We start from the raw sequence: 64,142 nt of genomic DNA on the forward strand, positions 1-64,142 counted from the left end.
TCATTATAATTAATAAAAAGTTGGTTCGATGAGCGCTTTAACTTTCAATTAAAGAATGAATTGATTAAAATCAACAAATGTGATATATAGAGTACAAACATATATATATAGTTCTATTCGAACAATAAAAAGTAAAATAGTAATTAAACAAAGCTATTAAATTATGCAATTATATATATTAAAAGAGTAAATTTCCGTTTGATAATATATTAATTGGAATAATAAAAAATATGAATTATATGATGATATTTTTAATCATGATTAATAATGATGATGATGATGATGATGATCTCAAATAAAAACAAAACAATAAATTCATATTAAAAATAAGAAAGCCGATATGAGTACCTGCGCCTAAACTGCCATAACTGCACTTCAGATTTGTAACTTTTTTTTTAATATTAATAATAAAATCTTGAAGTATGTAGTCCAAAGAACACAAGTATTTATATCTATATAGTAAACAATGTAAATGATAAATTAATTATTTTTAAATAATCGTACCCGCACTTTTTGTTGAAATTTCTGATGTCGTACCCGCACCTAAACTGCCATTATTACTTGTGGGGACTGCAACTGTTCCAGATTTGTAACTTTATTTTAAAATATTAATAGTCAAATCTTGAAGTATATAGTTCAAATAACACAAGTATTTATACCTATATAGTAAACAATGTAAATGATAAATTAATTATTTTTAAATAATCGTACCCGCACCTAAACTGCCATAATTGCTTGTGGGGACCGCAATCGTTGCAGATCTATAACTTTTTTTTTAAAATATTAATAGTTAAATCTTGAAGTATATAGTTCAAATAACACAAGTATTTATATCTATATAGTAAACAATGTTGTAATTTTTACATAACTGCTTGTGGGGACCTAAACTGCCATAATGTTGTAATTGGATCCCTCCTCTTTTTACATATGACACTGAAAGTATTAATATCTAAGTATTGAAAGTATTTATATCTATGCACTGAAGTATTTATTTTTATGAGGTCAACTATTTTCGTTAGAGAAATATTGACGCGGAATTAGTGTCGAGGCTTTGAAAGGGTACTGCTGGAATTTTAGAATAATAATTAATTGACACAATATAATTAGTGGGGACCGTAATACATTATTCCTCTAAATGTAGTTACTGTAGCAAGAGTACTGTAGCACTGGTACAGAAATAATTATTCTAAAAATAAATAAATTTTATAAGATTGACCTTCACAGTTTAAAAGCCTAACTCTGCTCTTGCTAACAACCATTTTCAGTCAAAATAAACACCATTAATTTTACTATTCCAACTGTTATCATGCAAGCCCATATAATTTGGTATTTTATACCAAAATTGCATGGCCGCATACATGGACTGAAGCACAAGGTATGTATAATATTTTAAGCATGTCATCATCGTTAAAAATGTCATATATAGTTGATCATTTTTATTTTAAGATGGTCCACCATCTGCCATACCTATATCTATCGCTGTATCAGTAGACAGTAGTCAGGTCATGAACAGCTCCAAAGATTTATAAAATCTTTATTAATTTATCAACCCCACAAGAATTTTTAAATTATAAGGTTGGGATTGAAACACAAGATTTGACATTCCTTTTCTTCAACTTAAGCTGAAATACTGCTGTGACTGCTGTTCTGGTAAAGGCCAGAGAAAGGGAACAAATTATTATGGGCTTCAAAACATCACCAATTTACTATTCATTTTTTCTTTAAAAGTTCAATCAATTTAATTATTGCATATAGTTTTTTTTTTTTTTTTTTTTTTTTGATAAAAGGCACTATTGCATATAGTAATAATGACAAATATATCATGAGTTGACTGACTGGATCAGTATATTATATATATATATATATTGGGATGAGGTGAAATCATGTGGTATACCATTAATTTCGGTTTGAAAGGATGCATTCCATCCAAAAGATCAAAACACAATTATTATGTGCATGTTTTGTGGGGGCCATGAAGAGGCCTTGGCCATGCTGTTTGCTGCACTTTCACTGAGATGGATCTGTGTCAAATTCTGATAACTTAGCTTGGCCATACCAGATTCTTTGACAAAAAGACATCAGGTGACGTACCTTTTTAGCTGCCTCCACTTCACAAGTTGTTTGTCTCCTTGCACAAACCACCTCCTTTTAGTGTGAAAATCTCAAATTATAAGTAAGGATTAGGTGTTATGAATAGCACAAGGACTTCCTTTGTCAGCCTCTGACAAGTTTTCAAAAAAGAAGAATAACACAAGGACTTATGTGCTACGGTATCAAAAATTTATCGTATTAATTTTAAACTTCGATTTAAATAGTTCAGTAAATTGGTTATATAATGAACTTGTGGAATACCAATTTTTACTATTTTTTAAAATTTATGAAAGATAGCAAAAAATAGCTTAAAAATAAATAAAAATTGCTAATATTTTAGGTCATTTTTGTCATCTTTCATAAATTATAAAAAATAGTAAAAAAAATTCCAAAAATAATAAAAATTGATATTCAACAAGTTCATTATAACAAATTTACTAAGCTAATTAGATCAAATTTTAAAATTTATACGATAGGTTTTTGAGGCAGTAGCACGAAAGGCCTTATGCTATCCATAACATCTAAGTCTTAATCTTATATAAACACATAAATATAGTCAAGTTAATATGCTTTTAGTAGAATTTCAGTTCATATATTTCCAATTCAAAATTTATCTCATGACTAGTTTACATATATATTTTTTTTAATTTTTTAATTCATTTAGTATCAAATCAGGCGGTCAAAAAATAAAGATTTGTATGCATATTGATACACTGTTGGTATGTCAAAAAAGACCATCTTTCGACAAATTATAAAAAAATAGTAGGAAAATTATAAAAATAGTAAAAATTGGTATTCTACAAGTTTAATATATAATCAATTTACTGGACTGCGTATTTCGACATTTCACATGTAAAATTTTGAAATCCGTAAATATTTCGACCGAAGTGCTTACAAAAGCATATTAGCCGGATGTTTGATGCAAGTTCATGCAGGTTTCTATTTTATGCTCAAATAATATATAGTTGTTTATGAAATAGTAAGTATGCATTTTCATATTTCTGTCTCTGCAGTGTGTATGAATATCAGTACTACCTGTCACTTCATATATAAGAATAATTATAAAGGATCTGTATCCTCCGAGGTATGGCATAGGAGGACAGTATTATTTGTGCTTTAAGATTCGTGTCAAGTTAAAAAGAACAATTTTGAACCGTCTGATTCAATTGTACTCAGTCCCATAACCCGAGGGGATGTGAATTCAATTACAAATGGGTATAATTTTTTTTCTTTATTTCGATTGAATTAAGTAAAACCCGGTAAACTATTTCATGTATGATCTCAAAATCTATGCGGATAGGAGACCTTAGAAGAACTTCCAAGAAATCAAGAACTTCAATTATAATTTGTATACACACATCAGTGGGATCTGAGAAAATGTAAGAGGAATTCATTTAATTTACTGGACTGGCGAACTTAAAATTGTACATTAAATTAATTATGATTTCCAGATGAGCGGAAAACTTAAATTTGGAAACTATATATGTTCTCAAGTAAAGAAAATTAGCCAGGCAAACATGAAAGGAAAAAAAAAAATATGGAATGCATATACTATCACCTTAGTTCAATCAAAAGTATGTAATTAACTAAATATGTTATGTGATTCCGTGATGATGACTTTTTCTTCTTCAAAGTCTTTATTCTCAAACAAGTTGCAGTAGGTTAGATATAAAACCCAACCGAAATCAGCAACACAGGGGCTACTCAAGAGGTCACCCATTCTAGTACTACTGCTCAATTCGTAAGAGTTTCATTATCATAAAAGAGACTGTTTTTATACCTTTGGCTCGCCAAGCCTATCATAAACTTTTCTCATTTTTTCTGGCTTAGAATAAGCTGTGTAGAAACTACACATGTAGAGTTAATTTGTTGACCTCCTGGGAAGTCCCTGCTACTTGATCGAGAATGAACCGAGTGTAAATCGTTTTTTTAGTAAAAATATATTGGAGGTCAATAATTATCTAATTTTTTTTTTCTGTCATGACAACAATAATAATAATTTTTTTGCACCAGTTAATTTGTCGGTGCAACTTGATCGAGAATAAACCAAGTCCAAATCATTTTTTTAGTAAAAATAAATTGGAATTCAATAATTATCTAATTGTTTAATATTTATAAGAAATTCATCATTTGAGTTTCAAATTTACGACGTTTTATATGCAATTGTTCACATGAAGGACATTGCATTTGTCTCTAATCAAACTAATTAATCAAGTCTAAATCATTAATATGCCTTCATATATATTAAATTGGAAAATTAAAGTAATATGTTTGTTCGGGTGATCACTGGAACTTTTTTCTTTGTTTTATATTGGTTTAGGTTTCGCACCATGCATGTTCATGATATATAACCAACATAATTTGTGACCCCAATTATTTCTGTTATATATATATATATATCCGAAGGTCGTTATCGGACAACAAGCTTTGAATCGGCGGTGGTGCGTTGTCAGTTTTTTAATTTATACACACACACTGTCTACAGATATATATAATATATCATGTTAATATGCATATATATGTACTATATATACAGTCGATCGCTGCAAAACCATAGGCAGTGCGTGAATATTATGCAGTCGATCAATATGGAAATGATGTAAATATTACAAGGATGTGTATTGTAAAAAAACATAGAACTTATTGAATAATAAATATATATTTTTTATAAAAGGTTAATAAAAAAATATAAACAAAACAATAAATTACTAGCTAGTGTAATCATACAAACACACAAATATATATTATATCATCAATTTTATATGCCTAATTAATAAGATGATTTAAAAAAATATTACTAAATATACAATAAATATTCTTATACATACAATCATGCATATATAATTAATTTATACGGCTGAATTTATAATACACTGATAAATGATTTATCCCTCTATTATCCTTGTTAATTATTTATTGATATTTCATCCAACTTCTCTCTGTAGTTATTTTGTTCTAGCAGGAGAGGTCGTCACGAGCCTAATCTCGTTACAATCGCTAATCAAATCGTGCTTATTCCTCGACTTTGATCTTTTGTTATACTTAGTCATGGACCCAAATAGCAATTTTGGTCATAAAATAACATTTTTTTATGAATAAAATTAAAAATAAGAATATTTATCAAATAACTTCTTTTGATGAATAAAAAGTAAACCTAATGCATGGTTATGGTTCTATCAAGATTCAATACTTCTGATTTACTTGGAAAAAGTACTGAAAAATGCACAGTGCTTTTGCCACCTTCAGTTTTTTGAAAGTTGGTCGGTAAGTACAATTGGTTAATTGCTTATTTAAATTATGATAAAAGTAAACTATGGACAGTTTTCTTAGCTTTCAACTTCTGAAAAATGAATACTAAATAGCAAAAAATAGAAAAAAGAAGAGAAAAGAAGAACAGCATGCAAAAGCTACAGCGAATAACAGATTGAAAGAGAATATATGTTCCAAGTCAACTAATAAAACATATTTTGATGATCAAACTTTGCATACCGGCCTTTAGACATGCGTACCTACTAAACACTCGTTGCCTCCCTTTAATGGACATGCATGAAACCACTAAACAAAAGGAGAGACTAAAAGACAATAAAGAAAGAAAGAAAGAAAAAAAAAGAGAGATAAAGGGTAAACCCTAGGACCATACATTGGTCACTGTCCTTATACAGTAAAGCCCCTTAATTAGACATTAGAGCACAACTAATTAAATAGAGCAGAGAGAGAGAGAGAGAGAGGCGAAGCCCTAGCTAAGCTAGAAGAGGTGAGCTCAGTTTAAAATGGCGAGACTCCCATATTAGCAGCCACCGGTGCATAGAAACCTTCCTTTAGAATATTAGTTGCATCTTCTTTTCTCACCTAGAATAAAAGGCAACAATTAATTAGTGCATTCATCTATATTTATTTAGGTATTTTAAAATTTGTTTTTGTTGATCATTTGTTAAACTTAGAACATAATTGAACTTGTGATTTAATTTTCATGTAGAAAGTAGATTGCTTTATCCATATTAAAGAACTAGAGAGCATGGGCAATATATATATATATATCCATTTCTCACACAAAAAAATGTATAGTTGCCCCATAAATTACTTGGACCAATAATCCTAATTGGAAATTTATGTGCAGAAAGAACTATGATTTTCGAAAAAATAACGTAGGTTAATTATATCAGAAAAAAAACTATTTTGGAATAATTAAGTGGCTCAAATAAAAACAACATAAAGCAATTCAATACACATGGTTTCTTCTGAGAAATTTGACCATCTTTGATTACATGGTTTGTCTTCCCTCACCATATAATATCATGAATTGAAAATATATATGGATCTTTTAAAATTTCATTTCGATAAACAAAATATATAATTACAACAGTGTAAAAAAGAGGAATTGGATTCTTATTCTTTTTATTGCTTTCAGATTTTCAGCTGAAATTGAAATTGGTTTATCTTATGAATTATTTGGTAAAAAACAAATGACTAAGAAGTGCATATATATAGATAATCCCGCCCAAAATCTAAGTGAAATAAATAAATTGTTATAATTTTATGCCAAATAAATTGTCACTGTTTGGAATAATTAATATATATATAAGAGTAGAACGAACACATATATTGTTAACTATATATTGAAAACATTATATATATATAAGAGGAGGTAGAAGCTGGAGATATATAACATAAGAAGAAATGTACAGTTTTTGCTGCCAAGAATTAAGGTGTATATATTTAGCTGGTAACACTATATATCCTAGTAATCTATGTCTGAACATAATTATTATATAGAATTATAGATATACTCAGGCGTGCTATACGGTTGACCAGTGTTTGTAATAGTCACATCAAAACAGATACAAGTCAAACCATGTGATAACCCAGTAATAGAATCAGAAGCTAAGTTTAGCATAGCCTAATAAACAATCCTCAAAAGACGTGCATGCACGGATAATGCTCATAGGCTTTTATATATAGGTTTTATTATGGGTTAAACATTCTGTATACAGTTCATTAATTAAAGAAGTACTCTTGTTGTACCTGAGGGGGAGCGCTGGATTTCTTTAGGTTCTGATCAGGCATGAGTCCGAAATGGATATGGGGAAAGTGGGCCCACTGAGACAGAGACAGAGAAATTTTAAACTATAAAAATGAGTAGAAAGAGAATGAAAACCCTAGAATGAAGGGAAGAGACTAAGAGAGAGAGAGACTGACGTTCTTTGCAGCAGCGCTGAAAGCCTCTCTATGAGTTATGTCGGGATTTCCAGCTTTTATCCGTTGGATTTCTTCCCTGCCAATTTCATTCAAATAAATAAAACAACAAAAATGATAGAATGCATGCATTATTTATAATTTCTGAAAGAAAAAAAAATTCGATTCTAGGGAAATGATATATAGCATGTACTTACTTGATGAACCTATTGTACGCTGATGGCACCCGTTGCCTCTTCTCGGGAGCTAAAACAACAGCAAAATTAAAAAATTAAAAAAATTAAAGAAGAAGAATTTACATAAAATTTTAGTACATATATCTAAGAGTCAGAAATACAAAGGATATGAATTGCATGGCATGTATAATTAATGAGGTATGGACGACATGGGAGGGTTCTGAAGAGGTTTTACAGTTACAAGACAAGATCAAAGTAAAATTAAGAGAGAGTGAGAGATTTCAAAACAGTTCTCTTTTCAAAAATCTGTACGTGTTTGTAATTTTCTTCAAATTTGATGCATTTCAGAAGGTCCTTTACTGGATTGATTCGTTCTGTCTGTATATATATATACTATTGTAAAATAGAAAAGAATTTCACTGATAAGAAGTAAGAAAACAGTTTTGAAACATTCCCATACAAGAGAAGAATAAAAACCTGAAAAGCAAAATAAAAAAAGAAGAAAAAAGAGAGTATATTACGTCTATTGACAGGTTGGGTTTGAGGGAGTTCTTCAGGTATTATCCTTTTCAATGGTGCATTGTTACAGTTGTTGTTGTTGCTGCTGCTACATGTGGTTATGCTACTCAGACATGGCTGATCAAGCACTGAGCTTGGATTTTGGCAAGATATCTCATGATCCTACAAATCAACAAATTAACTTACAAGTTACAATTACTTTCCTCAAAAGTATCCAAAAAGAATTAGGAGCAAAGTTTTAGCCTTTTAGGATGAAACCATACATGTAAAGTAGAGAAAAAGAGAATGAAAAAGATGCATGATATATAGATATATAATATACATACCAAGAGAGAAGTAGTGTGGTTTGAATTAGGGGAGAGGAGAGAATACTGGCCAAGGTGAAGCTGTCCAGCAGTTGTATTAAACAACAAAGCTCTCATATTAACAGAGAGAAGGTTCGTACAGTGACCACACCTCACCGTAACCGTCTGTAACAAACTAGTGTACGGTACACTCACCTAATAACAAAAAAACAAAACCGTAAAGACTAAGAACAGGCAAAGATTAATAACAACGCAAACAGATCAATCAAGAAGAAGAAGAAAGTGATTTGTATTTACTGCGAGGACTGTATCGCATAAGTTGCAGTGCACATAGCAGAGCTGCTCGGAGGCAAGGAGGTGGTGGTGCTCTAATGGCGAAAAGGTGCCTGAAGAGGTTGACATTCTTCTCTGATTTGATTGATTGATAATTTGGCGATTTGTTTTCTTTCTTTCTTTAATATATGACCTAGAGAGGAGAAGGAAATCAGGAATAGAGAAAGAGAGAGAGAAAGAGTTTTTTTCTAATGGAGCTGTTGATTGATTTGATGCTTTGATTGATGGCAATGGAACCTCGGATCTGTTGTTCCTTTCCTGATTTGAAATATTGAGTGGGGATTGAGGAGAAAGAGAGGAAGAGAGAGAATGAGTAAGAGCCAAGAGGAGATGGATCGGTTGGGAAAAGATATAATATGGGGATTGGATTCTCTCCCCTTCTCTCTCTCTTTATCTCTCTCTTAATCCGAGCTAGTTCTGTGGGAAACAGACAGCTGACACAGCAATGACAGAGATATTATAAATTTATTTGAGAACAGTAGCTTGATGGAAGGCGCTGCTCTTTGTGGGGTTTGCATATAATCTTGTCCCCAAAACAAAATTTTGATGGTTAGTTTCGTATAATACATGACACAGATCATGATTTATGTTAACTTTCACTGTTACAACAGGTGCTGATTTGACTATCAGTTTTGGATGCTTAATTTCATATTATGTTAGCTTTCACTATTGCAGCAGATGCTGATTTGACTCTGTTTTGTATTGTAAATTTCATATCATTCGCTTTGTCTGCAATTTACTTGAGCATACATACATACATACATATATATATATATATATAGAAGAGGGTTCAAATGCACCCAAATGCACCCTATCTTTCAAATCATTTTTCTCCGTTTTTAAAGTCCGAATAGTCAATCCGAACCATTAGATGCGATCTATATATTAAGATGTGCTTGGAGACCAAATTTTACATTTTTTGGAATTTTTTTACTATTTATTAAGCCACTTTGAAAATCACTGATTTTACATTTTCTGGACCATTGGATCAGTGATTTTCAAAGTGGCTTAATAAATAGTAAAAAAATTCCAAAAAAATGTAAAATTTGGTCTCCAAGCACATCTTAATATATAGATCACATCTAACGGTTTGGATTGACTATTCGGACTTTGAAAACGGAGAAAAAGGATAGGGTACATTTGGGTGCATTCTCATATATATATATATATATATATATATATATAGATAGATAGATAGATAGAGTACGGCTAACGCGCTTCCTATAGTATATTAACAATATGCTTCCGGTCTCTAAAATCTATCAAATCGGCTTCAAATGACAAATCTAAACCGTTCAAACCAATGTCCTTAACAAGAGCTTCATTTCCATATAAAAAAAATTTAAGTTTCAAATTTATTTACTATCAAGTCAAGCGGTCAAAAAAATGACCAAAATAGTGCATTAAAATGAGCATAAAATCATTCATCTTTTGACCGCTTGACTTGATAGTAAATAAATTCGAAACTTAATTTTTTTTTATATGGAAACAAAGCTCTCGTTAAGGACATTGGTTTGAACGGTTTAGATTTGTCATTTGAAGCTGATTCGATAGAATTTAGAGACCGGAAGCATATTGTTGATATACTAGAGGAAGCGCGTTAGCCATACTATATATATATAAGAGATCAAGTTATAACAATTTTTGAGTTATAACAAGTTATAACAAGCATTTTCTACATTTTCAAAGTCCAAATCGTCGATCCAAACCGTTAGATGTGATTTCTACTATAAAATGTGCCTGGAGACCAAATTTTACATTTTTTTGGAATTTTTTTACTATTTATTAAGATGGGTACAAAAACTAGTTAAATTCAGACCATTGAATTATGTACCCATCTTAATAAATAGTAAAAAAATTCCAAAAAATGTAACATTTGGTCTCCAAGCACATTTTATTGTAGAGATCACATCTAACGGTTTGGATTGATGATTTGGACTTTGAAAATGTAGAAAATGCTTGTTGTAACTCAAAAATTGTTGTAACTTGATCCCTCCTCATATATATATATATATATATATATAGAGAGAGAGAGAGAGAGAGAGAGTGACTAATATGCTTTCAGTAGAATATGGGCCAAAGTGCTACCGGTCCAAATTTGAAGTTTGAAAATTCAAAAAGTTGATCTAAACCGTTAGATGTGATCTCTATATTGAAATGTGCTTGGAGACCAAATTTTACATTTTTCTGAATTTTTTACTATTTGTTAAGCCACTTTGAAAATCGCTGATCCAACGGTGGCTTCTAATTTTACTGTTTTGTTAAGCATATGAGGTATATGTTTATAAGAGAGAGAGAGAGGTTGTCTACTCTACTTCCATAAGCATATGAGGTATATGTTTATAAGTTATTTTTTCTTTTTCAAAATCCAAAATGTTGATCTGAACTATTAGATGTGATCTCTATATTGAAATGTGCTTGGAGACCAAATTTTACATTTTTTCTAAATTTTTTTACTATTTATTAAGCCACTTTGAAAATCGTTGATCCAATGGTGGCTTTTGATTTTACTGTTTTGTTAAGACACCGTTGGACATAAGACCCTTTGTGCTACGATCTCCAAAATAATAAAAAAAATAATAGAATATGAAAAATCTCATAAAAAATATTAAGAAAAATAATAAAAAATATGAAAACCCTGTTTTGAAAAATTATAAAAAAATAGTAAAAAAATTTCAAAAAATATAAAATTTGGTCTCCAAACACATATTAATATGGAGAACATGCTGAGCACTTCAGATCAACCATTTGGACATTAAAAATACAAAAACGAGTTATAAGCATATGCTCTCATATGCTTATGGAAGTAGGATAGCCAACCCCTCTCTCTCTCTCTCTCTCTCTATATATATATATATATATATCAAGGTTCTAAATAGCGATTATAGCGGCATAGCGAGGAGACCAAAAAAAAAAACTATTGCGAATAGCGTAGCTATAGCGGAAGCTATCACACATAGCGATTTTCCCTTTTCAAACTTTATATTCTATATTTCTACTAATTATCAACATAATCAATATTAGAGAATTGATGTAACAACTAAATGACAACTAATCTAAGTCTATACTTTTTATCAATTACACAAATAAGAAGGAAAAAAAATCTAAAAAGTAACATTATTTAATAGTTTATATTTCATGGTATTACATATTATAATAGAAAAAGAGCAATTAATTTTATAAGGTAAATGAAGTCAATATACATATTTAAACATTTTATAATTATAATTATAATAATAATCAAAATCAGCTTTCAATTGAAACAAACGATAATAATTTTATAAATGAATACTATAAAAAAAGTAATCAAAATGAAGAATTAGTATTTGAATATTTCTCGATATAGAATGATAGAATAAATCACAAATAAAAATAGAAGCATATAGTTTGGTTTAGTATACTTATCGTAGAAGACCATGTAGTATTAGAAATAAGAATAGAAGTACAAAAGTCCATATAAATTGCAAAAAAAAAACATGTAGCATAGCGGTAGCTATAGCGGGTCTTATATAGCGGTAATAGCGGTAAGCTATTATAGCTATAGCGGTCGTAGCTGAGTTAGCGCAATTTTATCTCATAGCTTCGCGTTTATGGTCCGGAAAAGCTATAGCGCCGCTATAGCTAGCTATTTAGAACCCTGATATATATATATATATATATATATAGGATACCATGTTTTGCAAATTAAAGATGGTGTTTTAATTTGTGCTCATATCTATAGTTTCAAAGTTTAAATAGTTAATTCGAATTTCTCAATATGTTCTTCATATTGAAATGTACTTGGAGACCAAATTTTACATTTTTTGAAAAAAATTTACTATTTTTTTAGAATTATTCAAAATTAGTGTTTTTCATTAAATAAAAAAAATTCAAAAGACTGATTTTGAAAATTTCTAAAAATATAGTAAAATTTTTCCAAAAAAAATCTAAAATTTGGTCTCCAAGCACATTTCAATATGAAGAACATGTTGAGAAGTTCAGATTGACTATTTGAACTTTAAAACAAGAGATATGAGCGCAAATTAAAACACCCACTTTAATTTGCAAAGCAATCATAGTCTTTCTCTCTCTCTCTCTCTCTCTCTATATATATATATATATATATAGAGAGAGAGAGAGAGAGAGAGATGGGCTATGGTACATTGCAATGTATAGGTCCTCTTGTACATTGGATGTAAAATGTCAGAATCAAAGTTCAAATAGTCGATTTAACGGGCTCAATATGCTCTCCATGTTGAAATGTCCTTGGAGACCAAATTTTATTTTTTTTGAATTTTTTTTTCTATTTGTTTAGAATTTTTGAAAATTGTTGTTTTTAGAAAATTTTGGACCATAGAAAAAACAACAATTTTAAAAAATTCTAGAAAAAATAGCAAATAAATTTCAAAAAATATAAAATTTGGTCTCCAATTAAGCACATTTTAGCATGGATATCGAATTGAACAGTTTGAATCAGTTGTTTTGAAAATCAAAACTAATGATTTGTTGTCCAATATACAAGATAACATATGCATTGTAATGCACCATAGATTATCTATTGTTTTTAAGTAGTGGATTTCATCGACCCAATTTCTATTGAAATCAGTTGAAATCAACTCCCGGTACACAAAACAGGTACCAAAACCTGGCCAGCAGTACATCTGTTTAGTTACAAAACATCATAATAATAATTCAGCTAAAATCCACAAAACAAAACCCTGCACAAAACCTATGTAAAAGTAATTGCACAATCAACAAGTCAAAAAACTAACTACACAAAACAAAGTAAGCCTAATCATCCAGTAAGTACCAATCTGAATGGAATCCGAGTAGGTTATTGTGTAACAATTCGATTTAGTTCATCATTTCTTCACTATTCGCAAATCAGAATTCATATATAAATTTAATTCCAAGATAAATGGAGTTTACAACTAGACGCGTAGCGGAAACTTCAAGCACTAGCAGCAATAACCTTCTTCACTTCGTATACCCGGCTTCGTGTCAGATCTATGCAACAACAACTGCAGCCATGTCTCTATCGGTATCCACATGAACAGACAAACAACTGTGAGTCGGAGGGCTAGACCCAACTAATAGTACTCCCCTTTCACTCTTTGTTCCTGAAGTGGTGCAAATAGACATATCATACTTTTAGTTTTTTTTCCCAAAACCGAAAATACTGTTTCTCTATTTTTTTAATTTTTATTTATTTTCTCTCTATCCAAAAATTGAATAGTTCTAAGAGAGACAAAACTACACATCTGCATGTGACATATAATACAACACACTATTTGATCGCACCTATTTAGTATCACTTATTCAAAAGTAATCAGATCAGAGAGGTATAGCAGAAATTTCGGCCCATATTGTGTTCAATCCAAAATGACCTAATTCATATTATAATTACACAAGTAACTATTAATTATGACTCATAATATTCTGACCTTTCAGTACATTTCTAACACAATCCACATAGCCGGATGTGGTATATTGTCTATTTTTAGAAATGAATATTTCATCCTATTTGTGTATTAACCATTTTTTAAAATGTAAAATTGTATAAACCGGTCTATTGTTAAGCTGATCAAAATGGCATCACGATATATATACAAGAATATGTATTATCTGTGAAGATAAAAAATGCCAATTACCAAACATAAAATTATATAAATTAATTTCTATTACGAATATAGTTATTACCTACGAAAGTATCCGTAAAAATACAAATGTTGTTAAGTAATTTTACCTTCACGGATAAAATAGTCTTGTCGGCAATGTCGATATTGATATAAAAGCTTCCTTTTTCGTGTTTATATATATATATATATATCTGATTTCATTCTCCCTTTATTTTCCACTGATGTTCTCTTCAGTTTTTATCACCATATCTCATTCAAAACTAGATAAAGACAACTTCCTCATATGGAAATTCCAAATTGAAGAAGATTAATTTCATTGATATATATTTTTTCTTCTTTGAAATAATTGACATATGTGCTGACCTAATCCCTACCTAACTGATAGAGAAAACTGTAGTAATTAATTTCTCTTCTCTCTCTCTTTTTTTTTTTTTACCTTAAGGTTAAAGTGCTACAAGAAAGAGAAATAATAGTCATGAACAAAAACAAAAGAACAATAGTTCCATAGCTTCGTACTCTGACCAATAGGGAAACAAGCCTTGACCTTGAACGCAATATATATACTGCACACACTACACTACACTACACTACGCATATATATAGTGCATCACCACAAGAACAGCTAGGTGCATGCTAATTAAGAAACAATATATATATATATATATGGCTAAGAAATAACATGTCATATTGACTATTCCAATGTTTTCCAATAGAAATTTTTATACATCTTTCATCCAATATGGCCAAGAAACAATATGTCATATTGATTCCAATGTTTAATTTCCAATAGAAATATTTATACATCTTGTGTTGGAAACCTGAATGTGAAGAGGCAGACGAAGATAGAATTGGAAATAAATCTACTGCAATTTCAAAGAATTGCAGGAAGCCTCCTTTTTCAAATCCAATCGTAATTTTTTTTGGATTGCACGAATCTCAAGAGCAATTGTTTTTTATGCATGAATCTCAAAACAAGTGAACAGTTAGATTTGGAAAAACAGGCTCCGTACGATTCTTTGGAATCGCACCAGATTTATTTTCAGATAGAAGGGAAGAGGGACACTGCTGCTTTATCGCAACTGGTAGGACTAGGGCTACAAACGAATCGAACTGAATCGAACTTAACTCAGTTGGAGTTCAAGTTCGAACCAATTTCGAACCGAACTAGTTCGAAATTGAAGCAAGATTTTCGAATTGAAAAGAAAAATTCGAGTTTGATTCGGTGTGATTCGAACTAGTTTTAAACCGAACTGGTTCGAAATTGAAGTAGGCTTTAAAACTAAAAAATAAGAGTTTTGAGCCAAATCAGACTCAATTCGAGTTTGATTCAAACCGAACTGAGTTTGATTCGTTTCAAAACCGAACTGATTTAATTCGTTTCAAACTGATTTTTTTTTCAAATTGAACTCAATTGAATTACAAACTACGAGCATTTTGTGCACCCCGCATTGATGTATGTTCCTACGGGAGGAATGAAGCTCGAATTATTATACATGTGCAGGAATGAGGTGAATTTGTGTTTGTCAGTGGATAGAGTGCTACAGGGATCGTAAAAAAAAAAAAGTTAAAGGGAACTAAGCCTTTCTATAGATTAAAAGGATTCATTTTTATCATTTACAAAAAATTATTACTATTAGTTCTTCTTATTAAATAAAATTACATGACATTTATTCATTCAGCATTATTAATCTCAATTTTCTGATTCCACCTACAAATGTTATTTTTTATGGATACCTTTCATCTTTATCTTAAATATAAGTTAGACGATTATACGTAAATTATTATTTTAGAGATGAAAACTCGATCTCCAACTTTCCAATTATTTTTTAAACACTCCAATTAATTAAACCGCGCGCTAAGTTTGTTTAGCTCCGATTGATGAATTAAATTGTGCAAATAAGATCATTAGCTTAGCTAATTACTCCAAAATATATCAATTGGTATATGTTTGACATGCTGATATAGGAATCTACAATACAATCAATTTTAGTATGGTCCAATAACTTGGCTACATATGACTACTATGCCGGTTGTTTGCTTTATATATATATATATATAATCTGCAAATTGCAAGGTACACCCAACAGTGACCAATTTGGCATTTTGGCTCATGGAAACTTTGTCACTTTCTTTATTTCTGTTGGATACAAAATTGAATTCAAATATGCAGAGTTCACAGTTTCAATTATTAATTTGTTTATTTATCATCAGATTCCAGTTATATATCCCCTTCTCTAGTTCTTTAATATATATATATAGAGTATGGCTAAATTGCTACCGGTAGCACTTTGACCTAAATTTTTATTAAAATTCTGCACCATTAAAAAACAACGATTTCAAACCATCTTAATAAATAGTAAAAAAATTCCAAAAAATATAAAAAATTTGGTCTCCAAGCACATTTTAATATAGATTGAACATCTAACGATTTGAATTTGTTGTTTGAACATCAAATACAAAGATATGACCCCGTAAGCACTTAGATCGAAGTGCTACCGGTAGCAATTTAGCCATACTCTCTCTTTCTCTATATATATATATGGGATAGGTCATTAGTTTAAGGCGGTCACATATATTAAAAATCTAATACCGTCAATATATAAAAATGAGTTAAAATAATTTAACCTCTCTCATATTATAAAAAAAAATGTGAAATTCTCTCTCTCTCTTCCATGCTCTTATCCAAACAGGTCAACTATTCGTTCTTTTTTTCAACCTTCCTTTGTGTAGGTCAGCACTTATCTTTTATGAATACATGCAGTTCCTCAATTCCTTACCAGTTACCACAGTACGTAGACTTAAAAAAGTACGGAAAATAATATTTTTTATGTCAAAGATAATATTATTTTTGTATATTCAAGTTGAGGTGGGCAAAAAGAACGAAGTACTAATTACCAACAACATTTATTTATGGAATTTGCAGTGTCCTGATCAAGTAGACTACTGTTTTCAGCCATATATATATTCTTAATTAATTATATATATTCCCTATTTTTTTGGCATTAAAGAAAGCATACAAAAGATTCCACTGCAAAGTGCAAACTAGTTTGTCCAAAGTAGAAGTTTATATATATATATTTCATTATACTAATAAAAGAATTTACAACATATAGTAATAAAAAAATTGAATGTTTGTACATTAATACATGATCCCAATTACAGTCCTATATTATATATATATATATATATATATATATATATATGAGATGGGCTACAGTGAGTTGCGAAGTAAAGCGACTATTTTACGTCACGCTCATATTTTGTGATTTTTAAGTTCAAAACGTCGATCCGAACCGTTCATCTTGTTCTCCATATTGAAATGTGCTTGGAGACCAAATTTTACATTTTTTTGGAATTTTTTTACTATTTATTATGTAATTTTGAAAATCGCTGATCTGATGGTCCAGAAAATTTTACTGTTTTTTACTGTTCACAGGAAAACAGCAATTTTAAAAAATGTTTAATAAACAGTAAATAAATTCCAAAAAATGTAAAATTTGGTCTCCAAGCACATTTCAATATGGATTAAACATCTAACGGTTCGGATCGGTCGTTTGGACTTTCAAAATAAAAATACAACGTGAAGTAGAAACGCGTTTTACTTCGCAACTCACCGTAGCCCACCTCTATATATATATATATATATATATATATATAATATCATGATAAGTCCTAGCTAGCATGCAGCTAGAATAAGGGTATAGAATTAATTTGTCTCTTTGCACTGGCAGATTATGCTGTACCGTTTGTGATGTCTACAGAACCGAAACGGTGCTCCGAAATCCGATATCCGAAACGATGGATGGATCATGGATTCAGGGATGCAATGCAACTATATATATTTAATGAGTCTGAGATAGTGCAGCAGCGTATTTATTAATTAACATACGTACATAAATAAATAAAGGGGTGGCACCCGGGTTCATCTCCTCCTCGGTTTGATCACATGGAAATTATAGATGTTGCCATTATCACATAGGTGCCAGTGACCACTATCGAGAGAGGCTTGTACGGGATCGGACGGTGATAACGACCCCTCCTTTCCATGTGCATAGAGAGAGAGAGAGAGAGAGAGAAAGGGACTGTGCATGGGGCTTTCTTAACCACACTTCCTCCTTGTCTTCTTGTTACCAGTGAAAACGCGAGGAAAAGATGAGCTCCTAACACTGTAATAAACCTTTCTTTGGATTTTCTGGAATCCTACCTACCTATATATCCTATGTCTCTTTTTTTTTGTTTTTCTGGAAATATTTTTAGTACAAGGAAATGCATGGTTTATATAACAAAATAATGTACACAAGCTATATGGGTGCACCTTTTACAATATTATCATTTTCTCTTTAGTGATACTTCTATGTAGATATCTTGGAAGGCCACAAAATTTTGCACAAGCAAAAGAATGTCACGACAGTAAAGATTTAATTTCTTCTTTACCTGCCATAAAATATTGACGTGTCAACAAATAAGTTGTATTCCATCACAAAAATATATAGATATGTTTGCACATAATTAGTATGTTTTTTAGTAGATTCATAATAATTGAGCTATATATATAATAAACTACATAACTGTGACGCCAAGAGAACTTACTGTTTTTTATAAAATAAAATAAAAGAATTTAATTGATATTAGCAATATCTTTAGTATTTCGTTTTATATATATACCACGGTAACTTTGACAAATAGTTCTCATAATATCATGTTTGAGTTCATTAATTATTGTTATTTAATTCTCTACCGGTACCACAACCATTTGTTTACGTACTTATATATTATTGTTGTTTGTCATTATTATATTTACTTATCAACCGCATTGAATTTGTTGTTATTATTATTGCTATATATGATCAGTCAGTTAGTTAATTTTTACATACGTACAATTTAGAGTAGAGCTACCTAGGGTGTTTTTAATTAAGCTCACCAATAAACAATAAACATTGGTGAGATTAATTTCAATAATATATAAAATTGTTAAAAATTAATTGATTTCACAAGTGATGTTATATACATAAAATTAAAAAATATTCAAATTAATTTAATACAAAGTCAAGCGATCAAATTAATTTTCCGATTTATTTGATGACGTTGTGCTAGCTGATATGGTTAATTGAAATAGAATCTCTGAATGCGGTTAATAATGCAAGGTCAAGAATATCCTACTTGGCTTATTTGATAAGCATGCAATTGGAAGAGTAATGATGCATGTTAACATCCTTAATTCTCTGAGTAAGACTGATTAATGTCAATTGTCAAAACTATCACTCTCCCTCACTATCACAGATGGTACCAACCCTCATTATTCTTGAAACATATATTTAATAATTAAATTATTATTTCATTAAATTTGTTGGATTTTACTAAATTTATTACTTGACGCAATCCATTTATTTATCTTGTATTTCACTAAATCAATAGTGATAGGCATCAAATATATATACATTTGACTAGGGTTCCGTGTGTATAACTATACAAATTTTCTTGTATTTAGAGTAATTTACCTTTATCTTAGTTTAGATTCCTTTAAAGTTCAAGTTATTTGTTTAGATTTGTATCAAGTGCAGAAAAACAAAGAAAAAGAGCTAATTTAATTTTTCCGTGAGCCGTCACCTGGCTGAAGACAGATCATGAACTCCCTAAATGTTCTAGACCGAGACTTTGGTGGAACGCCAACAGTTAGAACCCTAGAAAACATTTTCCGTAAAGCACCTCATTTCAACAGGTGGCGGGCCGCCGACACGCTGAAGTATGCCAATCTTGCAAGATCTTGAGAGATTCACTTCCGCATCGATCTAATTTCCTTCCAAATCCACATAAACGCCCATATAATATGGGGGGAGCAGCAGCCACCAGCTTATGCTTGTTTTAACTTGGATCTAAACAACCCTCTCTCTACCATTATTCTTTCTCCATCTCTCTCACCCCCTCAAGTGATTCAAGGGACGAACGAAGGTGAACTAAGGAGCGACGGAAGGAGTGACTAGAGACGAAGTAGAGATTGGTTTTATCAATTCTCATCTTTATTTGTTGTTATTAAACATGTTTTTAATTTTTCCTATTTTCATGGATGATAATGTACTTATGAGAGTCTAATTATCCTCTCTAGTGGCTTAGGCTTGTAAATTTAATGGATTAGTCAAAATCTACCTTACTCGGTTTGCAATCTTATATTATAATTGTGCCAACCTTATATTATAATTGTTGATATGTGTTTGATCTTGTTGATTTATTTATTCTTGTGAAATGATCTGTTTGTGTTGCATAAAATTAATATCCCAACTTGAGTAGCTTAGGATTGGTAATAGGGGTGTCAATGGGTACGGTACGGGTCGGGTGGAGGCATTTTCATACCCATACCCATTAAAATTGACTTTATCCATACCCTACTCATACCCATTAAAAATTGACTTTACCCTACCATACCTTACCCGTTAATATTATAGGGTAACGAAACGGTAGCGGGTAATAATGGATATTACTAATATAATAATTAGTTTTATTATATTTTACAAATTAAACATCAAAAACTCATTAATTTCGCATATATGTAATTGTATTTTTAATAAAAAAATAAAAATAAATATGCAATCAATTCCAACTAAATTGTTTTTTCTTAAAATTGAATTAAATATATATTTAGGGGTTTAAAAATTGAATTGAATATATATATTTAGATTTTATAATTACCCTATAGGATAATGGGTACGAAATAGTTATTACCCATACCCTTACCCATTTGGTTAACGAAAAAAATTTCTTACCCATACCCATATCCGATAAGCTAACGAAAAAAAAATCCTTACCCATACCCACCTTATCGAATACGAAACAGGTCAGATAAACGGCTAAAAAGGTGCCATTGACACCCCTAATTGGTAATGAGTTGTACTAAATATAGTAACATGAATGACCCTAAAAACTTGGATTAGAATCGACCAAATTCAAGTCTACTATTTAACAAACCGTGTACAAATAATTGTGACTTTCAGATTCGGTTCGAAACTAAAGGATAGTGTGAGTATGTATGGGTTTTTTTTTTCGTGCAAACGCCTCCTTTCATTATACACTGTTAATGTGCAACATTGAACTTGATTCGTTATTCTTTTGCTCCGTCAAAAATTCTGAATATGTCCCTGTTGGAAAGTACGTCAAAGTGTGCTTATTTGGTTATTATAAATAAGTATTAAAAAAATTAATAAACGTACCCAGCCAACCGACCGGAGTACATGCCTAGATACCTAAAATAACAGAGGAAGGACTAGATAATAAAAATAAGTTTAATCTGTGTATTAACTATTAAGTAATAAATTTGTAGCCCAAGAAATTAGCCTAGCAAGAGGCTAAAATTTAGTAGTGTGTGTGGTAGATGTTTACACAGAGACAGAGCTGCTAGCTGCTACTGTCCAAAACTATACCAAACACCCGTTTCAGAGTCAGAAAAGTGAGTTATGGTAGAGAGAGAAACACAGATAGAGAGAGAAATAAAAAGACGAGAGAAAAATAAAAGCTTCATACTTTTGATGATTTGACATGTCTAGTCAGAAGCAGAAGGGCAGGAGCAGGTGCGGCAGAAGGCAGTGATGATCCTCTTTATTCATCTCTCTTCCTAGTTTTTCTTTCTTTGTCTATTCTTTGCTTGCCACAAAATATCACAACACTATATACCAATGTGAAAAATAAATTGGAAAACTATGTGTGTGATTTTAACCAACAACCTCTAAACATGGCTAGAAACAGTACTACACTGAAAGGTAGGGGGTCAATTCAGAATTTTTGTCAGAAAACAAAAAAATTATTGAATCAAGTTTAAATAGCTAATTGAATTTAAACTCATTAACTAATTAGATATTCGATAAAAAAAATATGTTTTAACTTATACTTTTCAATTCTATAACTTGTAATTTCTTATTCTCTAACATATAATTCTAATTACCAATAGTAATTCAAGAAATTTATTTTAATTTTAACCTTAAATTTAGTCCGAATTACAAATCAAACATCCAGATGGGGCAAAAAAAAATTCAAAGGAGGCAAAGTCAATCGAAATATCCCGATCTCCCACTAAAACTCAAAATCCAGAAGGACAACTGTCCCCTTGGTACTATGTGGATCCGCCTCTGATGAAAGGAACGCGAATTTAAATATATTGATAGTGTTTTTATTTTTATTATATATAACCAATAACCAATAACATGTAAATCAATGTCCAAAATAAATTGGAAAACTATGTGTGATTTCAACCAATTATTTCTAATATGGTTAGAAGTACTATAGTGAAATTAAGGGACGCAGATTTAAATATATAGGGATTGATATAATTTTTTAATTATTTTAACTAATAACCAATAACATGGTTGTCACAAATTTAATATCTCACTAGTAATCAATGTCCAAATTAAATTGGAAAACTATGTGTGATTTAATTTCAACCAATTAATGTTGTAAGTAACATGGTTAGAAGCTTTATAGTGAAAGGGATGCGGATTTAAATATATTAATAGAGATTGATAGTACTTTTTATTATTTTAACCAATAAAACTAATAACATGGTTACCACAAAATTTCTCAAAAGTAAATCAATGTTTAAAATAAATTGGAAAACTATGTGTGATTTCAACCAACAACCTCTAACCATGGTTAGAAGTACTATAGTGAAAGGGATGTGGATTTAAATATATTGATAGGGATTGATAGTATTTTTTTTTTTAATTATTTAGAACAAGTTGATGGTCGAGAAATAGATTTATGTTTATATTATTATGATATGTGATTGTTTCTCAACAAAAGAGCACTTGATAATTGGTAGAACATGTTATCAAATTTCATCATTTATATTGCATGATGTGTTAAATCATGCGTATATTGTTGGTTTTCAAATTTAATTTTTATTTTTAATCATCATCAAAATTGTTAGGATAAATAATTATTAAGTGGTTCTTTTTCAGATATTTAAAATGAGATCATATCGATACTTTCTAAATAAATGTCTTACTTTTAATTAATTCCTTTCCTGTCAAAATAAAATTTTATTACATATGTTAAATCAGTACAATCAACAATAACAAGAAGAAAAATATCATTTTAATGACATCAATTTTGGAATTTTGTATGAGTTATGATAAAAAAAAAATCAAGTCCATTTTTATACATTTTTTTATAAATTTTAAAAATTAATTAATTATAACATCTTTTTAAGTATCCACAATCAGATTCTATGCAGCACTAAAATCCTAAGACTAGTCACAAAAATTCTTCTTAGTCAAGCATACTCTTGAGTATTCTTTTAAACCCTGGTATAAAATATAATTTCACCCCATACTTGCAATATAAGACATTTACTATCTTCTCAATTTGTATTTGAAACGGAGGCCTCATGTTTTGAAGTTTTACCTTTTATTTCCTCTTTGTTTTTAAGGTTACATTTCAATATTAATTAATGTTTTAGTAGAATTTAAACTACTTGATTATGATTAAAGAATTGCAAATAAATTATTTTCTCAATCCCAAACAGCTAGGCTTTCAAATTAATAACTTTAAACCTGCTATATATATGAATTTAATTTCTCATATGCAAAAAATACCAATGTCAAATCTATGACTTTCTTGCTTTAATAGATACAATATATAGATGTGTGAAATCTATGACTTTCTCTCCTTAATATAAGGATACAAGTACATATATACTATTAAAGTGTGGGTAAGGCTACGGTGCTACGGCTCAATATTCGAGTTTTCAAAATCCAAACCGTCGATCCGAACCGTTCATCTTGTTCTCCATATTAATATGTGTTTGGAGACCAAATTTTACATTTTTTGGAAATTTTTTACTATTTTTTTAGATAAGTAGAAAATCAAATATCTGAATGGTGCAGAATTTTTTAGATCAACTGATTTTCTACCTATCTAAAAAAATAGTAAAAAATTTCCAAAAAATGTAAAATTTTGTCTCCAAACACATATTAATATGGAGAACAAGATGAACGGTTCGGATCGACCGTTTGGGTTTTAAAAATTCAAATATTGAGCTGTAGCACTGTAGCCCTCTATGCAACCCATATAGCACTTTAGCCTTAATGAATAAAATATTTCAATTTTCCATCATATATAATTGTTTAACTATAATAATGAAGGTAAACAGATCAAATGTTTTTCTATTAAACATCAACTGAAAAAAAATAATAATAATATTAACGACTAAATTATGAATTTACTTCCAATTGCAACAATACAATCAGTTGCATATATATATAGGAATATACTTAAAATGGAGTCTCTGTTGCAACTCGGAATGGAGAAAAATAAACTAGAGAAGCATCTTGACTATCTCTAAGCTTTAAAATCTACTTTCTTCAGTTTTGAATGCTTTATTTAATGCAGAAATTGGAGGACCACGAAATAGATCAATTTAACAGAGTTGTCGTGACCTGACACCAATCACTAGTCCATGAATGGCAATCCATACAACTTGTCAAGCTCACCTAGCTCTCCTTTGGTCGACTGGTATAACATTATAACTATAACATTTTCTGTATATATTCTAATTAATCATCTCACTGACAATATATGTATAGCGTCGCATGAACTAAAACCATACAAAATCAGGTCCCCACACATTCAATTAATCTATCCAAAACATGAGCCCTCATAGAATGATATATAATTCGCATGTGTTAAGTATATATATTTGATGTGGTGTGTGTACACACACATGATGTTCCAACTAACTTGTAATCAGGGGCGGATCTTAAGATAGTGTACGTAGCGGTTGGGGATCGATGTTTAACCAGGATGCCTATGTTGTGAGATACCGCACTTAATAGAATGAGCTTCTAGCTAGCCAAGCTAAAATAAATTCGATACTTATTTGAATAATTGGATAATTCAGCTTTATGATTTGTGCCATGTTAAAAATGACGATGCATATATATCATTTTATCTAGTAGCGTACCGCATTTGATCATGAACTCGCTTAGCAACCCATAATTAAAAAAAAATCATTATGTATAATTAAGTATTTAATTTTTTTGGTGTGTTTATATATATAGTTTAGTTCCTCATGAAATATTCATGTGTGTTTGTAGTATAGTGGTTAGAATTTTATTTTGAGCTAGATTGTGAAAATTTAAGTTTAAATGTCAGTGACAACATCTCATGAATTTACACATATTATGTATTTTACGTTTGAACCTCTCAATATAAATTTTATATTTCCGTTCTCATGTATTGTTGAATTTTGACTAAATTAACATACATATATACTGCGAGTAATGTATCAAAACACATATGCATGCAATATATCAAACATAATCTTACATGATATACAAAATATAATTGACGTGGTACGTAACACATAACGTGTCATTTCTAAGCGTATTGGTATTACCAATAAAAGTATCTGTAACGATACCGTCAGTAAAATGCATTTTTATTCTCACGGATATTGTTCTATTCTTGTAGTGATATGTGCTGATACAACACAATACATGTACATTAAATTGAAGAAAGATGACTATAAATAGTATATATATTTACATGTCAAATTCATTTTCTTGAAGCAGACAACATTGCATGGAGATGGTCTTCAAAGAAAGCACTTTTTATTCAATCATTATATGAATTTTTAAGCTTTGTGGGTATTAAATTTACTGAATTTGATATCCTTATGGATATCTACAATTCCTTTCAAAATTAAACTTTTTATGTGCATGGTTAGTTAGAAAAAAATAGGATATTAACTAAATATAACCTCATTAAGTGGGGTTGGATTAATTGGCTCTCATACATTTTCTTTTTGTTTAGAAAATGTGCATTCATATTTATAATTACTTGTTCTTATGTATTACAAATTTGAACTTGGATTGCTAAGTTCAACAGTTTTGGATTTAGTTGTAAATATGTAAAAGAATTGTTTAATTAGATACATATATACCCTTAAAAGATAAACCATTGATTAATTGAATTAATAAAAGAGGCAGTACTATGGGCTATATGTATGGTTGGAAATAAACAAATTATGTTTTAAAAATACAACAATAATCCCTATACAATCCTTAGCTGCAAAAATAATTTCATAGCTTCTTTTTGGTGTAAAAGTAGAGGGGGAAATGTGTTCTTTAAACTCACACTTATTTGAAGCTTTTGATACAAAGGAATTGGTATATATATCCCTTTAGGTTTTACTTGGTCATTTATGTGGAAATGGTTTACTTGGTAGTTTAATGCTTTAGGTTTTATGAATGTAAAGGAGATAGGTACCAAATACTTGGTACCATATCTTTGTAATTCTGATTTCTATGAATGAAATCAATGAGATTATGACCTCACTTCAATAAAAAAAAATATATATATATTTACATGTCAAATAGAATCATATTCAAATTCTGAAATAAATAGTAAAAAACTAATATTCTACAAAATTTTAATATATAGACCACATTGAACTGATTGAATTTGGACCATTAGCATATAAACAATGATAAGTTCATCATTAGTACATTATTAACAAAATATGCTAACAATCTAATAAATTTAAAGATTTTGTACAAAATATGCATATATTGGTTTATTTTATTATTTATCAAACTTTGATCTAAGCAGACCAATAATTTTTTACTATTTTTTATGATTTATGAAAGATGACTTAAAAATAAAAGAAAATTACCAATATATTAAGTCATTTTTGTCATCTTTTATAAATCATAAAAAATAGTAAAAATAAGTTCCCAAAATAGTAAAAGTTGGTATTCTACAAGTTCATTATGTTACCAATTGACTGAACTATTTAGATCGAAGTTTGAAGTTTATATGCTAAATTTTTAAGACAATAGCACGAAAAGCCTTATGTTATCCATATCACCTAAGCCTTACTGATCATTCTATATAATTTTGATAAAAAAAAAAACTATATTGAACAAGTTAGATCGACCGCTTAGACATGAAAAAGCAAGGTCTGAACCTTTAGTATATCACATGAAATGCTAATGTTAAGTACATTAGCATAACTCATATAATTTCATTTGCATAAAATGATGGCAATTTAATGAACAAGTAAAGTTAATTATTTTCAAAATAACAAAATTTAATGTTCTTTTAAATTCAAAATATCAATTTTATATATTTTTATAAATACCTTGTAAATTATAATTTTTTCACCACTACAAAAAAAACCTACAATTGAAAGGCCGAAGTAGGAAATAAAGCACGACATGTGCAATCACATACACAAAATGGACAGGCACGTTGACATATTATATATATGTCGTGCTCTCTATCAGCTAGCCAAGATTCGCTTGTTTTGACATGACACATGTCGTTCAATATGAAACGACATGGCACCTAATTACGCTTGGAAAATGCATCATATGAATTTATTTTCTACTAAGTATTGCACCCAAAAAAAAAAATACAAATAAATTCTATTCGAAACAATCCATACTCATCATGACATGAAATGAAAATCAATTGATCCCAATATTATCAAATCGTTGCAGAAGTATTTATTGTTCGACTTACATTTTTTTGTATAAATTTGAAGACTAGCTCCATATATACCTTTTAATTAAAAAGTTGTTTTTTTTGTAATTATATTAACTGACTGTTATATAGGTACACATTTCAATAGAGTTTTTTTTAATTTATGCAGGGCAACTATCATATACAGTAATACAAAACTATTTTGAGTTCTATTGCAGTGTTCTTTATGAATAAAAAAATAACATGTCAAAATGTTTACCTGAAAAAACAATGGCTTAATCTCAAATAAATAAAATTGTATATATTATTTGACGGCCCAACTATTTGTTTAATATATTATGAAAGAAAGCTTAGAATTTTAGCTTGAACAAAACTATATGTAGAATATATTCTCTTGTTTTTTACATGTTTTTCAAATTATTTTCTTGAGCATTATATATATACGCTGTTATTTCAATAATAAAAAGGACAAGCATAGTAAAGTAAATTTTAATGGCAAAAATAAGCAAGTTGTACTTTCATGCAACCCCATTTTTGTACTAAAAAGTTGTACTTTTGGTTACATGTGCAAAGTCCATAGAAGATCAAAACATGCAGCACCAATGAAGCATGCCAAAATTTTCTCCACTAATTCCTTTTTCTTTTGGTTTTTAAGAGCAACTTTCTCCATTTACACTAAAGCCTGCGGAGTCTGGAAAATGCTGCACCAAAAAAACAGAAACAAGAATTTTTGTTTCTCTCTATGAAAATTAAATGAAGCAAAAGGAAAACCTCTCTCTCTCTCTCTTCCTTTAGCACTTAGCTTGTCTTTCTCTAGGTTTTAGCTGTCCATCCTATTCCTATATGCTGTTGTGTTTTGCTGGGCTTCATTTATGAACCTATATTTATAGCTAGCTTATGAAATGTTTTATTTTATTTTATTTTTCTAAAGTACACCGCCGTAGGTTATTAACCTTATTCATTGGAGGTTGTGTACAACATATATATGCATAATCATTGAATTGTTCATATGATCATTAAAACAATTAATTATTTATATATATACCTCACTTTTGTTTGCTTTTAGAGAAGAATTTGTATGTTCCATTAAAAGCTCATATTAAAATTCCGAAAGGGAAAGGTTATATATATTGACTATCAAAACCATCTTATTTAAAATATGTTAATGTCTTATATATTGTCTAGAGGTGTTATCGGGTCGGGTACAGTCTAGATACTATTATATTTGCATCCGTATTCTAAAAGTGTTTAGATCTGAATTTCAATGCATACACTTATTATTCTCAAATCGGATCAGATCTGTGTTCAGATATCATGCACATCTAATAGTAAATATTTTGGATCTATAACTTATTTGTAAATTATCAGATCCAATTCAGATCCAGAACAAATACATATTACAAGTTTACACCTCAAAAACATTTGAGAAACCCTTGACAATCCAGCTATGTGCTCAGTTCATCTTTTACAGAACCAACTACTGCTTAGGCTCCGCTAAACGCTAAGTATCATTTGTCGCAAGTATGGTACGTGCATCAATGGATATCTGTGTTTTGTTCTCTAGAGCACTTACCATGCATGACCTGTATTATATGTTTATGTCTCTCCTCTTAATAAATTAATTAGCATGTAAATGTTCTGATTCGCTAACATATGTGATTTAATATGTGATTTTTAAACGGATAAGATTAGAAAATTCTGCAATTGTGATTTTACGTGACAATGTATGACATTTATTGTGTTAAAGTTTGTATATAGCTCTCTAAACACTCGTTACACTAATTTTCTTCGTACAATAATTTCTTTATATTAATGTTGTCATATATAAATGTAATTAATTGATAACATTTAAAATGAAAAAAATAAAAGCGAGTGGTTCAAAAATCAAAATATTAAAAATGAACGAATCTTGGGCCAGCTTGATATATATAGTATTATAATTAATGATTTATAAATAATGGCCGAATTATTAAATCACCACAAGAGCTATATAGCCTATATCCAGTGGATTCAAATAAAATAATTGATTTTTGGGCTTTCTCGTTTTCTGTTTTCTGTTTTCTATTGGCCTAATATTATCCAAAAAAAAAAAAAAGTTGTAATAACTTTACTTGGCAATGAGAATGCCGAAGGGAGTCATGAGACATATTGACAGAATGCGGAGGAATTTCTTATGGAAAGGGATGGAGATATGTAAGAGCATTAATTGCTTAGTGAATTAGGAGAAAACTTATGATCTAAAGGCGAATGGGGGTTTTGGAATACTTGACCTCTCACACCAAAATGAGGCGTTGCTTATTAAATGGCTATGATCTATTAGTCACAAACCGGATGTACAGTGAGCTCAAACACTGAGACACTTGTATAACATCACAAGACCAAAGAATATATCTAACTCCGGAGACTGTTCTTTCTTCCTCAAAGACCTACCCAAGCTACTACCTTTTTTTAGATGCTCCACTCAACAGGGAGGGACAATCTGGAGATGGGAGAGCTCACGCATCTTCACATGTTCATCGGCATACAGGGTAATGCACAATACGAGGATCATTTCTGAGTACAATAGGGTACTATGGAAACTGAAGGTACCAATGAAAGTGAGGATTTTTGTATGGTTGCTGTTGGATAACAAGATGTTCACTTAGGAGGTTCTTATTTCTGGGGCATGTAATGTCAACCATGGATGTACCTTATGCTCCAATGGTATCATTGAAACTAGGGACTACATATTGTGGGACTGTACCTATGCGACACGAATCTGGAGGGGGTTTTTGGCGAATTTGAACCTAACCTACACAATGGGGGGAACGGTGGTGGATATCTGGTGGTTATCCAGTAGAGGACGCACCAAGTCGGATAATAGGAAATGGGATATAGCATGGTCGACAGGTAGGGGCAGAGCCAGACTTTCAAACTATGGGGTCACAATTTGAATGGGACATCAAGTATATAAAAAATTTGTATTATGAATGGGGGGTCAATTTGACAGTTTCATAATATTTTCTATTAAATTATATGGAAATTTATCAATAAATACAAAATTTCTAAAAAAGAATGAGGGTCAATTGACCCCCATTTATACTTAGTACCTCCGCCTCTGTTGGCAGGAGTATGAGCCTTGTGGAAAAAAAGAAACAAAAGAACTTTCACAGGAAAGACAACCACCGACTGTGTTGATAAATGAAACGAAAATGGATTTTCACAATTGGAAAAACTTTGTATAGTATTAGCAGTAAAATAGGGATGAGGACCACACTAGGAAAGCTACTAGTGGGTTTTTTTTTAGTAAATAGTGTGATGTAAATTCTATACGATATAAACTGTTTTTTTATCAATACATCTGTTGACCGACATTTTGTCGACCTTCAAAAAAAAATAACGTTGCATGGCACGTTTAGCAGGATTATTATTTTTTATTTTTTATTTTTTATTTTTTATTTTTTTATTTCACGTTTAGCAGGATTCAATAAACCGTTTGGTGACAAGTCAGTGCTAAATTAATGTCATAAAATTCAATTGACCTAAGTGTTGTAATGTAGGGGCCCCAAATAAGCACGTGGCATTCGCCCAATTCCATTGCAAAGGGAAACAACTGGCTGGTCCCCTAGACCCAGTACCAATATATCAATAGCTCAGAAATAGACAGAGCCCTTTTAAATGAATCCAAGGGGTACTATGGCTAAAATCTCAAGTTCGTATGCCCTCAATTAAATTGGAAGTTTTTAATTGCAAAATACTAGTTAGTCCTTCCAAAATTTCAGTTGACACTTTTAATTTCACTTTTATAAATAGAGTGTAATTGTAACCTTTCATCTCCACTTTTCACACTCTCACAGCCAATCAAATGTGTTGCCATGACATTGATAACAATTGCTAATCAATTGCATGGATGTAAGAGTTTCAAAATTAAATTTAAAATTACTTTTTCTTTACTTTTTAAAATTACTAATTAATTTCTTTACTTTTTAAAATTACTAATTAATTTCATTCAATGCTCTTAATACTTAAAAAAAAAAAAAAAAAAAAAAAAACCAGCACCCTTGATACGGACTGTCCGATCAAAATTCAAACCAATCTGGCCCAACATACAGAGGCCCTTTAATATTCATTCTAGAGCAGATCGATCGGTCAAAATACAAACTCAAAATTCGAGTTACTTTCCTGTATGCAAGCCTTCAATTATGCACGTTATTCAGATTTTTCAAATCATTGCATTTACAAAAGTTGGATTTCTTTGGGATAATTTAAATTAACATCTCAATACAACATTACCGAAAAGACTTGGAATGCAAATAAGAAATACATTATTGTAGGGCCAAATCCAGATAATCAAACCAATAAAGAACAACCAAAATATCCAAAAGTATAAGACATTAATTGAGTACCACAACTTCAGATTAAAATTAACCTCAAACCAATAGCATGTTCTACAATTTCCAGCATAGCCAAGTCAATAAGACAGCACAATAACATACAAATTACAGAAAACATCTGTTGATGATCCAATCGAGAGAGAAGTTCCAATAATTATTACCTAAATTTGACATCAATGGAAGCAAAATTAAATTCTTAACTTTAAGCAGTTGGCTTCCAGTCAAAAAGCTGCCGATCACTCACCCTGCAGCAGGAACTTCTGACCTCGTTTGAAAAGTGCTGTTTTCATTAGTACCCCCTAAAGGATAATATCAAAACAAAAACAAAAAACCATATACATCTTGTGTCTAAAGTTCACAAGTTTTGCGTCCCCACTGAGGATAACAAATGGAGTTAAGGGGATAACTCTTATTCCTTGGGACAGTAAGGACAAAAAGTTATCCCCTTACATATTACCCTCCCAACAGAGCCTCAGGAATTCCGTCTTAATTCCTAGGAGGAAAAAACTTCACCAGAAAGCAACCCAAGGAGAGTTAAAAAAAGAATCAAGTACAATTTGTGTTACCTAATCCTTGCGGTAATACCCGTAATCACGCTCATCATATGCCTCGCCTTCCTCTGGGGTTTCATGTGCTCCATGATTAGCCTCACCATTATACCCTGCATCCTCCTTACCATCATATTCATGTCCTTGGCCATGACCATAGTTGTATTTGGCATCATCACCTTGCTCGTCATACTGATCAGACATCATCACATCCCTTTTATAGTTGTGCTCGGCATCATCATGATCAGCACCATGACGGTCTCTTTCACGGTCACGGCTTCGGCTGTCACGGTGGTCCCGGTCACGATCCCTGATATCACAAGGCACATTAACAAAAACTAACAATACTGGAAAAAGATTAGAAAGATCTAACCAGCTAATCCAACGAGGTAAAGACCAGATATGTAGATAAAAACAGAGGATGTATGATTCAGGCAACTAATATATGTTTGGAGAATTAAGTTTATTTGTACAAGTAATTGCAAATATGTTGGAGCACTGTTGAAAAGATATATAATTAGCAACAGTGGAGATTTTTCAGAATCAACAAAATCTGAAGAATCAAAAGAATCAGAAGATTCATATATAAATAAAATATATAGAATAAGATTTTGAAAGATCAAATTATAGAATTTTATCCAAAAAAATTCTACCTTTTATTCCTTGGAAAATATATATATGAAATATTTGAAAAAAAAATACTTATTGCATTATTATTATGTTTTCTATTGCTTGACAACATTTGAAACAAAAATAGTAAATAGTTTAGCTAACATATATCTAACAAATATTCTAGTATATGGCACGTCCTATGAACAAGTGATATGTAACATATATTCTACCCAAAATGAGTCTTTACCTTTCTCGATCGCGTGATTCACGGCCCCGCTCTCTGTCACGTTCCCTATCCTTGTCACGGCCCCGATCACGATCTCTCTCACGGTCCCTATCCCTATCACGTCCACGGTCACTGCGGTCCCTGTCTCCTCTTTCACGGTCCCTCTCACGATCTCTATCTCTTTCACGGTCCTTATCGCGTGGCCTATCACGCTCCCGTTCACGGTCGTCCCGGTGATGTCTATCTTCCTTGTCACGAGTCCTGTCATGGGACTGCTCACGGCCACGATCACGATCTCTCTCCCGGTCTCTTTCACGGGACTTCTCCCGATCCCTTTCACGGGACTTCTCCTGATCCCTGAAATAAATAAATACTACCATCAGACAATGTTTTTTTTCTCTTTTACTGAAAAGATTTTACAGTATATGACAAGCATTACCGGTCTTTGTCATCTCTGGCCCTAGGCTCCTCCGATCGAGTGCGTGTTGATGCTGCCACTTGCGGCTCCCTGGCAGAATACAATTATCTTTATTAGTTTTATGGCCACATAACAAAGTTCCAAGTAAAAAGTCAGCTCCCAAATATATCACTTAACCAATCATTACCCTATTCAAATTTCTAATTTCTAACTGTTTTCCGATCTAATGCCACTTAATCAGATCCTAATTTGGGAAATATGAATTATGGAACAAAACTGACTTGCCCGTGCAGGGGACTCATAACTGCAATCAAATTTTTTGCTCTATCCCTGATCACTACTCAAAAATGACCTACAAAGACTTGGTTCACCTCCTCCAGGTACCAAATTTACTATAGAAATACAAATAGGACAATTAGAGGACACAGTAAGTACTTGGGAGCTTCTTCACCGGCCATTCTACTTGATCCAAGCCCCCCACCTAATCTTCTTGGACGCCAGTTAGGGACAGTTCTGCCACGCTCAACATCCACCAGCACCCTCCGGCTATCGATCTTCCTCCCATCAGCTTGCTTATAAGCATCTATAATTTGACCAAAAGAGAACATAAAAGTCAATTCACCTAAGAAAATTTAGAGTCGTAAAGTCCAGTGTTTTTTTTTTGGAACAATGTAGAATTCTTACCACTAGGCTACAAGCACATTTGATCAATTATGAGGGGGGCTGAACTATATAAAAACTTAAAAGAAAAAAAAATTCAATATATAAAATTAAAAACATTAAAATCATTGGGCTGAACTATATAACCCTTTAGGATGCACTTGGGTCTAGAATGGAGTAACAACATACCATACAAAATGGGCTAAGGCTAATGTGGTACAAGCAACCAGATATAGAGAGCCTGTATCTGTTAACATGACCCATAAGGAAAAGATTAAATTAGACAACTCACTCTTCATATCACGAGTATGCATGAACTCAATGAAGGCATATCCTCTGGGCTTGTTTGTGTTCTTGTCAGTGATGACGCGCACCTGAAAAATTAAATAACAATTAGCCAAAATAAAAGACGGGACACGATATCACTACGGACTAAATTTTACATATTAATTCCTATCTTATTCTGGAACTACTGTATCCTAGATGGCACGACAGACAGGCAGAAAACGCCTAACTAGCCGTGCTAACCTTTTAAAAGTGAAGAGCCGGCGCCACTTCAATGAATCCCAGCATTTCATCAGACTTGCGGAAATGAGGTGTCGCGTGATTCTTTTTTATATAACCCCCCTTACCAGGGTAATTTTTGGAACCCCTTACCAGGGATATTGTTGTGAAAAGGAAACAAGGTATGCTAATAATATATGAGGATTTTACCAATACGTCCATCGAAGAATGTTGGGAAGACCTCGTTGAAAAATTCTCCTTACAAACCATGTGACTTTGAAAATATTTAAAAAATAAGATACAACTACCTGAACTACCTGCTCTATCATCAGCAGCAAAGGCAATCACGAACCAGTAGAGCTAATTATAAAATTAAACATTTAGCCCAGAATGCAACACCAATAGCTTTTCTCAACCCCACCAGAAAGAAAGAAAAGAATAATATATAATATAAAATATATAGTATATAATAATTTGAATGGGAGTCAGCTACCAAACTTTCAAGCAACATAGATCTATACCAGGAAACTCCTTTAAGCTGGTATCACTTTGACCTTATTCATGAAAGGCAATCAGACAAGATACCCCACAATTGATATGGAAAATCAAAAGTCACACCACTCCAGGAGGCATACCTTGCAGTAAGTTTTTTGGAATTTACTTTAATTTGAGTCAATAACCCGTTTTTCCGCAACTTTATGATGTTAAATTTAATATAGCCACTACTTCTCTGTTTCGAAAATAAACAAGAAAAGCATACAAAATAGAGATGTAGAAGTCCAGGATTTGTAAGGAATAGTATTATCCAATAAAGTATTGATTGTAACTTCAAATAACATTTGGAAAAACGATGCATACCAGTCTCTTGTTCCATGTTGAATATACTCTCAAAAGCAAAAGACAACGGAGGAAAGTTGTGTCGAATAAAACTTTCAAGGTACAGCAGCTAGTATAATTCAATCTCAAATTGATTTTTTCTTGACACTTCCATAAAAACTAACGCAGAAGAGTAAAGCTAGCATAATCAATGTCCTTAATCCAGTGAAATCTTTTTCTTCCTTAATAAATAATTGCTCAGTTTTAGTTTTGTAAAAATTAGGATAATTTTCTACCAGCGGTAACGACGCCATGGTTAAGACCACCTTACCAAAGAGAAATAACTTCACCTTCCAACGAGATTTCTCTCGTATACTTACCCTTTTAATAGGCCCATATGCTTCAAACTCCCTTTTGACCCTATGCTCTGAAGTCTCGTAGTTCTGTAAAAAACCCGGCAAGCAAATAAGAACAGAATAAGATAATTCAGTTCTGTATTACTTCTGTCTTTTGGTAGTTATTTTGTTATTAAAATGACCCATTCAAATGCACCAAAGTATTGACAATTTAGTGTGATATATCATTTTACATCAATTGTGGATTCTGTTCCATTATGAAACACTAGTCTGATAACTATGTTAAAAAATTGGTAATAGGAAGCACAGAAGCTTACCAGTCTCGCCACAAAAAGTGTCTTATATGGGTCTCCTGTCGTGTTAGGATCGGTAAGCGGGTCATCTACATCCACAGTATAAAATATCAGACAATATAATTGCATATCTAATATTACTATGCTGGATTCAGAAGAGTTTTAGAGTATAAAACTGATCGGTACCAGATTCATTTGAATTCAGAACACAAAAACTGCCTGGGGAATCAGTCTTAATTATCCTATAAGATTCAATGCTGAACCAGTATGTTAATCCTTCAAACAAGAGAAAATAAACCAAAAACTTACACTTCTCAAGCTCTTCGGCAGCCTTAGCAGCACCTTTCTCGAGCTTATTTTGGCGAATCCTAGCTTTCTTTTCCTCCTGCATATTGCAAACAAACAAAATAGACGTATCTTCTTAACCACCATTTCAGTTTTCTCCACAATTTCTGTATAATTAAAATCAAAAGGACTGATAGGACAATACCTTGTTTTCTACCTTCGGCACAGGTGGAGCATACTCCGGATCTTCTGGCTCAGCAAACTTCGCCACAAAACTAGCAATACCTTCAAGAACAAGAAAGAGCAATAGTAGATCATGTTAGAATTGTTTATATTTTATCTACTGAAAACTAGGATGAGACCATAGGTGCTAATTACACTTTAAGCTAACTAGTGTAAGAGATTTTACCAGAGTAAGGAGGCGCCTTCCTCTTTTCCACAGGAGGCTTGTGCTCTAATGGCGGCCGAGGTTCAAACAGCTTCAAGAGATTTGGAGTGAGACCAGTCGGATGGCTCTGCCCAATCTGAAAAGGAAATCAAGCAAATCAAAACTAATTCAATCAGATCGCTGTCTAGGGTTAGGGTTTAACAGCAAAGATAAATGAGAGGCTTACGAGCTTGAGTTGAAGAACGTTGGCGCGATTCTGTGCCTTGGTTCGAGCCTGTACGGCCGCGTCATTGTTTCGCATCATGGCCTGGTTGAAATCCGCCATCGCTACTCAGCGAGAGAGAGGCGGCGACTGCCGATTGAGGGAAGACTGAAGAGTGAAAAAACTTCACTACACGTTGGGATCGAAAGGTAATAGAGAGAGTATGGGCTAAGATGTGCTGGTGGGTACAGCTATTGGGCTGGATAACAAATCTACAATTATGCTGCGAATATCTTTTTATTTTTCGGCCCGTATTGTATAGATAGCCCTGCAGATATTTTGGGATCCGTATCCTCCCAGGTACCTGACTCAAGAAAATTACAAATGGACGGTCGAGATTAATTATATCTGGACCAAACTCAATCCGGTACTTATGAAAACCATAGGAGCTTGCTTTGAAATTCGTTCCAAGTTAAATGAACGATTCAGATTTATCACTTGTACCTCAGGTACCTGGGGTGATTATTGATTCGAGATTTTGGACTTTGACAAGGGCTCCATTGTTAAGTGACGAACCTAATCCTCTGTGGTAATAGAATATTTAAGATTGGATTGAGCCGTCCGATCAGAATCCGTGCCAATCCGACTGAGGTGGAATGCACGGGTTTCCTTTAATATTCGTGCCGAAACAGATCGGACGGTCTGAATCTAAACACAAAATTTCTGTTACCTCAGGGGATATAAATTCCAAGTGCATTCCCTTTGTTTGTATATTAGAGAAGCTTATTTTCTTCTCCCCTTTCGATTCCTTTGTATAAAATTCCACTCTCCCATCTCTCCTTTCTCCACCTAAACCCTAGCCCACCTCAGTTTCGTTTTATTTGCATGAGGTTATTATTCTTGTAACGATTTTGCTTATTCGTTGTTAGATCGAATACATTAGTCTGATTAGTTCAATATCCATATTTTTTTTTTTGTCATTAGCTGAGAAATTTTGTTTATTTTCTCTTTGGCAGAGGCGATGGCAAGCTCAGAATCTGGTCTCTCTTGTGCTCGTTGTGGGAAACCTGCTGTTCTCCAGTAATTTCACTTTCCTTTTCTCTCTTTTTGGTGTTTCTTCTCTCTCAGAATTTGCCTGAGAACTTTCAAATTGATTGCATGATGATTTTAGTCATGAAGGTGTTAGTCCTAGTAATTGGAATTGCAATTTAAGGAAGGATATGTTATATTAGTATAACATGTTACCTGAAGATGCCATTAGTATAGCAAATCAGCTTTGGTTAGCTTATATGAGAAGTTTCAGGGGTAAATTATATTTGGATGCATGAGAATAGTATTAATTTGGGAATAGTGAGGATAAAATCCAAAAGCATTTCATTCTCACCGGAATAGCGTAACCCAACATTTATGTGGGAATAGAGAATTACCAGTAATTAGATTAGCACTATTCTGAAGTATACAATTCAAACAACATTTGCACTTATTTAAATAACACAAGATTAGACTCATCTTTCTCTGTACTCGCACACTAACCCAAGTAGAACCATACCTTTGATGATCCAATTGCACTGATAATGATACTAAATTGTCATTTAGAATCATTTTCACGGACTTGTCTAGTAAGCAACGTTCAAATTTCAGTTTGTTCAATGAGATCAATCCTCTTCCCCATCCAATAAGCAGATGCAAGGGACATTTCTCTATTTCCCTTCATTTTTCTCTTGTTCTCACTTCTCCATTACCTCATACCTCCCGGATCCTTCTCAATTCTCTATGTACACCTCTCAATTGTTAGATGAAAGATGAAGCCATGATCAATTAAATATGAGTAACCATTTAGTGTAATGGTGTATATTTCAGTGATTTCCTACTATGTTTACTGAAAAAATGCTTGATTGATTCAAAAATAAATTATCAATTATGCCCTTCTTTCCTTTTTCCACAATCCCAATTTTCCTATGTATAAATGGTGTACCTAAGCTTATTTACATGCAGCACTTTGTTAGATTCTTGGTTCTTACACTTATCTGTTTCGTCCTTTTTTATTTATAGATGCCCCAAGTGTATGGAATTGAAGCTTCCTCGTGAAGATGCTGCTTTTTGGTTAGTTTATAAACTCTATACCCTGTTTCTAAATTTTGCGAACACAAAAAAAATTAGAACTGCAAAACCATGCAGATGTTCATTCTGTTGAGAAATCATTTCTATACCTGCTGTACAAATTACTATATTGTGTAAATTTATGTGCAATCATCGTCCTTGTGTGATGACTTATTATTTACCACAATTCCTTTTCTTGTTTACATTTTTTCCTGTTGACAGCACGCAAGAGTGTTTTAAGGCTTCTTGGAGTGCACACAAGACTGTTCACACCAAATCGGCATCTGGTACAAATTTGTCAAGTATCTCATCAGCGAAATCTCAATCAGGTTGGTTGTACTGCATGAAGAAAGGCCAGATGCGTAGTTCTAGGCTTCCCCATTTCGATTGGACTGGGTATTCTGCTCTCATTTCCTCCATTTCGAATGAACTGTTATTACATTATTCTTTTTTCTAGAGTAGTTGATAATTTTGTAGGCCATTGAGACCATATCCAATATCAACGATGCGGATGGTGCCAGATAATATCGAAAAACCTGATTGGGCCTTAGATGTAAGGCCACTTATTACTTTTCTCTTTTCATTAATAGTAGTGCTTATACTGAGAAAGAGAATCTACACAGAGACCTTTCTTATAAGTCCTGATACATGCTTTCTTAATCTGTGCTTTTTTTTTTTTTTTTTGTCAGAGCTGATCAATATTTCTCTGTTAATTGACCATTTTATTTTCTTATATTTTCAGGGAATTCCCAAAATTGAGCCGAACAGTGATTTGCAAACAAGAGTAGAGGTTAATTTTTATTCTGCGCATGTATTATAACTTAAATTTTTTGAGAGACAGCTAAATGTGATGTTTTATTTTTATTTTTTTCAATCTAAAGATCAAGACTCCTGAACAAATTGAAAGAATGAGAGAAGTATGCCGGGTAAGTTCTGCATTACTTGAACAACTCTCTATCATTAGATTTTTTTTTTTTTTTAAATAATAAGCAAAAACAATAATATGTTATTTCCCCCTCTAATTAATGAATAGATTTCAAGGGAGGTGTTAGATGCAGCAGCCCGTATAATTCGACCCGGAATTACAACTGATGAAATTGATCAAGTGGTTCATGACGCCACTATTGCTGCTGGTACTAGTGATCATTTTTTATAGGACCTGATTTATCATTTATTTTTCATTTGTTGAATGCATGAAAGGGATAAGTCTTGTTAAGACGTAAGATTTTAGTGTCTTAAACAGTCTACTATATAAAAGAATACTTTTGATGGGACCTTAGTTATATTGATTATTTTCACCTTATGGCTAATTTTGTTATTATTGTTTTCTTTGTATGTTAATTTTGTTATTATTGTTTTCTTTGTATACTCAAAAGATACATGAATTGCAAATTTCAACAAAATATTTGAACGAAGATACTCTTTTTTGACTGGTAAAAAACCTAGAGAAAATTTAAAGATACTTTTAGATTGTTCTTTTGATATTTCATAAAGTCTCAAGTCTTATAGTTGATCCTGTTTCAAGAAGTCTTAATGAAACCCACACATGTCAGCACAAACTGTTGATTCTGCATTATTTTGCTTTGTTTTGTTTTAACCAAGATTGACTGAAATATATAGATTTTCAGTGAATCTGGTTTCAAATGTACCAAAACAACACATAAAATTCAACATGTCCGATTGTTAAGTAAAACCATCTATTTTTACCTTGTTAATGTCATAAAATTGTTGTCTTCTTTTCTTCAGGAGCATACCCGTCGCCTCTGAATTATCATTTCTTCCCCAAGTCATGCTGCACGTATGTGTTTCTTTATTACTAAATTTTATTGTTGCAATTTTTACCAAACCTGAAATGTAGTAAATTAGTTTATTGTTGTTCACAGGTCAGTTAATGAAGTCATTTGCCATGGAATCCCTGATGCCAGGTTTTATTAATTTTAATCTGAGAGTGAGGCTATGGTACTATGCATAGCTCACAATGGTCAATACTATGGATCCATATCTCTATCTCCAAAGACCAAACAGTCGATCTAAACCATTCAATATGATCTTCATATGTAATTGTACTTGGATACCAGATTTTACATTTTTTTTAAGTTTTACTATTTTTTTAGATAGGTAGAAAATTACTTGATCGAAAGATTATGGACCATCCGAAAGTAGTGATTTTCTACCTATCTAAAAATATTGTAAAATAATTCTAAAAAATGTCAAATCTGGCCTATGAATACATTTTCTTATATAGCTCATGTTCAATGGTTTGGATTGACTATATGGACTTCATAAATGAAAATATGGATCTATAGTACAGATTGATGTGCGCTATGCATAGTACCGTAGCCTCACACTTAATCTGATTATTTAACTTGCTTTTGCAGTGTGATTGCATGGTAATTTTTTTTTATGGGATTTATATACAAAAGTTACAATTTCCATTAACATAAAGTTCTCCTTAACAGGCAACTGGAGGATGGTGATATTGTAAATGTCGATGTAACAGTTTACTACAAGGGTTTCCATGGTAAAAATTTAGTAAGCCTGTTATTATATATGCATTGATAATTTGCTGTAATTTGCTATAATTTTTAACTTTGCTGTAATGTATATAGGTGATTTGAATGAGACATATTTTGTGGGTAATGTCGATGAAGCGTCCCAGCATCTGGTTCGATCTACCTATGAGTGCTTGGAAAAAGCTATATCTATAGGTGACCATTCTGAATTTCTTTGAATAAAAATATAATAGGCATTTTTGCGTGCCATTTTCTATTATGCTTTAAAACAGGAACAGCTGAGTTGTTTGCTGGTACATGTATCAACCAAATGAAACCTATGTCAAGCATATTTAACCAAACGAATATTCAGATCTTTTGTATACTACTAGTATAATAATAACCAACCTGTTCTTTTGATGTAGGATTTTCACTAGTACTTATTTTTTAAAGAGGAGGGTTCAAATGCCTCCATGTTTTTGTGCCTCCATCTCTCTCCACCATTTTCAAAGTTCAAACAGTCGATCCGAACCGCTCAACCTAACCTCCATACTAAAATATGTTTGGAGACCAAATTTTATATTTTTAGGAATTTTTTTACTATTTTTTTAGATAGGTACAAAAATACTGTTTTTAGATGGTTCAGATTTACTGATTTTGTACCTATCTAAAAAAATAGTAAAAAAATTCCTAAAAATATAAAATTTGGTCTCCAAACATATTTTAGTATGGAGGTTAGTTTGAGCGGTTCGGATCGACTTTTTGAACTTTGAAAATGATAGAGAGAGATGGAGGCACAAAAACATGGAGGCATTTGAACCCTCCTTTTTTAAAAGCATATTAACAAATTTTTCTTTTGGCTTTGTCTTTTGTCTCAGTTAAACCAGGAGTTAGGTTTAGAGAGGTTGGTGATGTGATTAGTCGACATGCTTCTATGTCTGGTCTCTCTGTTGTAAGTGGGATTAGTCAGAACCCTTCATATGCGACTAATGACTAATAATTGTTTTTTCGCAATTTGTTGACATCATTTTTTAATTTTATATCATCTGTAGGTAAAATCTTATTGTGGCCACGGTATCGGAGAGTTATTTCACTGTGCCCCAAACATTCCTCATTATGCAAGTAAGATGTGTAATTTATATCACTTCTTGGTCATATCAAATCGAACGACTTTATCCATGCTTTAATTTGCTGTTTTTTTTTTCCCCCTCGATCTATTGCAGAGAATAAAGCAGTTGGCATAATGAAAGCCGGTCAGACATTTACAATAGAGCCCATGATTAATACCGGTTAGTCAATTTTGTTTACTAAGAAATAAGTGCTGTTGATATTTTGTTGGCGCATACTGTTTGACCTCAAATTTTTGTACATTTTGTTTCCCTGGCTGGTTTTGTATTTATTTTTTCGGATCTGTTAACATTCTTGATTCTGATTCTTCTTTGTAAGAGATTTTAATTCTAACTGTTAAATCAGGAGTTTGGAGAGATCGTCTCTGGCCTGACGGATGGACTGCTGTAACTGCTGATGGAAAAAGGAGCGCTCAGTTTGAGCATACTCTTTTGGTGAGTGTTTCTCTAAGATCAAAATTAAATCTTTATTAATTAGGCACTGATTTTATTGGTTACATCCTCTTAAAATCAAATGTCACTGGTTTTGAGAGTAATTTTTGTTGAATGATAACAAATAAGTGTACTTGACCTCCTGTTCATCAATTACATGTATAGTTTTGTTTTGTGAGGTGCTTTTCCAAATATCGACTCCATAATAATTGTTGTATTTCCAACTATCCCCCTACTCTGTTGAGATGTTTGCATATAAGACCAATGCAAGGAAAATTTTAGTTTCTGTGAAGTGCTTTCAGCTTTGTTCTGCTTGTAGTATTCAGTTTTTAAAACAAATCAGATCAATACTAGTATTGATACATTTCTGTTATAATTTTGCAGAGAATGAGTTGACAAGGAAAAAGTTGCAGTTTTGTTAATTTTTCTTGCCTTGATTGAAAAATTGAATAAAATATTACCACCCATATCTAGCTTATATTTTAGAGCAAGTTACAGGTTATGGTTAGCATTTTCACTTACAATGTTTTATTTAATATATTGTAGGTGACTGAAACTGGGGTCGAAGTTCTGACAGGTCGGTTGCCTACTTCACCAAATGTATTTCCATGGTTGAGTTCTTAAGAGCATCTTCAAATTACAAAGAACATGGCGAATATTCTTTCTCAACATAATACAGCCTTGGCAAGTTTTTATTGATGGGGAATAATTCAGTTTTGTTGCATTTCTTTTATTGTTTGCTGGATTTTTTTTTTCTTTTTGGATAATGTTGTGCTGAGCTTCAAGTTATTTGTATTACGGTATTTTAAGAAGAAAAAAAAAAAGAACTTGTATTATCAGGTCTTACTTTACATTATCAGAAAGAATAGTGAAGGAAAAAAGTGACGTGATGCAAGTCATATAAGTCATATCACGTTACGGCATTTAATATATGGTCATATCGTGATCATCACGTAGCTAGTTGTGTAATTTTTTTATTTTAAGTTAATTCATAGAAAATAATAATAAAATATTGCAAAATAATTATAATAAAGAAATTGATTACCTAATGTGTTATGTGATGTGATCGGATCAATTTGTGTAACATAATGTGATGTGTTTTTTTTTTATCAAAGAGAAACATTACATGAATGAACACGTTATGTACTGACACGTAACATAATGTGACGAAATTGATAACAGCATGATTAATTTAATCACTTTCTTCACTAACAAATAACACTTGATACATTCTTAATTTTTTTTTTTTCCTTGTATTATATTTTATTTTATTTTAGTACGGCAATTAATTGGACAGAATAAAAATCATAACGGTAGCAAATTATAAAATTGAATCGTTCAAATCTTCAACTGACCGAATAAACCCGAACTGTTTTGTGAAATTCTGGTGGTTCAGTGCTCTGATGGGTAAAGATATTGACAGTGTAGTTTTTGCTTTATGCCATGCAGGTACAATAGAATGAAAACAGCACTGTTTATCACTCGTGCACTGCATGAAGTAAAAGCTGCTCTGTCAGTATCCCTGATCCATTATTGTAGCGCTCTAAAATAATGTTTTGGAGCATTCTGTTTGGGGGTCTTATTTACACTTATGTTTTCTTGATTCTAAACAAATTGTTCTTTTGTTCATATTCTTTACTCTCAATCTTGTTCTATTGCATGAATCTCGAACTTTTTACAGTATCATCACTTATGTTTTCATGAGGTTTTATAAGTTGATAATTAACAGTATCATCACATAAGTCCAGTGACCAATTGGCAAGTGTGCCTAACAGTATCAATGATCAATGCATTAGATGGCATAAACCTGATGTGAAATTATATTAGATAATGTATATCGTTAGCAAAAAAATGATGGTCTTAGTATTTCAAAAAAAAAAAATGTTGGTTCTGCAAACAGTTGTTTGGTAAATAAAGTAAGAAACAGTCATGTTTCAGAATAAAAAAAATGGAGATTGAAGGGTATTTTAGTCATTCCCCAATAGATAGTCAACGGGTGTTGTTTATGCTAACATTTTTTACTTCATTTTATCTGCACTGAGATAAATGCTAGATATAATGAAGTGATTCGAGATTGATTTTTGTACATCAAATCAAGCAACAGGCTCGAACTGATTTTACTATTTTAGAAGCCATTACTTCAACTCTTACTCTCATGCCAAATAGCCAATGTGCCTTATCTGCTGCTATTAAAATAAAGGCCTTTAATGAAACTTACAACCAATTTGAATAGTATAGTTTCAATAAAGCATGCAAAAGTCTCATGCCCAAGTTCTTATTTATATCTACAGCTGAAATGCTTGTAAAATTTACAGTATTATCTCGGTAGGTCCATGGATGACAACATGTCATCTTCAAGGCTATATTGTTTTGTGCATTCTACAATTTCTGAATTTGATAGGTTCCCTACAACAGGCAACTGCTGAATTTCTTCATTCCCTCTATGACTCTGTTGGTTTCGCATCCTCCTTAGTGCCTCTAATTCTAAAGCAACTTCTTTCATCACTGGCCGCTCTTCTCCTTTCGTGTTCAAACATTGCCTTGTAAGACGTGCTATGGCGTAGAGTTCTTCTGCTCCAGCCTCACTCGCAACTGGTGGATCAATGACTTGAAGCAAGCGGCCCTCATCAAATGCAACTATGAAGTACATTGCTAAATTGTGAAATTCCTCTGGCCGAGCAAAAGAGATGGGTTTATCTCCTGTTAGCAGCTCAGCAAGAAGAACACCGAAACTATACACATCACTTTTTTCTGTTAGTTGGCTTGTTAGGAAATATTCTGGATCCAAATAACCAAAAGTTCCTTGAATGAGAGTAGTGACATGGGTTTTATCAAAGGGAACAGACCTTGATGCTCCAAAGTCTGATACTTTTGCGGTTAAATTTTCATCGAGGAGTATGTTGGAGGACTTGATGTCTCTATGGATTATTGGAAATGATGCTGCTGAATGCAAATAAGCTACAGCTCCAGCAATTTCAGCCGATATTCTCAAGCGGCAATCCCATGCTAAATGGTATCCTGAATTTTGGCCGTGAATAAGATGTAAGAGTGTTCCATTAGGTATGAACTCGTACACCAATAAGGGAACTTGAGTCTCCAAGCAACACCCTAGGAGCTTCACAACATTTCTATGGTTAATCTTTGAAAGAATTATGATCTCGTTAATGAATTGCTCAATTCGATTCTCATCTTCTATTTTAGATTTCTTAATTGCAACCACTTTTTGGTCCGTTAAAGTGCCCTTGTATACAATACCATATCCTCCTTGGCCAAGAATATTATTTTCGCTATAGTTTTCAGTAGCCTTCTTAAGTTCTTTCTCAGTGAAGATTTTTGTTTCTGAGTTGATACCTTGTGAAGCTAACCTTTGTTGCAACAAGTGTCCTCCATTCTGTCTGAAGAATTGAGTTCTCCTCTTAACAATCTTTCTTTTCTGCAAACACCAAGCCCAAAAGGAGCAACAACAAGATATGACCAGAACTATAATCACAAGCCCAATACCTATACCTGCATAGGCTGCATTGCAACAAAGAATTTGTGAATTATCATTTGTTGACTATATTTTGTAAGTGCTTTAATATGTGTTGTTTGCTTTTTTTTATATTTTTCATTTTCATTGAATATACCACCAATTTTATCAGTTGTCATGCCACAGCTGTAAATGATGTTTGTCAGTATGTTCCTTTATTTATTTACTCTTATGAGAATACATTCAACAATAATGATATCACTCAGAGACAGACATAGACAGAGAAGAAAAGGCATTGATGAGAAAAATGAGAATTGCATACCGACAATAGGAACCCAATATATCTTGCTGCAACCGGTTCCATTTTTTTTGCCATCACCAAACATTCGTGAAGGGCAAACACATGTGGCACTGCCTTCTGTGTTGATACAGTGTCCAATACAGGGGTTAGTCTCCGGATACTGACATTCATCAACATCTACAGAACCCACAAAAGATATACAATAAGCTACCAGAGACAAAGTCAGCTATACAATAAGCTATCTTCTAGAACTCTAGATTTTAGAATGTAGCTCTCAAGCTGCTCTAAGATTATTAAACTTGGCATACACACACACACACACACACACACACTTACCACTACAACCACCTTGAACATAAGGATTCCCTTTGTATCCTTGGCTGCAATTACAAAAGTACCCCACACCATTCGGTGAATCATGGCATTGACTGTTATTCTTGCAAGCAAAAGAATTTACATCATTCTTGGCTTCCTCACAGGACTTGTCTCCGATTGCCCAATTTAGAACTGCAACGTGCACAGCTTGGCTAGCTAGAAAGTACTCCATGTCATCAAAGTGTGCTCTTTTGAAAGAAAACTCTTCGCGCGTTGCAAAGAATGATGCACTACAATTTGTGAATCGATTGATTCCTGTATTCTGAACTTTATACAAATTCAGTTCAAAGCTCTTTAGGCCTCCTGGTCCTGGTATTGGAATCTGACAATACCCGAGACCATCAGTTGTGCTGCTAGGATTGCTACAAATTGCCACACAAGGACTTCGGAACTTCCTACCACCACCATTATCATCTCTAACAAAACCTTTTAGCATTACAACATCATCACACCCTATCGCAACGAAAGTTGTATCATTTGTCGACAGTGTGAATGGAGTCCCAGTCAGATTTAGCCAGCCAGTTCCACGGGTAAGCACTTCAGTTTCACTATCATTACACTGTTGGTAGATTGGTCCAGTGAGTATTCTCACTTGACCCTGCAAAGAAATGTTTTGAATGAGATATGTACCAGTAGGTAACTTAAGCGAGGGCATATAAGATTTAGTGGAATTTCTTGTTGTGATGCTTGTGCAAACGATCTCAAAACCATCTAACGCAACACCCGGTGCTCCAAAGGGGTACGGAACTGTGTTGCAATCTGAAATGTAATCTATTGCACCTCTGCCATGTGCCATGGAATTGAGGGGCATAGATACAGAGGTGAAGCATATCAAAAGTGAGAGGAAATTGGAAAGCCAGAGGAGGTGCATAGTTGTCTTGTTAAAACTAGATTAGTGCTGCATGTGTTTCAACTGCAGTCTCTGAGATGTCATATATACTAACAACAACATGCTGCCTTTTTATATTCTTAAGCATTGTAGAAAACAGTGAAAGATAAAATAGTAACTTTTATTTCTTATAACAGTGAAAGAATTACTTCATATTTCAACACTAATTTATATATTTTATATTTAACTTACAAACGTAACCTTAACATATGACAATAGAAATATATTATTATTTTTTTATAGTGTATTAAATTGATATCTTTAAAATATATTATTCACTATTTTATTGTTTTGAGTAAAATTAGAGGTCAAGCCACCCAACTATTGAATACCCCCATCTAGATTTCGAATCCATGACCTCTCACATAGAGACTATGTGCCCTTACTACTATACCAAAGACTAGTTCTTATATTGTTCATTATTTGAATAAAACATGAACTGAATTTCGACTGACATGAAAATTGCTTAGCCTTTCATAAAAAGATTAAATTCTTCATGGTTGAGTTTTATTGACATTTTTTTATCAATGAACAAACAAATTTTAATAAATTCAAATATGAGACATCTCATGTCTAATTTCTAAATGATGGATAACACATCATATTTTCAAATAAATTATCCTTTTTCTACATTTTGTTTGGCATGAATTTCTAATCCACATAATATTAGCTAATGCAACCATGCCTTCAGATTTTTACTACCTTCTTCTTCCTTGCCCTTCCCTTTTTCCTTTTTTTTTTTTGTTTGTTTGTGGCAATTAATGACCCTTCTGTTTTTCTACCACTCATCACCTCCTAAGAAATGTTATCAGTGGTGCATGAAGGCGCTCTTTTGACCAGGCCAATTGTTTTGTTAGTAGATGGCAACAGAAAAAATAAGTTTAATTGTAGTATTTCTGTCCACTTGAACCCACAAGGAGACAACAAAGATAAGCAACGTCCCCTCACCTTTTGATAGCATGAGCCCGGCCCACTGAATTAGTTCTGGATTTTATGATCATCGGACCACGGTTCTAGATTAATAATTAACTACGGCCCATATATTAATCAAATGGACTGAAGAATATGCCTAATAAGCCCATTATAAACGCATAAAGTGGTTTTAAGTTAGGATTTGAGCTATGTTGATGTAGGCCCGTGATGAATGTATGGGCCGAGATTACGGCTTATTTGGTAGACTGTCACTAATTAAAAAATCAAAACCGTAGCAAAATTATAAAATTCGAATCATTCCAAATGGGGGTTCGGTTCAAACCAGATAAACCGGTTCTTTGAACGCGCCTACTGAATTCCCTACTCAGAGGCACTGAGGCTATGTTGAGAGTAAAATAGCAAGGAGATTGGAGAAATTGAATCAGCGAAGGTTCAGTGCAAGCTAGTTAATTTGCGTTTTCTTTTTAAGATTAAAATAGACGAGAAACAAAAAACAATACGGCAGGTAGGTTCAGTTTTTATTATTTTGGATCTTACACTTTTGTTATTTTATTATTGTAAGAAAATTGTTCTTCTAAGGCACTATGCATAGCACATATTGGTCCGTACTATCAATCAATACCTTAAATTCTTAATTTTCAAAGTCCAAACAATATGTTTACTGTTTGGTGTTTGAACCGTTCAACATAATCTTCATATGAAAATATATTTGTAGATGAAATTATGTTTTAAATAGTTCCTTTTAGAAATTTGATTACAGGGTGTGTGCAAGCTGACAAAAGTACTGCTTGATGAGGTGGTATCTGAGACATTATGAGTTAGTTTGTTGGATTTATCTTGCTGTGGCACTGGCAGGTGTGTCTGGCCTCTCATCTCCAAGCCTCCTCCTAATAGGTATGTTTTCTTGTGTTCAAATAAAAAATGTGTCCTTTTTGCAATTTTGGGATCATATAATTTGTCTAGACATCATCTAGGCTATGTTTGGTTTGGAGTAAGAGATGAAATAAACTCTTACTTCCCACTTAAGCTATCGTCAAACGAGAAGTAAAATAAGAGTACGATGGAGTGAGAAGTGAGTTAATCCGGAATAAGTTACTACATTTTTTCAGGTGGATTAACTTACTCCACATTTATTCTGCCAAATGTTCATTTCCAAATATCTTGCTTCCCCAAACAGATTAATTTAAGCAATGACTTAAGCTGCCAAACAATGTGTAAATTAATATGAAGAGTAAGATAGAGTAAGCAACTTAATCCTTCTTAAATTAAAGCAGTAACCAAACATGACCCGAATGTATAATTTTAGTGTTTTTCCTAACTTCTGTTTGATTGGGTTAGCATTATTATTTCTTGCCTGTTACTTTGATGGAATAAACAACTTAATCCTTTTTAAAATGTTTTATTAAGTGCTATAGCATTGTCACCATTTTACCATATATGTCTGTCAAGTATTACTAGCTGTGTTGCATAACTCAGTGCGTTCTGTCGCTTGATCCTGATTTAGATATTAGATGTAATCAGCAAAATCCTGTTTCAGCTCTAGTGAATATTTTAATGGCAAAACTGCCTTCTATGTATACCCCACCTGAACCTTCTCATTGAAATTGACTCAAATGCCTTAATGACTTTATAAGGTTTTTTAATGATTGGAGACCAATATATGTAACTTTTTCCAAATAAACATTTTTGTTCCATAATGAATAAAGAATATATCAGTGTTTATTTGTTTCTTTATTTCTTTTTTAAAATATGAGAAAGGCTAATTTCAAAACGTTTTCTCCTAGTCTCTGGAACAAAGGACTCAGTTTTTCGATTTTCAAAGTCCAAACAGTTGATCCAAACCATTAGATGTTCAATCTATATTAAAATGTGATTGTTCACCAAATTTTACATTTTTTAGAACTTTTTTACTATTTATTAAGATGGTTTAAAAATTGTTGGCTTTATTAAAATTCTGCACCATTGAAAAACAACGATTTTCAAACCATCTTAATAAATAGTACATAAAATTCAAAAAATATAAAAGTTGGTCTCCAAACACATTTTAATATATATTGAACATCTAACAGTTTGAATCGACTGTCTGGACTTTTGAAAATTGAAAAATCGAGGCTAGGAAAAAACTTTTTGAGCTTAGTCATTCTCTAAAAATATTATTGATCATTATATCTGCACTGAGGTAATTAAATGCAAGGCATATGTGGGTTCATCCATATTGATATTGATATTGTACATCAATTCAAGCAATTCGAGATTAATTTGTGTTATTCTTCCCTTTTGCAAGGACTTGTTCGACTGAACTGCAGCAATTAAGGAAATTTACTAATTTTGATTTTTTTTTTCAGTATTTTCTTTTCATTTGTTGAACATACATAGTGAAATCAGATATTGCTTTAATGCTACTCGCACAGCATCGAAGCAACGAAGTTCAGAAAAACAAGTTCTCACCTTGTGAAGATCATGATTTTCAAAATGTATTTTTAAATATTAGGCTGAAATATATACTGTAAAAGAAAATTCTATTTTGTGTTTTGTATTGTGTAAACTTTACTCTTATGGAACCAAATCAATGCTACAATTAAAGTTGTGTCTCATACTTGCTGTCAAAAAAAAAAAGCTCGGTTTGACTTCCTGCATTATATATAGTTGGTTTGCTGTGCTTTGTAGTTGTAGCTTGCACGCAAGAACTGCTCTATCCCAGGTGCTATTAGATTATTATTACCAGTTCAGATCAGTTCAGTACTGAGCTGGCACAAGTAGCAATAAACTTGATATGTATAACCAAACCTTGATTTCCTAACTAAGCAACGAACAAGCAGGTCTGCAACAGAATTTTTTATTTATAGGAATAATATAAAAATATATATATATAGGACAACAGATAGATTAGAAAAAAGGAGGAGGTTTCATGATAGGCTTGACGAGCCAACGGTAAAATAAATAGCCTCTTTATGAAAATGAAGCCCTCACGAATTGGGACAGGAGTAGTACTAGAATGGGTGATCTCCTGAAACGTTTCTGTGTTATTGATTTCGATTGAGTTTCAGTTCTAATCTATCCCAACTTGTTTGAAAATAAAGGCTTTGAAGAAGAACAACAGATAGATTGGATGAAAATTTTGATCCCGTAGAAGGAATAAAAAACAAGAGGATGGTTCAAATGCCTCCATTTTTTGTGCCTCCATCATGTCTCCATTTTTAAAAACTTAAATAACTCAAAGTTTAAAACTTAAACGTCAAAATAAAACCGTTAGATGTAATCTATGTTATTTTCTCTGTGTGCCCATAAAAAATTATCACATTTTGATTTTGTTTTTATATGAATCAATAAGTTGAAAAATTAACGTCTAGAAATTATCCACATTTGTATACATTTTTACAAGTTCAAGATGACAATCAAAACAAAGTTGAAATGCCATAATTTTTTACATGTGCATAAATAAAATGATATAGTTCATATCTAACAGATTTATTTTGAATTTTAAAATTTAAATTTTGAGTTATTAAAGTTTTTAAAAATAAAGACATGATAGAGACACAAAAAATGAAGGCATTTGAAGCATCCTCAGGAAACAATTGGTTCATTCTATGAAATTTCTATATTATTTGTATATATAAAAAATTCTGATTCTGCAATTGGTCCAGAGTTGAAAATTGTACGAGTTGCCTTTTCTGAAACTGCCAAGTTGACTGGTACGATATACTAATCAGTCTCCATCAAACAACAGTCTGCTTTTGATATCATAAAAAGGCAAAGCATGTATAGGTCATGTCAGGCTGCTCGATCAGTTTAGCAACCAGACAGACAGGAACAGACAGGAAAAGATGCTTAATTATTCTTGTGAATTTAATTATGTATATAAAAATTTAATTGGATTTTGTTGTCATTAAAGGTTTTATAATTAGTAGTTATAATTCTACATTGTAATTATAAAAAATTGAGTTCAAATTTTAATCACAACATATTATATGCATTTTACGTTTAAGGCCTCCAATCTAAATTTTTTTAGTTCCACCATGTAACTAACTGTTGAAAAAAAAAAAACCTATGTTCCCGATAATTCATATATGGTCCAATACCCATATCCGATATGTATCGTATTGCCGTATCGGTACCCGCATCGTATCCCTTGATACCCGTATCGTGTTGAAAATTATCGTATCACTACATTCCGTATCGTATCCGATATGATACCCATATCCATCCAACACAGAAAAAAACCAAACCACCAAGCAAGAAGCAATTACCCTTCGTTAGAAACACAAACGCTACTTATAATTCTTTTTTTTCCCTTTCAACTATGAAGTCAATGAGCACGTGAAAAAATTCTTCCCTTGGTGAAACGGTTTCCCTTTTTGGCATATTACAGAACTGAAATGTAAAGCTCACTCGAGGCACAACTAGCATGATCCGAGGTTAAACAATAATTAAGTCGATTAATCATTATCTCAGTCAAATAGTCAATTAGTCATCAGTCATTATCCTATATATATCCTTTTAAACTGTCAGGTTGGGACTTGGATTAGATTTTATTACAGAAATTATGTGCAAATAGTCATCAGTCATTATCTCAGATTTTTGTTAGCAATTATTAGGGGTGAAAACGGGTCGGATATTATCCGACCAAATCCAAATTTGTATTCGAAAATTAGATATGGATATGGTTTTAAATTTTAATAATCTGTATCCGAATAGTAAATATATATCATATAGTTTAATATATATTATGAAAATATTTATGTATATTATCTACGGATGTCCAATATCCTATCCGTATCCGTATGTATCCGTCTAATATCCGATCCATATCCATATCTGAAAAAAAAAATATATATATATATAGATACGGATATGGTTTTACCACTATCCAATCCATATCCGATCCGTTTTTACCCCTAGCAATTATCCAATCTCTATGTAGTCATCCATCGAAGTAACTTGGTTTTACAAACAGGAAATTAAGAGTTGATAACAATTAGGTAACTTGGTTTTACAAACAGGAAATTAAGAGTTGATAACAATTAGGTAACAGAATGGTTGATTACTTAACCATCCTCTAACTGCCTTGTCTTCCCCTAGAGAAAATGCACCATGATCAACTAACAATTAGTTGTTATAAACTTACAATAGTGGCAGATGCAATAAGTTGAGGTTGTACAAGATAGCAATCAATGCATTAGGTGTGGACCTTGCCTCTACCAATGAAACAGGGTATCTTAATTTTAAATACCTCATGCCACCATGTAGGTTTACATATATTTATTATGTATGTAGGTAGTACGTCTATTCGGTAAATAAATAAAACCCCCCTTATTTATATTTTCAATTTATAAATGTACCACACACAATAGAATGCTCACCTTCTTAGCAAAGTCAAAGAGATAAAGTAGGTAAATCAGACAACAGAGGCCAATGAATCAACATCAATCAGAAAATTTTCGGAATATAATAATTTTTAATAAACTTTCAAGGCACATTAGACTTGAATAAATTTCAATTGAACAAAACCCACAACAAATACCACATACAATTGCATTATATCTAAAATTAGGGATACAATAACTCGTCCATTTATAAAAGTAAATTTCCTATATAACTAATCTTTATGCCTTTTTTTACAAGAAAGAAATCTATAATGCACAAGTAGAAACTATGTTCCTCATGAATGTCTATAAAACCTCAAGTTATTTGAGTTTACAGTTTCAACTCCTAATTCTTCCATTTACATTTTTCAATGTCAAACTCTAATAATTTGTAACAAATGATAAACAATTCCTTACTTTTAAGACGAAGGATCTAGGTACACCCTGCACTGGATCACTGTCCCTCCAACCCGAAAACCCGGTATGACTGTGAACCCGACCTTTGGTCGTGTTACCTTGCCACACAATGTAACAACTTTTCTTCGCAATATATTCTCCATATAAACGATTGAGAACTCCATTCCACGACCGACTTGAAATATCTCCACAGCTGGGTCGTAAGCCCAGGCTAGCAAATGAAGTGCCCAAATTGAACTCGCCATGGCCACATATGGTTCGTAAAGCGGGCTTGAAGGCTCAAATCGACCTAAAAAACCAGGTCCGGTACCTGGTTGGATTACCTTTGTGTATTTTCTCTCACAAAATTGTGCAAATTCGGAATGAGGTTCTGAACCAATCAATTCCAATGGATCAACCGCCGAGTGCTCGATGAATTGCCTGAGAGAATCATTTCTTCTTACTTGCAGATCAGGCTCTGGATCACCGGACCCGATTCCGAACCCGTATGAATCAAACCCATCAAACATCCGCAAGCACACATGTGAAAGAATAGTATAGCGGCAATGGCCGGGCTTTGCATAATTTGCATCTGGGCAAATAGATTTTGCAACCGAAAACAAATCCCACCCACTCCGCCTCATAAGATCCGCTAGAGATTTGGCAAACCGGTGCATGACCCGACAAGAGTCTCTCAAAACTGAATCAAACACACTAACTGAAAGCAAATTCTCTACATTTTCTTCACCGGGTGCGGGCGTACATGCCCGGTCAAGCCGGGCAGCTAACCGCTCATTGACCAATTCAATTTCATTGAGACTCAACCTGAGCTCAGCTGATTCAGCATCCTTTCGGTCAATGTCAGTCTGGAGCCGGTTGATCACAGCATCAAATGTACGCAACAAGTTCTGGTTGTCAAGCACCTGAGTTTGCAAGCAAGAATTGAGGTCAATGTAGTTTGAATTGGGGTCTGAAGTAGAATTAGGGCTGGGAAACGAGTGTTTTAAATCTGAGAGGCGACGAAGGTGAGATACAACTTCAGCATCAGCTGAGCAAAGAGCTGAAGGAAGGACAGGAGAGTGCGCAGTCTGGAAATGGAGATAAGCCGATTCAAAGGAGGAGAGAGTGGCAAAAAGGGTACAAATTAGGGTTTCCGGGTCAGGACTAGGGCTAGGGTTAGGGTTTTGAGCTGAAACTGGAGCTGGATCGGGTTTGAGCACGACGACACGTTGGTCGGTGATGATGGCGTCAGCGGTGAGTCCGACGAGATCATCTACAGCTCTGATGGATCCATTGTCGTCTTCTTCTTCCTCTTCCTCGGCGAAGAATTCGATCGTTTTGGTTTTGAATGCGAGAGCGAATTTCTGAAGCATTTTTCTGATTTCTTAGAAGGAGAGCATTGGGTATTAGAAGAGCGATTAGAAATATCTATGCAATTTTTTAATGGATCTGAGAAGAAGGTTTGTCTCTGATAAGAGAATATGAGATGGGTTTGATTGAGGGAAGGAGATGGAGAATGCTGATCCTCTGAAGTACCTCAAAATTTCAGTTTATATATGGACCGTACGATCATAATGGAATGCAGATCTGACGGTATGGATGTAAACTCAATATTTGAGGTACTTTAGATATGATGTGGTGTGTGGTTCGAGCGCTTTCTCTCCTGTCCTGATTCTTTTCTTTCTTCTCTGGTTTTGGTTTTTGTTTTTTCTTTATTTTTAGTACTGAAAGCATGTGTTTTTTACACTGTTAAAGGCTGTAGAAATGATACAAGTCAAGGGGCGTGAAGGTTATTGGGTTCTCCGATGACGCAATTCAAACTGTAACTAGATTTGATAACCGACTCTCCCTTGTGCACCACCTCCCACCCCCCAGTTCTTCCAACCCAATTTTTTAGTTTAGATATGGACAATCAGATTTGAATCACGCCATCAGATTAAAGGGGTTCCGTTCGCTTCATTTCGGACCGGATTGGTTTAGATTCAAATCGGATGGTTCTGATCTAAACTCAAAAATTGTATTACTTTAGGAGATTTTAACCCATTTCTCTCTCAGTGACCCAACTTTTTATGTAAAATCATAATTTTCAAAGTTACTATTTAAATCAACCAATTAACGGTGTATATTTTGAGTGGTGGAACTAGTGTGTTTTTAAATTAATCAAGGTTCTTTGTGAACTCAATTCTAAAATATATCTGATTGGTTTCAAACGACGAATTCAAACTGTGAAATTCAACTACCTTAGAAGTAATGTGTCTACGTGCGAAAATTTAAATATTTGAATTAATTTTGTATATAATCAAGATGTCAAAAAATGTTCAAAAAATGAATGCATTAAAATTAATTTATAAACTTTCTAATTTTGACCGTTTTACTTTATACAAAATTAACTCAAAAGGTTTAAAATGTTCCCATGTAGACGCATCATTCGTAAGGTAAAGGAGTTTCAACGGTTTGAATTTATCATTTTAAGTCAATTTGATATATTTTAGAGTTAAGTCCACAAAGGGGCTTAATAAAATTAAGAACACCCTAGTTATACTCTATTTAAAGCTGTAAACAAAATACATAATTTATAATTGTTATGGTTTTATAAAAAAAAATGCTTCATTGTTTTTAACTTAATGATTATACATAAATTAAACAATAGGATGATTCAATGTCTTAATTTGTTTGTCTTCATCTTGCCTCTATTCTTTAAACATTAATAACTTCAAATTAAAAACTCAAATATCAAAATAAAATTGTTAGATTTGATTTATATCATTTTCTTTATGCACGTATAAAATATTATGACATTTCGACTTTGTTTAAATCGGTATCAAGAGTTTGCAAAAATACACCAATACGGATATTCTAGACGTTGATTTGTTTTATTTATTTATTCAAAATAAAAATAAAAAGTGATAATTTCTTTATGTGCATGTAGAAAAAAAATAGCACATATCTAACGGTTCTTGCTATATAAATATTAAAAATATAAATATTTTCTTCTATTGCACGAGTTGATTCACATATTACCCTCACTAAAAAAAACTAACAAATGTGTGCTCCACAAATTAGATGTGTAATGAAAAGGAGAAGGAAAGAAGTTCATTTTTTCTACGCTCTTCAAATCGGAAGTGAACAAAATCAGATAGTTTTTAAGGATAGTTCACCTCTTCTCTCTTGTTGTCCTCAATTCTCTTTCAAAATTATTTGTGAAATAAATAAACATTTTCGGTCAAATCCGACACCCCATCATATTATCAATTCACATCCTCCCATATACCTGATGAGAGAATCTTTTACAATTAGTAGATCTGGACTGTTCTTTTTAACTTTGCACGAATCTCAAAGCCTAATAATATTGCCCCTGTGCTAGCTCAAACTGTAAAGCAGTTGAGAATTAATCTTAAACCATAAAATAAGACAAATCTTCTAAGTATAATACAGATCCATCATATTATTTCTCTCATCTTCCTCTCCTTTATAATAAACTTTTGTGGAGCATACTATGTAAGGGGAGATTGGAATCATTTCCTAAAGAAAATAGTGAGTTTGATAGTTGATACCTTACCGGTGGAATTAATGAGACTATAAAAGAGTCTAAGACTTACTGACAAAAATGATTGATTGCGGTTGGGTCCGTTTGTTAGCTACTGCCTACTGAAGTGTCCTCTACAAATTAGATATTACCATAGCCTCACTACGCAAAAAAAAAAATAATAAATAAATAAATGTGCTCTACAAATTAGATGCGTATTGAAAAAGGGGGGAAAGAGAATGAAACAAGTTCACTTCTTCTACGCTCCAAACCGTGAGTGAACAAAATCATATAATTTAAAAAAAAAACAATTCACCTCTTCTCTCTCCTGTTGCTCTCATTTCCCTTTCAAAATTTTAGTTTCTAAAATAAGTAAATATTTTTGGTCAAATCCGACACTCCATCATATTATACATTCACGTCCTCCTAGATACCTAACGATGATATCTTTTACAATTAGTAGATCTGAACCATTTTTTTATTTTGCACGAATCTCAAAGTCTAATAATACTGCCCTTTGTGTTAGTCCGAATTCCAAAGCAGTTGAGAATTAATCTTAAACTGTAAAATAAGATAAATCTTCTATGATACCTGAGAGGATACGGATCCATCATATTATTCTCCTTCCCTTCTTTCCTTTATAATAAACTCCATGTAGAGCATACTATGGAGTATGGCTAATATAACATTAGTGTCATTTCAGTCTATATAACACCAATTTCAAAACCTATCAAATCGAGTTCAAATGGTGAATCCAAACCGTTCAAACCAATTTACTTTATGAGTGATGCGTTTACATGCAAACTTTTTATATTTTCAAGTTATTTTAGTATCAAATCAAGCGGCAAAAAAATTGAAAAACGAATGTATTAAAATTAACTTAAAAACTCACACATTTGATCGCTTGATTTGATATCAAATAAACTCAAAAACTTATAAATTTTATATGTAAATGCACAATTAATGAAGTAGATCGGTTTGAATGGTTTGGATTTACCATTTGAACTTGATTTGATAGATTTTAAAGTTTGTGCTATATAGATTCAAATGACACTAATGTTAAGAGATTGGAATCATTTCCTAAAGAAAATAAGATTTTGATACCTTATCGGTGGAATTAATGAGACCTAAAAGGGTCTAAGACTTACTGACAAAAATGATTGATTACGGTTGGGTCCGTTTGCTAGCTACTGCCTACTGAGTCCGACATTGTTAAGGTCGGTATTAGAGTGGTTAGGATTAAAGGAAACCTCGAGCTGCGATCCATAATTCGTTTGGGACCCGTGACTCGGTGGGGTGCGGTGCGGTTGTGCACGAGTTCCCCTTTGACATTTGATAATGAGTTCTCACCTGAAAAAAAAACAATATTTTTATGTCGAATGTCTGCTAAGCTACAAAATTGTGGGCTTACATAGTAACATTGATAATTATTGCTGGACTGCAGGAAAAAAGTTGTTTCGAGAACAACAAAGAAAGAACGATTCGAATTTGAATTTGAAATAGAGCATAAAGGGTCTGCTCGGTTGCCAGACAGGAACATAAATGGACTTGTGTTAGAATTCAATTTAAATGGTTGAAATACTGTGCGCATAAGAAAAAAAAAAGTTTCATTCTGTTTAAAAAAAAATTCACTCTGAGTGAATTTTTTTTTTCCCACAAATATAGTGGCAGCCAAATAGATCTTTAAGTTTAAGATAAATACACTGTTTAAAATATCAATTCCATTTAAATTTATAAATACAGTTTTTAGTTTTAGTTTTAGTTTTAGTTTTAGTTTTATTCAAACACAAATTATCTTTTTGCATGGGTACAAGATTCATTTTTTTATTTTTAGAAATGAAAAACCGATTTGTCAAGAAACAAATTGATTATTTTTTTCTTCAAATATTGATTCTCATTTTTACACAACTGACAACACAGAAAATTTAAAAAAAAAAGGTGACCAAACCATTATCTCAGATTCTCATTCCATTATTTTTCGGAATTATAAATCCAGGGTGGACCGTGAACTATTTCGGTTTCCCCTTTTGAACTCCAACCCTCCCCTTTCGATTTTTCTGTCACTGGTTGTGTAAAAGTGTGACAAAAGGGGAACTGAAATGATTTGGTCCTTAATATAAACAGAGAACTATTAATTTATTTTCTAACATATCAACTTTAAAAAAAATTAAAAAGTTGTTGAGTATGTACTTATTTCTATCTTTAAGTTACATTTTTACTTGATAAATTGCCACTCAAATAGATAAGTGGGTCGTGTCCATCGGTTATCGAATCTAATGCATGCTTCCTCATGTTCAATTCACTTCATAATACACGGAATGAAATCCGCTGCTATCTTCTTTTCGTGAACAGTAATCCTGCTATCCCTGTTTTTTTAAATTTAACTGTTAAATCTTTTTTTTGGAAACGAATCTCAACACAATTTTTTTCAGAACTTTTCTGTGCACATATTTCGAAACAATTTAATAACTGGATTTGAAAAAATAGAGATAGTAAAAACATTGTTCGTACACAAGAATTACAGCAAATTTTAATCCATAATACACACATCGCTTCAATATTCATACGAATCAAACGCTTACATCATAAAAATAATCGGGAACCCATTTTTACAGCGTGAAATTATGTGCGTACAACGTTTGAATTTTTCACGAACCAAAAATGCCCCTACAGTGAAGGCGGGCAACGGAATAGATTAACGGGCAAACTCGATTAGACCCTTCTCCCAGCATTTTTCTCTCTCCTCCTTTCGACCCCTTCGCGATACTCTTCCTCCTGGCGATTGACGATTCTCGAAGTGAAAAAGAAAACCTAGAAGAAGAAAAACCTGCGAGTGCTTCTGGCGAGTGCAAATCTCGTCTCGCTCTTCTCCCCCGCGACACTCCAGCTCGCCAGGTTCGTGAGATGCGGCGACAGCTAGTGCTTTACTCGAAGCCTGGTTGCTGCCTCTGCGACGGCCTCAAGGAGAAGCTCAGCGTTGCTTTCTCAGTCAAAAAGAGAGAAACATGACAGAGAATCGAGTTAAGCAGGAACCTTTTGGTCCATTAAAAATTCAAACGTTGTACGCATTAAAATTCACTTTGTACAAATGGTTCCCAAATAATCGAACATGAAGAAGCGGTCATCAGACGTGCCCACTTCCCTAAAATAGAGGCAAGACGCAGCACCTGCACCGGATACTTATTGATGGACTGCTAGCCTTTGGATTAAATACTTTAAAAATCGTGCATTAAAAAAGTGATGGAAGGAATTGCACACCTCATAATTCCCTAAAAGACAAACAACTTTCCACAGGGGACCACTAACTGACTCCAACATCTGATATGGGGGTATTTATACTATGAGTTAATAGTCAAAACGTATAGTATTTATACCTACGAATGTATAGTATTCATACTTATTATCAGAACAATTTGTCATATGTAAACACAAGTTGGAGGGGACCAATAACGACCAGGGGGCCATTGACGTCTTGTGACAGCCTAGATTGGGGACCGCAACCGTCTGAAAAGCGACATTTGCCAAGATTGGGGACCACTACAGCGAATCTATATATTATTCATATCTAACTAAAGAAGTATTCATATCTAAACAAATGAAGTATTCATACTGACGATTATGAAGTATTCATACATGTTTGAAATAATTTATACAATTCAAAATTCAAAGTTAGACCATTCTTCTTGAACACCTCTTCTAAGAAATATTAATATCTAATAACATGAATGCATATCTAACAAACGAAGTATTCATATCTAACAAATGAAATATTCATACATGTTCGAAATAATTTATACAATTCAACATTCAAATGTCAGATTCATCTCTCTCACCCCACCTCTTCCAAAAAGTATTCACATCTAACATGAAGTATGCATATCTAACAAATGAAGTATTCATATCTAATTAATAAAATATTCATATGTTCCATTGTAACAACTTTCGCTGGGCTAGCATGGACCCCCTCCAATGGTGCACCATGCTCTCCTCGCCGAATCTTGACGGTGCACCACTCTCTCCTCGCCGGATCTCAACGGTGCACCACGCCGAGAAAGAGAAGAGGCTGTGAAGGCCGTGAAGAGCGCGATTTTTTTTTTGTTGATCGGGAGAGAAAAAGGGGTCAAAACAGTTAGAAAGACTAACTAGAATGGAAGAAATAGTTACCATAAGTAGTTAATGGTCAGAGGGACTGTTAGGGGACTAGAATGAGGGGGATGAAATCATTACTCAATTCATTAATTAATTGGAGTAAAAACAGAGCGGTGAAAAGGTAACAACGGAATGTGGAAATGACAGTGGGACCCGCTGAACATGTAGGACAGTAGAAAGTAAAAAATAAAAACTCGGTAGAAAACAGGATCTGTTAACGTGGATTATTTTTTATCTGTTACGCATAACTAATGAAAGCATTCTGTTAATAAAAAAAGATATTACATGAAATAATTATTTTAATTTTCTTTTTGCATGAGTACAAGGTTTGAGCATCCGAACCTTTTTAGTTATTTATAAAATAAAAAAGTCAATTTATCAGGGTGCACAAAAAGCTTGTAGTTCATGATTTAATTGAATTTGATTTGGAAAAAAATTGATTCGAAACGAATTAATAACTAGCTCAGTTTTGAAACAAAATGAACCCAGTTTGGTTTGGTTCGAACTCAAATTGAGTTTGATTTGGTTCAAAACTCTTCTTTTTAGTTCTAAATCCTACTTCAATTCCGTACCAGTTCATTTCGAAAATGGTTAGAATCGCACCGAATTAAACTCAAATTCTTCTTTTTAGTTCGAAATCCTGCTTCAATTTCGAATCAGCTCGATTCGAAATTACTTCGAACTCGAACTAAATTAAGTTTGATTTGGTTCGATTCGTTTACAGCCGTACTCCAACATAGACCGAAACAATGTTCTAATCCATCCTTGTTTACATCTTTACACTACAACATTGTTGGATGTATATAATCTTCTATTATTTTATTTGACTGAATTTGCAAAACATACATCACTCAAATTTAACCTTTTACATAATTCGGTTCTTATTATTTAAAAAAAAAACCATTTAATTTATTTCCTGACAAATCATTTTTTTTTTCTTAAAAAATGTTGATCATGTATCTATTTCTGTGTTTGATTTACATTTTTATTTCAAAAATTGCTTTTATTTTAGTGGCAACACCCAGTAACGGGTACTTAACTACTTATTGATGGAGACTATTTTGATGGTACACATTAACTGCTAGCCTTTGGATTAAATGCTTTCTTAAAAAAAGTGCATTAAAAAGATGAAAGGAATTGCACACCTCATAATTTATTTATTGCAAGTAATTAAATGGAATAACAAAAATGGTGAAAGAAGTAA

At 32.4% G+C, this 64,142-nt stretch overlaps 5 protein-coding genes and 1 pseudogene across 15 annotated transcripts; 1 reads left to right on the top strand and 5 right to left on the bottom strand.

The window, feature by feature from the left end:
- Positions 1-5,494: 5,494 nt before the first annotated feature.
- Positions 5,495-9,038, bottom strand: LOC144556899 (protein YABBY 4-like). The gene is made up of 7 exons (XM_078305391.1): positions 8,582-9,038; positions 8,306-8,479; positions 7,982-8,141; positions 7,482-7,530; positions 7,288-7,363; positions 7,114-7,188; positions 5,495-5,940 (listed from the first exon to the last, which is right to left on the bottom strand). Exons 1-7 carry the CDS (start codon positions 8,684-8,686, stop codon positions 5,857-5,859), a joined length of 723 nt encoding a protein of 240 aa, XP_078161517.1. The 5' UTR covers positions 8,687-9,038; the 3' UTR covers positions 5,495-5,856.
- A 23,044-nt stretch (positions 9,039-32,082) lies between these two features.
- Positions 32,083-37,601, bottom strand: U1-70K (U1 small nuclear ribonucleoprotein-70K). Of its 8 annotated transcripts, none has more exons than XM_078304926.1 (12): positions 37,411-37,601; positions 37,206-37,320; positions 37,002-37,081; positions 36,821-36,896; positions 36,536-36,600; positions 36,243-36,305; positions 34,835-34,916; positions 34,318-34,465; positions 33,904-33,972; positions 33,486-33,797; positions 32,645-32,936; positions 32,083-32,338 (listed from the first exon to the last, which is right to left on the bottom strand). In XM_078304926.1, exons 1-11 carry the CDS (start codon positions 37,507-37,509, stop codon positions 32,645-32,647), a joined length of 1,401 nt encoding a protein of 466 aa, XP_078161052.1. In that variant the 5' UTR covers positions 37,510-37,601; the 3' UTR covers positions 32,083-32,338. The 8 variants fall into 8 exon arrangements, with proteins under 8 accessions (XP_078161052.1, XP_078161053.1, XP_078161051.1 ...); XM_078304927.1 differs by having other exon boundaries at positions 32,083-32,358; XM_078304925.1 differs by having other exon boundaries at positions 34,309-34,465; positions 37,411-37,573.
- Positions 37,602-38,158: 557 nt separating this feature from the next.
- On the top strand, positions 38,159-44,388 carry MAP1A (methionine aminopeptidase 1A). 3 transcript variants are annotated; one of them, XM_078305139.1, is made up of 17 exons: positions 38,159-38,288; positions 38,403-38,466; positions 39,439-39,489; positions 39,709-39,882; positions 39,964-40,039; positions 40,229-40,276; positions 40,368-40,412; positions 40,520-40,619; positions 41,233-41,284; positions 41,370-41,411; positions 41,946-42,007; positions 42,096-42,194; positions 42,857-42,930; positions 43,031-43,100; positions 43,202-43,267; positions 43,452-43,540; positions 44,084-44,388. In XM_078305139.1, the coding sequence occupies exons 2-17, from the start codon at positions 38,408-38,410 to the stop codon at positions 44,159-44,161; spliced, it is 1,185 nt and encodes a 394-aa protein (XP_078161265.1). In that variant the 5' UTR covers positions 38,159-38,288; positions 38,403-38,407; the 3' UTR covers positions 44,162-44,388. The 3 variants fall into 3 exon arrangements, with proteins under 3 accessions (XP_078161265.1, XP_078161267.1, XP_078161266.1); XM_078305141.1 differs by having other exon boundaries at positions 38,191-38,276; XM_078305140.1 differs by lacking the exon at positions 38,159-38,288 and having other exon boundaries at positions 38,289-38,466.
- A 1,373-nt stretch (positions 44,389-45,761) lies between these two features.
- LOC144556584 (wall-associated receptor kinase 17 pseudogene) lies at positions 45,762-47,093 on the bottom strand (annotated as a pseudogene). The gene has a single exon (XR_013512481.1). The product of XR_013512481.1 is annotated as a wall-associated receptor kinase 17 pseudogene (transcript).
- On the bottom strand, positions 47,071-48,593 carry LOC144556467 (wall-associated receptor kinase 17-like). Its single transcript, XM_078304820.1, has 2 exons — positions 47,644-48,593; positions 47,071-47,484 (listed from the first exon to the last, which is right to left on the bottom strand). The coding sequence occupies exons 1-2, from the start codon at positions 48,551-48,553 to the stop codon at positions 47,222-47,224; spliced, it is 1,173 nt and encodes a 390-aa protein (XP_078160946.1). The 5' UTR covers positions 48,554-48,593; the 3' UTR covers positions 47,071-47,221.
- A 6,423-nt stretch (positions 48,594-55,016) lies between these two features.
- Positions 55,017-56,966, bottom strand: LOC144556466 (DUF641 family protein (DUF641)). The gene has a single exon (XM_078304819.1). It carries the CDS (start codon positions 56,634-56,636, stop codon positions 55,287-55,289), a length of 1,350 nt encoding a protein of 449 aa, XP_078160945.1. The 5' UTR covers positions 56,637-56,966; the 3' UTR covers positions 55,017-55,286.
- Between the last annotated feature and the right edge of the window lie 7,176 nt (positions 56,967-64,142).

Source organism: Carex rostrata, chromosome 7 (assembly GCF_964058835.1).
Source record: "Carex rostrata chromosome 7, lpCarRost1.2, whole genome shotgun sequence".
In the NCBI taxonomy this organism is placed as follows: domain Eukaryota; kingdom Viridiplantae; phylum Streptophyta; class Magnoliopsida; order Poales; family Cyperaceae; genus Carex; species Carex rostrata.

What these genes read in the sequence shown, in the direction of transcription:
- MAP1A (XM_078305139.1), top strand. Translation starts at nt 38,408, where the DNA reads ATGGCAAGCTCAGAATCTGGTCTCTCTTGTGCTCGTTGTGGGAAACCT. An exon ending in GGAAAAAGCTATATCTATAG is followed by an intron (nt 42,195 to 42,856) that starts GTGACCATTCTG and finishes CTTTTGTCTCAG; the next exon opens with TTAAACCAGGAGTTAGGTTT. An exon ending in AGAGCCCATGATTAATACCG is followed by an intron (nt 43,268 to 43,451) that starts GTTAGTCAATTT and finishes CTGTTAAATCAG; the next exon opens with GAGTTTGGAGAGATCGTCTC.
- LOC144556899 (XM_078305391.1), bottom strand. Translation starts at nt 8,686, where the DNA reads ATGTCAACCTCTTCAGGCACCTTTTCGCCATTAGAGCACCACCACCTC. An exon ending in AACCCAACCTGTCAATAGAC is followed by an intron (nt 7,531 to 7,981) that starts GTAATATACTCT and finishes CTGTTGTTTTAG; the next exon opens with CTCCCGAGAAGAGGCAACGG. An exon ending in AATCCAGCGCTCCCCCTCAG is followed by an intron (nt 5,941 to 7,113) that starts GTACAACAAGAG and finishes CTTTTATTCTAG; the next exon opens with GTGAGAAAAGAAGATGCAAC.
- LOC144556467 (XM_078304820.1), bottom strand. Translation starts at nt 48,553, where the DNA reads ATGCACCTCCTCTGGCTTTCCAATTTCCTCTCACTTTTGATATGCTTC. An exon ending in TGTTCAAGGTGGTTGTAGTG is followed by an intron (nt 47,485 to 47,643) that starts GTAAGTGTGTGT and finishes TGGGTTCTGTAG; the next exon opens with ATGTTGATGAATGTCAGTAT.
- U1-70K (XM_078304922.1), bottom strand. Translation starts at nt 37,509, where the DNA reads ATGGCGGATTTCAACCAGGCCATGATGCGAAACAATGACGCGGCCGTA. An exon ending in TGCCGAAGAGCTTGAGAAGT is followed by an intron (nt 36,601 to 36,820) that starts GTAAGTTTTTGG and finishes CTGTGGATGTAG; the next exon opens with ATGACCCGCTTACCGATCCT. An exon ending in CACTTTTTGTGGCGAGACTG is followed by an intron (nt 36,306 to 36,535) that starts GTAAGCTTCTGT and finishes GGTTTTTTACAG; the next exon opens with AACTACGAGACTTCAGAGCA.
- LOC144556466 (XM_078304819.1), bottom strand. Translation starts at nt 56,636, where the DNA reads ATGCTTCAGAAATTCGCTCTCGCATTCAAAACCAAAACGATCGAATTC.